Source organism: Typha angustifolia, chromosome 13, assembly GCF_048772165.1.
Source record: "Typha angustifolia cultivar Huaian chromosome 13, ASM4877216v1, whole genome shotgun sequence".
NCBI lineage: Eukaryota > Viridiplantae > Streptophyta > Magnoliopsida > Poales > Typhaceae > Typha > Typha angustifolia.
Genome location: NC_133251.1, coordinates 9,981,482 through 10,042,429, shown reverse-complemented (window position 1 = coordinate 10,042,429; position 60,948 = coordinate 9,981,482). Strand labels below are relative to the sequence as shown.

Sequence of the window (60,948 nt, the reverse complement as noted above, 5' to 3'; positions counted from 1 at the left end):
TATAATAAGGGCTTACCAAAAGGAGTTTGAACGTGTTGGCAACCTTCAGCAAGACATTCAAGCTGAAGTGAAGGTTGCTCGACCAGCCACATTGCGTAAGGATTTCTCTACTGCCCACATGATGAAGGAGAAACTAAGAGAGCTTTGGAACACATCAAAGAGCAGCTAGACAGTACTAGACTCGAAGGATGTGCACTAACAGCCCACAACCAACATATCGCGTCGATTAGCCTATCGCGTATAGTTGGTATACACCCCCTTCCATGGTCAATTCTAGAGGAGAGGTGACCTCAAAGCCCATATTCAGCAACTCACAGAAGACCAAGTAGAAGATAGAAGAGCGAAGGGGCTTTGTTTCTATTGTGACAAAAAGATACACGTCGAGACAGAAATTTGCTTGAACTAAGACAATGGTGATGGTGCTAGATGATGTGGATGAAGGTGATATTGCTGAACTAGAGAAGGAGGTTTTAGATGAAGAGATTATTGTTCAAGGACCTCTAGAAAATAGTGAAGAAGTCCAAGCCAAAATCTCTTTCCATGCTTATGTCGAATCTACTACAATGGGTACTATTCGAGTTAATGGTACTGTTAAAGGCCATGATGTGCGGATGGATACTCATCGACACCGAAAACACCCACAACTTTGTGGATAAGCGGCTGGTCCAGAGGATGGGCTTGAACCAAAGCCAATCTTAGGCTTTGACGTGATGATTGGAAATGGCACCGCCCTTCAAGAAAATAGCGTATGGCGACAAGTAAACTTGAAGGTCCAAGAACATGTTTTGGTGGACATTCATCATTAGCATTTTAGGGAGCAAATGTCGTGTTAGGCACTCAATGGTCGTTGGCTTAGGTCCTGTAACATTTTACTTCAAGGATATGTGGCTAGACTTTAAGTTTAAAAGGCAACATGTGCATTGGAATGGAATTTGGCAAAGCACGAGCGCCAATTTGCAATTGATAGTTGGGCTGCCCCAAATCAGGTGTCACGAAGACTTATTACAGATGTTGGGGCTGCCTAAACCTCCTTGAGCTGAGGGAGACACTCTGGATTTGCCCTGGCTATCGGCAGCTCAACCCAAGACCATGGTAAGCTCGAAAATACAGCGGGTCGAGTCGAATTTGTATCAAATTGATTTGGCCAACTTAGCCCCTCTACCAAGTCCATATCCTCCCAATAAATCAAAGCTTAAGGGAGCTTACTATGATGGATCAAGGGTGATTGAGCTCAACTTCAAAGGGGCGCAGATGACTTGAGTCAAACTAGCGATGCCGGTTCAGACCGATCTGCCCAAATCGAGTCAAGCAAGATTGAAAAAACAACTCATCCACCCATCACTTTAAGGACAAAGTGAGCAAATGCATGGTGGATTGATGTGATCCAGGTCAAACCATACCACCTCGTTGATATTAGGTTCATGGCTTTAGTCACTTATCTAGATAGAGAGTTAATTTCAGCACTTGGTTTAAGCTATTTTCAGCTTATGTTAGTTGATTCGATTTAACATTGGACTTTAAGTGGTTTGGGTAACCAGTTAGCTATGCACTGCAACCTAAATTAAGGATGTTTTGATGAAAAATATTTTCTAACTAGGCGTTCAAATGCAAATATGGGGTGTTCGAATGCCTGCATCTCATTCGCAAAGTAAGAGACCCTATTTGCCATTCGAAAGCGTCGTGAGGCCATTCGAATGCCTCGCGGCAAGAATAATCGTATTAGGGTTAATTTTTTTAGTTCTTTGACCATTAGGTTAGCCTCTGTATGTGGAAAGCAGCGTCATTAGATTATTATCAAATTATGGGATGAATAATCGGTTTAACCTATCTTCTCCCCTCTAATATAAAGCTTCTCTATCCTCGCTCAATCCCAAGCCATGTTTGTGGCATCTTGCTGCTGGTTACTTCTAACATATCTCGATGGTCAGACCTCCGTTCCTCCTTAAGCACCGACCACCTTCTCCCCCTCCCCCAACCCTACTTGAAACCCACATCTACTCCAACTCTACCTTCATTACCACTATGAATCATCAACACCTCAATTGTAAGTTTAACAATTTTCTCCCTAGCTACTATCCTAATCAGCAAAGGGCATAAATACCAAAAATGTAAATCAGAAAGATATGGAATGAACTCATCTAGTTTTATAATTTTCTAACTATAAGAAAATATCTTATGAATATTCTCATTCGAGTATGCGGACTACCTTCCTGTGCATGAACACAAATCAGTAGCTGAGATCGGGTCATAGTAAATTAAGTGAAAATGATGGCATTTCCAAGCACCCACCACCTAATGGCTCTTTGCCTAGGTGATTCTTTAGCGATTTTCCAGCAATTTGGATTCTCCCATCTTCTCACTCCTTCTGCAACCAATCCTACTCAAGAAAATGAATATGGAGTAGCCTCTTGTGGTCCACAACAAAGATTCCGGAGTTTGGTAGTAAAAGGGAAAGGAACACGACATTCGCGGGTGGATCTAATCTCATATGAATAGCTTGCTAGACTTGCTTCAATTTCCTCTAACTCCTTGGAAATTGACCCAGTTGAGCTTGAGGAGAGTTAAGTCGAGCTGAATGGAACACGGAATTGTATGGTGTGTTTTTAGGTAAGGTCCCCCAGTTTACATTATTAAAAATGAACTTCTTAAACAATGGAAATTGTCTGGTCTAGTGTTGATTGCGAACAAGTCTGAAGGGCCCTAGACAGTAAGAGGATATGATAGTTGTTCATATTGAAGGGCCCTAGATGGTGAGAGGTCTTACGCTCAACTTGATGAAATGGAAGCCGGACTTCCGACCAAGGGATGAAGTGATTAATGTTGCACCAATTTGGGTTAGATTTTGAGATCTACTAGAGGAATATTGGATGACTAATACACATTGCTAGAGTCTTTTCTTATTGTATTAGTTATTTATTTTTAAAAAAATAAAGTTTCTGTAGGTCGCATTTGAACATAGAAGGGGGTGTATTTGAACATCATTGTGAACGTCTGCATTAGTTCGCAAAGATAGAAAATGCAAAATGTGCGTTTGAACGCGGTCGGGCGCGTGCAAACGCCTACATCAGTTCGCATCCACGGAGAATATTTTTTGTGCGTTCAAATGCGGCCGACGAGAGTCCACTAGTATTAAAGTTAATAATTGTTATTTTGTCTTATTGGCTAGCCTCTATTAATGTGTGGATGGCATCTAAAATCACTATGATGAATGAATATTGGTTTCTATCTTTCTCTATTCTCTCTCTAGTCTCTCTACCCTAATCTCCCTCCTCCCTCTTCACGAACCAGCCACCTCTACCATTGACAAGGTCTCATCTATCTTCTAATCTCCCTTGTCTAGCAAGTCCTCCCTCTTCCTTGGGATCTCAGCCACTTCTCCTCCTTCATCTTTATCCTTTAAACTACATCAATCATTCACCCCCATCTCCATTATCATCCATAGCCCTATCATCCTCTCCACCCATCATCTCCACCATTACCCCCACTCTAGCATATTTTCGTCCTAGTTGTAGTTAAACTGCCAAGGGTATAAATACCAAAAATATAGATCGGGAAGTTACAGATCAACCGCCCTTGGTTTCGTAATTTTCTAACTATAAGAAAATATTTGATGAATATTTTCTCTCAGTTGTGCAGACTGCTTCCTACAATCAATCTAGATGTTGAAGAGGACGTTCTATCCTTATAATGACACACATCTTAGTGTAGGTTGTCGCACGAATGGGTAAGCTACTACACATCAAACTGTGTTAGGAAGAGGGGGTTATGCTCGTGCTTGTGTTGAACTCAACCTCAACAATCCTATCAATCAAGGCTTTTACCTTGGCCCCCAGTTAAGCAATCCTACCAGCATGTTGCTTATGAAAACTTATCTTCGGTCTGTTTTACTTGTGGTCTAGTTGGACATAGAATGGTGGATTATCCTAGCAAATTGGCTGCTCTGGCAGTAGAAAAGCCGAAGCGATGGAGAAGAGAACTATGAAGAAGGTTGAAGTGAAATGGATCGGCAAGGTGTGATGAAGGATCCTAACGTGATCATGGAGATTGACCAAACAGAGAAACTGGAATACAAACCGTGGATACTAGTTAGCCACCACTACGGAAGGGTAAGTTGAGGTGGGGGTGCAGGACGAGGAGATCTCACCCTCGATGGCCATGGAGATAGGTAAACTTGGTTTGACTAGGTTGGCCTAACTCACAATTGGAAACTAGAGGAGCGGAACTACCTCGACTCAAACTTGGCTCAGCCTGAGATGGACTCAGGTGAACCACGTGTAGGGCTGTCCAAATACACGAGCGACTCGAGCTCGGCTCAGGCTTGGCTTAGCTGAAGCTCAAGTTCAACTCGGCTCGGTTAGAGATAAGTCGAGCCTGAGCCGTCGAAATTGGCTCGAAATTAATATCAAGCCGAGCCTGAGCTAGAGCCGGCTCGCTTAAGCTCAGCTCGATAGGCTCGACAAGCCAAATGAAAGTGACCCTGAGAGAGAGAGAGAGAGAGACAGAAAGAGAGTAGAATATCTATTTCCTTTTTGTCTAGTGGTGTAGAGTACTAGGGTGGTGACTGGTGACATTTCAGTCAAATTGCATTAATAGATGAGAGGTGTTTTATACTAATTCTTTTTTGTCTAGTGGTGTAGGGTACTAGGGTGATGACATTTTAGTCAATTCGCATAAATAGATAATAACTTACTAGCGAGGCCCGCTCATGTGTATAAAGCCCTCTTTTCCTTTTGTCCTTTATGGTTGTATCCATCAATTCACTCGGCTTAGGCTTGATCTGGCTCTATCCGGCTCAGCTTGAATAAGGCTTGGTAAAAGGCTTATTTCAAGCTCGAGCTCAGCTCAGGCTAGGTCTGATCCTGCTCAAGCTCGGCTCGAGTTTAGCTGAGCCAAGCCTGAGCCCAATTCGAAGGCTTGAAATTCATTCACCGAAGACTATGGGTATTAGGCTCGAAAGGTCATGCGTGGTGCTACATCACCTCAACTGATCTCGAAGATCAATAACCGTGCTAAGACTTCTTCTCGTGGGATAACACATGTCCCTAGTTCACATGAACATCCTGCCACCAATCTTATTTCTATGGGCAGTTTCCAATTGGAGGTATCGCCCGATTGGTAAGTTGAATCCAATTCATTCAAACACTAAATCAATTACTAAGAAGGGGATAGATGGACGGTGGGATGGACCTAAATCCTTCCTCTCTTAAAGATGCTAAAAATAATACATATGTTTCCTGATATGAACCGGGTCAGATCAGATCACATCAATGGGAGATTAGGCTCTAATACCAAATTGATGGGTTACGGTACCAAAAGATAGGCTATGGAACGATTCTTTTAACATCTAGATTTATTATAGGAATTAGTCCATGCAACTGTAGGAAAATATTCGTCAAATATTAATTTATAGTCAGAAAATTACTAAACCAAGTGGATTAGATTCATAACTTCCTGATCTACAACTTTTGTATTTACACCTTTTGTAGATTCAAACTGAAACTGGGACAAAAATATGAAATAACATAAGTAATGGTGGTGGTGATAGGTGGAGTGGATGTTAGGGTTATGGATCGGTGTGGAGATGAAGGTGGATGGTGGATGTGATCAAGGAATGTAGACAAAGGGAACGAAGTGGTCGAGATTCCAAAGGAGAGGGGTGACTCGACAGATGAGGGAGATTAGAAGTTAGGAAAAACCTTACCAACTATAGAGGTGGAAGGATGGTGAAGAGGGAGGAAAGAGTCTAAAGAGAAGATAGAAGGTAAGAAATTAATAATCCAATTCTATTATCATCATCATCATACTCCAATTAGGGTTTCCTCATATATATAGAGGCTCACCCTAGGGACTCATCAACTAAATTAAACAACTCTAACAAATCCTAATAAATCAACAACTAAGTTAAAACTCTAATAATTTGGCACATTGCTTATGGGCTGAGAAGGTTGTCCTTTAGATCAGTGTTACGGACTAGATTTGGAATGATCCGTCCGTAGGATGATTATAAAAATTTAGGTGGAGGTAACCTCATGAATTAGGGTTCTAATGGCTCTGGTTTCACCTAAATCGAAGGTCGGGATGAAATGATAAAAATAAAATAGTGGAGATATGTTAGGGAGGGCAGAACAGTAATTTTTGATAGATTCTGAATCTGGAGAAGTTATAAATATCAAAGTTGTATATCTGGAGGTTATTGATTTTATCCAACTGGTTTGATATTATTTTTATATATGGAGAATATTCTACGAATATTTTTTCGAAACTACACAGAGTTGAATTTAGCTAATTAAATAAAATCCTAACCTACCAAAACTCTAACTAAAGCAGATAACCAAATAAGATAATTATACTCAATCCATTGAGCCTAATATCCCTTTGATGTGATCCGATCTAACCCGGTTCGTATCATTTCCTTTGACCTCTTCGCCTCCCAGCATGATGAAATGGTGGCTAGAGCTAGAGAAACCCTACCCACCATGGCTTCTGTAACAACCCAACCGTTAAAAATAAAATAAAATAAAATTAAAATTAAAATAAAAAAATTATTAAAATTTTCATGGGTACAATGTGGCTGGCCACAGTGCCCATGTAGCGGCATGAGCAGCTTGCGTGGAGGGTGCCACGCGCCCCGCCGCCACCGCTACGGCCTCCCTCCCCACCGCCTCTCTCTCTCTCTCTCTCTCTCTCTCTCTCTCTCTCTCTCTCTCTCTCTCCATCTCTCTCCATCTCTCTTTCTCCTCTCCCTTTCTTTCTCTTTCCCTCTCGGGTTCGCCGAAACTGAGCCGCCGGTGAGAGGCCAACCGTTGGCTGGCCAGTAGCGGCCAAGCCCCTCCCCTCTTTCCCGGCTCCTCCTCCCCTCCCTTCTTTTCTTCTTCTTCTTCTTCTTCTTCTTCTTCTTCATTCTTTCTTCTTCTTCCTTTCTTCTCCTTCCTTAGCATCTTCTCCTCATCTTTCTGCAATAGTGCTGGGCTCGGTACTATAGCAGGTAGTGCTAGGCCAAGCCCAACACTAGTGGTAGTGCTCCTTATTTTTTTATTTTATTTCTTTGTTTATTTATTTATTTAGGTATTTCTTTCTTAATTAATACAAATAAATTTACACATTAATTATTTTAATAATATTCATCAATATGATTATTATTAATTATAATTAATTAATGATTAATTATGTTACAAGCTATTACACATAAATACAGGTAATACTTATATTTATTATTTATTTATTTATGTTTATGTTAGATTAATAGATAGAATTGTAAATTATAATCATTAGGTTTATAGATGTATACTAATATTCATATGATACATTTTAAACAATTCTAATAATTTATTATATATTATTTTGTAACAAATAAGATACTAGGCTTATTTATTTATTTATTTTTATAATGTAACGACTACATAGTCCCTAATTGATCAAAATAGAGTGAGAACCACAATTTACTTATAATTATAATTTTTATCTATATTTATATGTTTATTTATAATTATAATTCATATATATATATATTCAGCCTTTTATTTTATTTTATTTTATTTTCTAATGTCATACTTAGACTATTTTTTATCTAACAATGAGCAACCATTTTATTCTCATTTTATAACTGACCTTTTACAATGATAGTATAATCTTAAAATTAAAAGTTTAAAGGATAAGTAGAAACTCTAAAACTTAATAAATTATTATATTTTACACAAACGGATTTTAATAAGATAAATAGCTAATTTCATGTTACTTAAATATTTTCAGATCCCGAGCCCTCGGTTGCCAAATGTGAGGGATACATGGTTTGTGTTTTCTGATCAGATGTGAGTAGCCTTATCCCCTAGACATGTTTCTCAAATTAGGTTTTATTATATATTATGTACATGTATGTTTTGGCCTCTAATATGATTATGTGACTTTATCTAGAGATGATTATAGTCGAGCATATTTTATCATGTATGTAATTAGGCTGATCTTAGATATGAGTATGATGATGATATATAGAGATGATTAGAGATGAATACAGTTATAATTTTATGTCTAGTTGATCTATAGTTTTAGGTTTTTATTTGTTGGCAATTGTGTACAAAATATTCTAAGTGTATTTTTTACATGTATATGAGCTTTACACAAGTCTAGAATATCTCTGGTCTGAAGAATTGCAAGGTTATTGGAGAAAAGCTGTTGAGTTCACACCGCGTTCACAAACGCGTTCGAACGCGGTGCGTCAAACGCGGTGCGTTCACAAACGAGTTCGAACGCGAAATCTGCGTTCACACAGACAGAGAGCCGCGTTCACAAACGCGTTCGAACGCGGGCACTGCGTTCACACAGACAGAGAGCCGCGTTCACAAACGCGTTCGAACGCAACCTGAAGAATTCAAGCTGTCGCGTTCGAACGCACTCGAGCCCGTTCGAACGCACCAACAAAGTTTAAAAATATTGGAGTTTCATGAGTACGGATAAGATTCAGATTTGGCTCTATCTTGAAGATCATGAGTACAGATAAGACTCGGATTTGGCTCTATCTTGAAGATCATGAGTACGGATAAGACTCGGAGTTGGCTCTATCTTGAAGTTCATGAGTACGGATAAGACTCGGATTTGTCTCTATCTTGAAGATCATATATAAGGATTGTGAAACCCTATCTCAAGGGGAGTTGAAGAAATATTATTGAAGGAGACTTCTTGAGGCTACATCGATTCTTCAACTAACAATGTTCCACTCATCTACAAGAATTTAATCTTTCGTCTTAAGGGTGATCTAGACGAAAGATCAATCTCGAGGGCTACTGAGATTGGACTTCAATCACAAGAAGCAGTAAATCGTGGGTTCTAGCGATCAAGACTGAGAGAAACAAAGTCGTTTGGATCGACGGGGTGTTTTGTGAGTCAGTCTTGTAACTGCTACTATTATAGTGATTGGTTTTGATCCAAGTTTGGATCCGTGGTTTTTTTCCCGTTTTGGGTTTTTCCACGTTAAAATCTTGGCGTTCATCTCTACTTTCGTTTTTAATATTTCTTCCGACTTTTACTTAAGCGAACGAGAAATATCATTGCCTAGAAGTTAGATACATACGTGTGTCTAGGGATTTATTTTTTTCATATAGCATATATATGCATGTGATAGACTAGCATGAGTATGCATAGGTTGACTAAATGGTTGGAGAATATATTGCATCATTTTTATCTTGACTCGTGTTCCACTTAAATTCTTGTTATCATACTGGATATATGCATATAATCTGTCATCTAGAAGGAAAGCATGAAATCTGATTAATAAGATAGTTGATACAAAGCGTGAGGATACCTAAGTGGGCGTTAGGGTTAGGACGCGTTTAGTGGATCATTGATCGCTCGACATAGTTGCAATCATGTGGCCTTACGTCCGAGGTTGTTAGTCTGCGTGTACAGTAAACATTCAGACACATACCGTTCATGAGGCATATGTGGCGAGTTATCCTCATATATTTCTATCAGCTAGGAAGGTGCCTAGTCTGGATGGATGTTGATACCCTTAGCAGATAGCGGGGTATAGTTATGATTAAAATACTCATTACGAATGGCACAGTATGCTCTGAGCCTTTAGGCATGATTTTGAGACCGGGTATCGGGTGTTGACTATTCACAGTGGTCTATTATAATGATAACATTCAAAGATGACATTGATGATTGAGATGTTGAGAAATGTATATAATTTCATTATTATTTGATATATCTGATTATCGAGTGATCAATATACATCATATGTGGTTACATTTGATATCATAGCATGGTCATGGTTGGCATGCATCATATGTGTCATTTTTGAGAGAGTTATAATGATGGTACGATATACTTTGATCAGTTATGACATGATATCTATATTTTATTTAAATATTATTTACGATACATTAATATACATATTCATTATATAATGCTCCTACGTGATTCATGTTATCCAATATATGATTTACTCTTTGTTTGGCATCACTAATTCAGGATAAGATTTATTCACTAAGCCTTTTGCTCATGACTCTCTTTATTTTTTTTTCTAACCCCCTTAGATATGTGGTGCGTAATAGTGACTTGAGGTATCCTAAGAAGATATTTCTAGAATGATGAGGTGAGCTATAGGTGCGAGACAGTATAGATGATAATTTGTATGGAAATTGAGTTGTATCGTTGTTTGCTATATTTGTACTTTATTGTACCAGACGATAATTTGTATATTATACTCATGTGTTAGTGGTTATAAGTTGTATCTTGATGGTTTATCATAGCCTGTGTGGGCCTTGCCAGATTATGTAATGGTGTAGTGTATATTATTGTGGACTTAGATATTTATATGTTAACAGGTTTATCTGATTGAGAATATGATTTATTTGGTGATGGATTATATAAGCATGGATAGGTTTGTAGGTTTTATTTGATGATGTCATGATATTATGGGCACAGGAGTATATCTGTGTGTGATGGGCCCGGCCCAACCTATCGCATGCATCGCGCGTGTCGTGTGGGCGCATGGACATGCACGTGCTTGTGCCGGGCAAGGGCATTACACCTTCGCCCTCCTCGACTCAGAGTCTAGATTAGGACTTTAGGGAGGGGAAGGGAGCAAAGGACTCTTAGATCTCTGATGAGAGCTGATATGAACCGAGCATCCGCTATCTGATCAAGCTCGGATGTAGAAAAACAATCCATGTAGTCAGAGAAAAATAATCTCAAAATACTCTCTCGTAGTCAAAAAATTACAAAACTAGTAGGGGTCGATCCATAATTTTCTTATCTACGTTTTTGGTATTCATGCCCTTAGCAGATTTAGACTGCATCTAGGGAGAAAATATGCAAAAGTGGGGTGTAGGAGGAGATGACAGGTGATGGTGATAATGGGGTAAGAGAGGTGATAATGGTGATGGATTGGGTGGAACGTGGTGTTGAGGGGATAAGGATGAAGGGAAAGAAGTTGGTCGAGATCCCAAGGAGGAGAGAGGACTCAATAGTCAAGGGAATTAGAGGTAGCCAGCGACGAGATGGCACACGACTAGGGTTTGAACCAAGAGGTCAAAGAATTAGGGTAAAGAAGGAAGGGAATGGAAGGAAAATCAATATTCATTCGTAATGATCCTTTAGGTTGCCATCCACATCTTAAGAGACTAACCTAACAAGCCAAAATGACAAATAATAACCCTAAGAATAATGAATTCTTGTCAACTGCGTTTAAACGCACAATTCGAGTTCACTGTCTATGCGAACGTATGCACGCATTCGCATGCGGGCGTTTGAACGCACAAATTGTGTTCTCTGTCGATGCGAACACCTGTAGACATTCGCAAGGGGCATTCGAACCCCCTACCCCCCACCCCCGCATTCGAACGCAACATACGGAATCCTTATTTTTCTAAAGAAAACAACTAACTAAGAATAAATCCTCGTAAGTTGTATCCATGCTCAAGATGACTTAGTGTGGTCCCAATCACATCATTCCACCATGCTTCGGTCCATCAAGGTTGCCTCGAATTCCCATGTGGCTTACTCCTATGTCTAACCGACCCAGCTTACTAACACCTCAATGACTATTCGTCCTTCATGTCTGACCCTCCTTCGTGCTAGGACCTTCTCTAGAGCAAGCTCAACTGCCTCTGATTTAGGCTCGAGTAATTCTGTCGCAACTTGCTCAACTGACCCAACTGGAGCTCTGAAGTTAGATACATGGAAGACCAAGTGAACTCGGGACGATTTGGGTAGATCCTCTTATATGAAATTATTCCTACCTTCCCTAAAATAAAAAAATGGACCAAAGAAGCAATGTGCTAGCTTTTGGTTCTGAATAGTTCATATCGAGATTTGCCGGTATGATTGAAGTCAAACATAGACTCAATTGTCAAATTCATAACTTCTTTCCTAGTGTTTGCGATCATACACTTGCATCATTTGGTTCTGTGTCGCTGCTAGGTGAAGCTTGAGCCACATGAGTATTTCATCCCATTCTACTAGCACGTCATCTATGTCGGTTTGGTCAGGTATGCTCGACTAGTCATAGGATTGCAATGTTGAGGGTGCACGCCCATAAGCAGCTTCGAAGAGGGTCATCCCAATAGCTGTGTGGTGAGCCATGTTGTATGAGTATACTTCACCCAGGGTAGGTAAGCTAGCCATCTCTTTTGTTGCTCCCCGGTGAAGCATCGCAAATATTGCTCGAAGCAGCGATTGTTACGAACCAGATCTGGAATGGTTCGGGTGTAAGAAATTTATGAAATTTTAGGTGGTGCTAACTCATAAGTTAGGGTTCTAATGGTTCTAGCTTCACCTAAGTCGAAGGTCAAGGTGAAAAGTAAAAATAAAAAAGTGGGGATAGGTCAGAATAAGGAAGAACGGTAAATCTCCGACGTTGCGGCAGTCATTAGAGAGTGGCAAGCGGCCAAGGGTGGTGGTGGACGACCGTAGGGTAGGGTGGCTACTCGAGGAAGGTGGTGGCTAGGGTTTGGAGGTTTTGGAGATTCTATGTCTATGATCTACTCCTAGAAAGGTAAAAACAATCTAATGCTACAATAAAAACAATAAATATGCTAATAAAAAAATAACTAAACTTAATTAATTCTCAATGGTTAGATACCTGGATGCTTAACAAAGGAGCCCAACCCCTCTATATATAGATGTCAGTTACAACGAGTCCCACTAGGCCTAACCCTAAAAGCTGACACGACTCAAATTAGGACTTACCTTAAAGACTTATATGACTTAATTGGATTTGCCTTAAAGGCTTACTTGACTTTATTAGACTTGCTTTAAGGGCTGTCTTGATTTATTTGGACTTGCCTTAACTAGACTTGCCTTAAGGGCGTCATGACCTATTTTGACTTGCCTTAATGGCTCACATGACTAAACTAGACTTGCCTAAAAGACTTACATTATGAAATAATTAAAGGATAAATAGACTCAACTTGACTCAATTTAACCCATGTGATTGTGAGAACCAAAAAAAAATGGTCGCATGTACTTTGCATGTGCGTTCCCCCAAATCCAAATCTGATCTCATATTTTGGTTTAAAGACATATCCTATAAACTAAAACTCTAACCGTAGTATGGGGTTCTCTCTCTCTCTCCCCCTTCCCGTTGGACCACCCATCGTCGAATCAAATCGTCAGAGCACTCTCGGAGTGAGTGGAGACCACTCAACGACTCGTAGGTAACCTCTCTCCCATCCCTCATAATTAATTTAAGTTTAACAAGTTAGAACAAAAATACTTATTTTTAGGGTGAAGTGGCGTCGTCGGTGAATCAAGTCGGTCGGCGGCTTCGAGTCGCTACCACTTGTGTGCCGGAGTGTCATGCCATCGGCCTCGTGGCATAGACGTGCTTCCTAAGAGCCTTTGTGGCTCGAATCACTATCGACCATGAGTTAGGAGCGTTGGTCGTTGGTAGCAGCCTCTCCTCCACCTCGTGTGGTTGCTGTTGCCGTGATCGTGGCAGGAGGCTTAGTTGGCCGATGACCACCAATGGCAGCCTCTCCTCAGGACTCTCTCTCTTCTTCTTCTTCTTCTTCTTCTTCTTCTTCTTCTTCTTCTTCTTTGTCTCTTTCTTCCTGACATCAACCTTCTCGAGGATGAAGGGTGAGGTGGGGCTCAGGTTTGATCGAGCCAACCCTTTCCCTTCCTTTTATTTTGTTGCGGGTTCAGGTTGGATTTCAGATCCAAGACTCGACCCAAAATAGTTAGTAATTGATAAGCGGTGGGTTAGCCCGCAGCCCAGTCCTGTGCTAATTTAATTGATGGGCCTTGGCCCGGCCCATTAAATCAAAATCTTGTGGGCTGCCGGCCAGTCGCAACCTAGCCCAATCCTATGACATAAACCAACCCATTTTAGCTATTTAATTAGCTTTAAACTTTAGAAATCATGATATTAGCTAAATTGAAATATGTTATTTATTTATTATTAAATGTGATGATTTTTCTTTACCCATGGACTAGAAATTTCAGTCGTTTTAGCTAGACACAGGTGAGTGGGTTCACTTTCGTATTTATTTTATTTATTCATCTCATATTTTGTGCTTTTTATCAGATTATGTATAATTAAGTGTGCAAATATATTATTATATTTTTATGCATTATTATGTTTTGTGTGCAAAATATAAGACCCACTACATTGATATACTTAGTACATATAGTTATTTATATGATCGATAATATTAGTGAAAAAATATAATTGATACATGGTAGGACTTTGAGAATAGACAGAGACTAGATATTCTTCGTTCAACTCCCTATGGTGACTACAAGACAATCTTGAAGTCCATAAGACAGAGCTATTCCTGATCAATATATAATCCATTTAGGTGACTCTAGTACGATTAGAGAACAGTCTAGGGAACAAAGCTATACCTGATCAATATATAATCCGTTTAGGTGACTCTGACGCGCCTAGAGCATATCAAGGTGACTTGTAGTTGATATGAATCCTCACGCATAATCCCAAGTTGAGACATATGACATTATTATAAATATTGAAAGAAATTCAGCATATTTTTGCAAATCATGTCATGAGATATGATTTACTCTGTTATTATTTGTACTGTTATTATTATTGTTATCATAAGCAAGTTTAGTGAGATTCTCATTTTATAATATTGGACTTATATTTATTTTAGTTATGTTATGGATTCAAATTTATTTAGCTTTTGAGTGGATTCCACTCACTGAGCTATAGTTATTGGCTCATGAATTCCCTCTTCTAATATTTCAGGTAATGGTCTGAATGGTGACTAAGCGAGATGCATCGGAACCCTACCTTCATTTAGGACCTACCTATTTACCTTTCCGTTCTTTTGGTCTTATGTTTTATATTATTTATTAATTTCATTTCATTTAGAGACACATTAATAATGACATTGCTTTATTTTCATTGCAATTAATTTAAATCAAATAAAGTAAATTCTCTTCTTATATTTATTCTTGCTATTGTACACTTAAGAAGTATTAGTAAGGCTTCATGTACCTCAAGCATATTAAGGAACATGGCCGGTCATGATTATGATTTTGGGTCATGACAATGTTTGTATCAGAGCCTAGGTTTTAGTTATCCTAATCACCCTTAGAGTAATGTTGAGGTCCAATTGCACAAGCTCAGGTTCGTTGCAAAATTATTGTCATATTCAGTAAATTTATTTTTATCTTTATTTATAAATCTTGAAGGGGCAATATGTATGCCCATCGTCAACAACGAGGAGCTGCAGCCCAAAGTTCATCTCTTAATAGGCGTTAAGAGCAAGAGTTAGCCCCTGCTTAAGTGCCAACTTTTGCATCGACTGCTATTCCTAGGTCGGGACCAGAAATTGCTCCTTCTCAAATTCCTACTTCTACCCAGATTCCTAATTTTTCTCATATTCCTACTTTTACCCTAGTTACGATTCCTGATACAGCGGTTTCAGCGCTCTAGACCCTTCTTTAGTTCATTGGATGACAATCGTTGCAAACTCCGACTAGATCAGAGTCAAGACCCCTTAGTCTAGATAGGGGTACAGTGTTTGAGAAATTTCTAAAAGCGCCTCCACCCACCTTTAAGGGGACTACTATTCTGATTGAAGCAGAAGCATGGCTGCTTCAGATTGAGAAAATACTACGAGTATTGGATTGCACGGTGGACCAAAGAGTTGTTTTGACAACCTACATGATTGAAGATTGGGCAGAGCATTGGTAGTAGATGATCAAGCACCAGTATATTGGACGAGAGAAAGAGCTAACTTGAGATAACTTTAAGATCTTCTTTGAGAAGTACTGTAACGGCCCCGCCTGGCACAGGAACGTGCACGCCCACACGGCACGTGCGATGCAAGCAACAAGTTAGGCGGGGCCTGTCACACACAGATACACTCCTATGCACAAATAATCATAGCATCATTAAATAAATCATATTATCAACCAAATAAATCTGTTAACAGATGAATATCCAAGTCCACAACAACCATACTAGACAGCTACATAATCTAGCAAGGCCTACACAGGTCACGACAAACCATCAAGATACAACTAAAATTACTGATACATGAGTACACTATAATTCGACATATATTATACAAATCATCATTTGATGCAATAAAGCACAAATATAATAAACAACGATACAACTCAGTTTTTATACAAATTATCATATATACTGTCTCGCATTTATAACTCATATCATCATTCTAAAATATCTTCTCAAGATATCTCAAATCACTATCACATACCACATATCTGAAGGGTTAGAAAAGAAATAGAGTCATAACTAAAAGACTCAATAAATAGATCTTACCCTAAATCAGCGATATCAAACAGAGAGTAAATCATATATTAGATAATTAATATGAATCAGAAAGAGCATCATGTCATGAATGAGTATATAAATGTATTCTCAATAATACATAAATAAAAGATAGATATCATGTCATAACTGATTAAAGTATATAATTTTCAACAATATGTAAATAAATCTCTATGTCATATAATTATTATAACTCTCTCAAATATGACACTTATAATGCATATCAACCATGACCATGTTATGATATCAAATGCAACTACATATGATGTGTATTAACCACTCGATAATCAGGTATATCATATGATAATGAAATCATATGCATTTCTCAACATTTCAATCATTAATATCATCTCTGTATATCATCATCATACTAGACTACTGTACATAGTCAACACCCGGTACTCGATCTCAATATCCTACCCGTAGACTCAAGGCATACCCTACCATATATTAAGGGTATCTCAGTTATAATCATATTCTACCATACATTAAGGGATATCAAAATCTATCCAAATCGGGTACTCCACTAGTTAATAAAAATCACATGAGGGTAACTCGCCACACACATGCCCTAGAGAACGGCAGGTATCCGATTGTCTTTGCGCACAGACTCAACTGACCTTGGACGTGGGCCACGAGATATCGCATATCAGCAACCATAATCATCACTCTAGGCACCCTTAACCTTAGCGCCTACTTGGGTACCTCATGCTTTCTATCAATTATCCTATCAATGCTTTTGTTATGAACCGGCCTAATCCAATCCACAACGGTTCTGAAACTTAGATCCTAGCTTGATAGCCCTCCAATAGCTAAATGGATGCTAGGGCTAATACTTGGTGTGAAGGGGGAGAAGTTATTGTGAAAGAGGGGGGATAGAGGTTAGAAGAGGCCGACTAAAGACTTGGGTGGTGGAAGAAGGGGGGTGGGAGAGGGTGCCAATGGTTAGAGACAAAGAGAGAAGAAGATAAGGCTAAAGCTAATTCCAATAACAAGATCATTATCCTTATACTCCAATTAGGGTTTCCTCTACATATATATAGAGGCTCACCCTAAGAACTCCTTAATTAAGTTAAACAACTCCAAACAACTCTAACAAATCAACAACTAAGTTAAATCCCTAACAAACCAATAAAACCAGTCTTCCTTATCTTTCTGAATTAACCCTTCGTTTTATTGTAGATAGATTCTGAATCTGGAGAAATCATAAATATCAAAGTTGTAGATCGGGAGATTGGCGACCTTATTCGACTAGTTTGATATTATTTGGATATATGTAGAATATTCTGCAAATATTTTTCCAAACCTACGCAGAGCTAGACTTAGCTAATTAAATAAAATCCTAACTAGCTAAGACTAACTAAATCAAATAACCAAATAAGATAATTAGACTCAATCCATTGAACCTAATCTCCCTTTGATGTGATCCGATCTGACCCGGTTTGCATCAATCCACCACGCTTTCGACCACCTTGTCCTCAAGGTGTCCATAGTGGTTTTCAAACCTTCCGTATTTGCCGAATCGTTCCCACCAACATCCAAGCCGAGTCCAAGAGCGCAAGACTTATGGAGAAGGCCATGACTTGGCCAAGTGTAACACAATGGAGGAGGCCATGACTCGTCCAATTAATCCAAGGCTAAGATTTAACTCACCCACAATCTAATATAAGCTCGAGTCTAGTCTAGGCCTCGTGCAAGGGTTGATCTGTTTAGGCTTTGGCACATTACTTATGCGTTGAGAAGATTGTCCTTTAGATCGGTAAGAAACTTGATAGGCAGCCATGACCATAGGATCGAGCCGTCGAGGCATCGGATTCTCAATATCTTTCAAAGCATCAATGCCCTCAATCAATGGCTGGGGTGGCGATTGGTGATGGCTAACGACCGCTTTGGGATTCCTAGTTGTCAGTGTGGGCAGCAAGGTTTCTTTTGATGGTGATGTATACCATAGTGGTCCTTCATCATGTTGTGGAGGTGCCCTCGGTGCAGGTTCAACCCACGTTGCCATGGCTTGACCTAGTTCGATGGCTGCGCTTGCTCTCGTCAGTGTGCCGCTTTGATTACCTTCCCCACGGTTGGTATGATCAAGTGTACACTTTGGACGACTTTGGTTTGAGTCCACAAGGATCGCCTTGATGTCCAACAACGTTTGTGCCTTGAGCGCTAGGGTTTGCAAGAGATTGGGAGGGCCTTTTATCCGACCTCATGAGCTCTATTGAGACGACGATTTTGACGGAGCCATGTGGTCTGTCTCCATACCTTGCTCGCTCGTTTGCTTTGCTACCTTCGATCTTGTGGTAGCCATGATGGTCCGAGAATTGTTGGCTTTAATACTAGTTGTTACGAACCAGCCTAATCCGATCCGCAACGGTTCTGAAACTTAGATCCTAGCTTGATAGCCTCCAATGGCTAGATGGATGCTAGGTTTAGTTCTTGGTGTGAAAGGGGGAGAAGTTGTTGTGGAAGAGGGTAGTTAGAGCCTAGAAGAGGTCGACCAAAGACTTAGACGAAGGAAGAAGGGAGGTAGGAGAAGGCACCAATGGCTAGAGACAAATAGGGAAGGAAATAAAGGCCAAAGCCAATTCCAATATCATCATCATCATTATTATTCTCCAATTAAGGTTTCCTCCACATATATATAGAGGCCCACCCTAGGGACTCATCAACTAAATTAAACAACTCTAACAAATCCTAATAAACCAACAACTAAGTTAAAACTCTAACAAACCAACTAAACTAATCTTTCTTATCTTCTCAGATTAACCTTTCGTTTCGTTATAGATAGATTCCGATTCTAGAGAAGTCATGAATATCAAAGTTGTAGATCTCAAGGTTGGCGACCTTATCCAATTGGTTTAATATTATTTGGATTTGTGTAAAATATTTTATGAATATTTTTCTGATACTGCACAGAGCTAAATTTAGCTAATTAAATGAAATCCTAACTTGCTACGACTCTAACTAAACCAAATAACCAAATAAGATAATTAGACTCAATCAATTGAGCATAATCTTCCTTTGATGCGATCCGATCTGACCCGGTTCGCATCACTATCATATGCATAATTGTACTAGTCTATTATATGCATACTCATGCTAAGGATCATCTCGACAAAAAGACTATAATAGTATAGTCATCTTCAATTATCTCTATATATCACAAATGTACTCATATCCCAAATCAGCCTAATCAAATGCATGATAAAATATGCTCAACTAAAATCATCTCTAGATAAGTTATATAATCATGCTAGAGGTCAAAACATGTATATACATAATTATATAATATATCCTAATTTGAGAAAGACGTCTAGGGGATAAGACTATTCACAGTTTGATTAGAAGATATGAACCATATATTCACCACATCCGTCAACTGAGTGTCAACTCATCGCTAGCAAAATCTACGGGGCCTCAAATAAGTGGGTTCGAAGCCTGAAAATGTTAAGGATTATAAAGTTAGTCGTTTATCCCATTTAGAATTCATTAGTGTAAAATATAATAATTTATTAGATTTGTTAAATAACTATATATATATATATATATATATATATAAAATAATAATATAATTAAAATACATGTATATAAAATAAATAAGTATAATTTAATTATTTGGCAATTACTACTTTTACTTAACTAGTTACTAATTATACATATAATAATCATTATATATTAATATAAAATAATTATTCGAGCTCAACATTTTATTGTATAGAAAATAATATATAGTAATAACAAGGAGCTAGAAATACATTATATATTTATATATATTAAATATATGCATCTATAAATATACATAAACATTAATAGAAACTTATATAATTTAATTATTTTTAATAAAACTAAATATATAAAATATAAGATTTTTATCAATATGATTACATGTATTAATATAATAAACAATGGCTAAACTATAAATGAAGTCATATGCAAGTATTTATAATTATAACTAATAAATTATTATACTAAAAGTACTTAGCTAATACTTATACTAGTGAGTGTAAATTATCAAAATAATCTATCATCTAAATAAACTAATTTACCTAAATTTTAGAAAATAAAATATATAATTAATGTAAAAAAAAATTAAAAGGGCGCAACCCCTTGCCCAGCACTATTGCAAAAGGGGGAAGAGCTGAGGAAGAAGAAGAAAGAGGAAGAAGAAGAAAAAGAAGAAGAAAGAAGGGCAGACAAAGGGGGTTGCGGACCCGGGCCGGTGAGGAGGGTACCGGCCGCTGCTGGCTAGCCAGCAGCTGACCTCTCGCCGGTGACTCAGCTCTGGCAAGCCCGAGCCCAAGGTAAGAAAGAGAGAGGGAAAGAGAGAAGGGGAGAGAAAGAAAGAGAGAGAGGAAAAAAGAGAGGATATGGGGGCTGTCATTAGCGGCGACGATGGTAGTAGGCCAACGTCGGCAAGTGGCAAAGAAAAAGAGAGAGCTCGAGAGGTAGAAAGTGAGAGAGAGAGACCGAATGAAAGGAAACCGAGAGAAAGAGGAGAAGAGAGGAAAGAAGGCTCACCTTGGCCACCGTGATGATGACGATAGTAAACTGGCGTTGGCAAGAGGGGGAGAGAGAGAGAGAGAGAGAGGCGGTGGGGAGGTCGGCGTTGCGGTTGCGGCGCCAGTGGACCCACTGGAGCTAGATGGCCCAACCTGGTTGGCCAAGCTAGTGATTGGGGGTTCATGGCACCCCCAGCCTGTGCCACCCCAATATGGCACGATACCAGCCATAATATATTTTTTTATTTTTTTATGTTTTTGCTTTTTTTTAGGGATAGATTGTTATAAGTACTATCCTTGGATCCTAAAGAAAAAGAAACATGATGAGTTCTTCGAGCTGAAACAAGGAGGCATGTCTGTGGTAGATTTTGAGGCAAGGTTCACCGAGTTACTACGATTTGTTCCACATATAGTAGTGAGCAAAGATGAGAAAGTGAGCGAGGATGAGAAAGTTAGCTTATTCAAGGGTAACTTGTGGCCAGCCATCAAAGATAAGATTTCACTTTTTCAGTGCAAGACTCTTCCTAACATGGTTTCAAAAGCACTCCTTACTGAGAGAAACATAGAAGAACTTTGCCTAGAGCACGAGCAGCATTCTCAAGATAAGAAAAGAAAATACTACCAGGGCCAGGATAACCAAGACGACCAATCTTTTAAGCCTGAGAGTCGTCTGAATTCTTCTAAGGACAACTATATTCTGAACTAGCATAGGATATGCTCGAGGTGTGGACAACCTCATTCACCAAAGGAATTTCTGGTTCTCACAACTATTCCCAATAAATGATGATAATTATCGTATTTAGAGAAAAATGATGATGATGATTGTGGAATATTTCCAAAATCATACTGTTGATGAAGAAAAGAGGGAAAAGTGCAGGTTGGTATTCAGTGGCACCCCCCAACCAAAATGTCTGCAAAATTAATGTCGATAGAGCTTTAAACATTTGCAATGGCACAAGGGGTGGGAAGTGAGGGGTGGATCTTCAGACTCTCATACTGGTGTTTTGCTGGCCAGTGGAGTCTATGCTGAGGCATTGAAGTACTACATAGTGAAATCGTGAGCAATACAGGAAGCTCTTTTCAAGGTAAAGGACTGTGGACTTAAGAGTATTATTATGGCGACTGACTCTCAACTTGACAAGTCGGTGAAGGATTAGAGGAATTATTGAAGACCGCAGAAACTTGATAACATAATTTACAAATTTTGAATTATGTTCATATATACCGTGAGGTCAATCAAGCCACTTATCGGCTAACATCTTATTATAAATATATTAACTCTGATTTTTATTGGGATGGCTTAGGATTACCTAAGTTCCAAACCATTTTGACTAGAAATACACTTTCGGATGTGCTATTCGTGATGCGATTACGAAGTATTTTGGAGCTTTCTTTTAATGAAGTTTTTCCTTTAAAATAAAGGACGGTATTTCATTTACTTTCATTTCTTCCACCAACTCCCAGCACACGTAAGAGGGTATAACACTGTATCACTTTGGAGAAACATAATATACTTTATAATAAGGGTACAAAGTACAACTTTCAATGGAAAATTATACATGAGATATGCTTGATTGAATACACTACAATAAAGAAGAAAACTATTTTAGAGCACGAATCATTGCGGATCTGTCAAGATCCAAGACAATTTTTGTTGCTTCAATAACAATCTGCCCATTTACGTAGTGGTCTCTACAGACAGGCATATAGATATCAGATCCACCAATAAGTTCAGTCTCTCTATCCTTCGTCTTCCTCAAGGTGAAGAAAGCACGGCGACCACATAGTTCACAACGTGCTGTGAGCTTAGTGACAGAATCAGCTAACGGAATGATATCAAGAATTGAGCCAAATTTCTTCCTGCCATATAAATTTTATCATCAGGCAAAAGCTATATAAGACTAACAATTCATTTTGGATCAGAATATTAGGCAACTAGAAAACAACATATCCACAGAGGTTGGAAGAGCCGTGTTACTAAACAAAAGTTAATAGATTTTGGATGATTTAGACATTGAAGGCCGAGCACATGCATATTAGCAGGGAGAAGTGGTTTTATTCACATATGAGATTCCTTAAGAGAGAGGACCAAAACTAACATTAGGAGAATTAGTAAGAAAAATAGTAATAGCATTTGACATTTAATTTGCTTACAAATCCATACACTCAACAGAGATGAATGGAGAAATAATCCATACAAGCAACCCCATATAAGTTGGGACTAGAGTCTTGGTGGTTATTGCTAGGAAAAAGATTGAGACAGAATGGTGGCAAACTGGCCACACACAAGCTGCAAGTCTTTTAAACATGGAAGGAAAGCAGTAAATCATCTTTAGTTTCAAAATGTTGCCATAGGTGAGTCTATTTAAGAATACTAATGAGGTAAAATCAGAAGACAATGCCTCTTATCAAGAGGCAATATCTTCTCACAATGACGTTTGTGTAGTATCATTTAGGTGAATGAATACCTCAAGTAGTCGCCATCCAGGCCTGCAACAACAACGATCTTGCCATCGTGGTCAGCTGCGTTGCAGCAAAAGTCATAAAGATCCCCAAAGAATTGGGCTTCGTCAATACCAATTACATCCAACTGCCAGTTGTATTGTTAGTGAAGAAATAAACAGATACAGATAATATCTAGAAGGAATTGAGAAGTTCATTTTGGGCTTAATGTATTTTAATTAAATGAAAGTGGTCCAGAGGTGAAATTGGACCATAATGGCTAGTTAAGATGCAGGCAGAGAAACATGGGAGATGACCCCAAAAGATATCATGGTGTCAGAATAATGAAAAATAATAGATAAAAAAAATGAATCAAACCAATCCTTCACTCAAACTAGCAAGGATGCTCTAAACAGAATAGCAGGCATGCAAATATAATTAAAACGTTAATGCAGATTAAACCCCACATATCAGATTAAAAATTTCACTAAACTAGATTGGTATATTCAACAATTTCATACCATACTACCGCATCAAACATATGAATAGAGTCAGACAGCTTGCTAAAAATAAAGTGCCAAGTCAACTCTTTGGACCTAAATGTCTCAAGCAAAGTGAGGAGTGTTAAAATATAAAAAATTAAAATTACCATTCTTTAACGGCTTAATGTAATGGACTTTTACATCTCAGCACTTGCAGAATTACAGAAAACATCCTCCAACCTTGAAGACCACTGCAGCATACAAAGCGTGTTGCCAAGGCAGTCACATGTAGCACGCAAGTGGTATTTCCAAGACAGCTTTAAAGGCTGCAAAATTCCTATACAGCTTAGTTATCTACTATAACCTTTCATTAAGTCACCATCTCTTGCTTTCTTTTACTTAGTTCCGTCAAGGGGATTGACTGCCGCACGGGCTGAAAGAAGAGTGTCCTTTCTAAGTCCGTGACATTAAGTTAACATCAATATAAAATGTGTCCTAATGTACATCAGATTCATCAAAATAAATGATTTGGGTCATATTTAATAAGCATCTAATGCACTAGATTCTAGTTATAATAGGCCCAAAACAGATTCATTCTTTTGAAAGAAATCCACAAGTTACTGCCTAAAGCAAGTACATTTTGTAAACCAATAGGACTGCATTTGCATCTCCAATTGTATTACAAATTTACCTTCTCATGTTCGTACTTCACATGCCCATTTCTAAATAGGAAGCAGAATAAAGCAATGAAATTATCCTGTATATTCACTCAAACACTAAATGGAGAGGCTTGAGATGGCTATCCCAATCAAGGGGTGGAGAAGGCTTTAGGGGCTGGGAATAGATCAAATTCTAATCCCTCATATGATAAACAAAATGTTGCTACTGAGGCAGCAAATTTGGTCTAAACTTCTCTTACTTATTCCCTTAGGCCTCGCTACCTTAACAATAAGGTTAATTCTAGAATTAGTACTCTTTATTATTCTCAAAATGAGATGTCTATTTTAGAAATAACTATTCTTATATTTATTTATGTTCTAAAATAAGAGTATAATAATTATATTTGATGTGATATAAAGTAAAAGAGAAAATAAAAAAAATGTTTAATTTTTTATAAAGCCGTCATCGCCTCTTAGCTCTAGTAAGGCGATGTCGGAAATATACCCATTATCACGATTGCAAATAGCCTATTTTTTTTCATTTTTTTGCAAGCAATATTGCATTTTCCCAATTTTCCTTCGCTTCTTGCAGCTTTACTATGAATATCTTTTGATTTAATACAAAATAAGTTAAGGAGATAGATATCAACGATAAATTAATCATTTAGTTAGTATATGGTATAAGAGATAGTATTTGTATTATAAAATGGAGTTATTATGATGTTTAGCTCTTATTCTAAAATAAAGAGTTGTACTTCAAAATAAGAAAAAATTATTTTTGAAGCAAACGAGGGCTTAATCTCTCTTTCCTTCACAAAAGAAGATGAAGAGCAAGCTCATATTAACACTGGTATAGAAGACAAAAAAAACATTATAATACAATGTTTTATTACGATGTTTAGCTCTTATTCTTAACTTCTTTTTCTTGTCCAATAAAGGAGAAAAAAATAAAAAAGAAAAGCTTATTCCTACATAAATCCCTTAAAAATTATTTGATTTTTCTATTTTCGCTCAGTTTGTACCCATGGGAGGAGCAAGAATTTGCTTTTAGAGGAGCCCAAATATTTGTTAGCTTGCATAGTTGAGCTTTAGAGGGGACCAAAGAGTAGATCAAGGAACAATATTAATTCAGCTATGAATTAACAAGTGCACAAGAATCATAACAAGGATTCCTCTCAGATTTGACTACTAATCGAGTGTCAAAAGAGCGTTGATAAAGATCAATCTCTAGTTGCCACTTGAAAATTAAACATATCATAAGTGAAATCAAATTAGATTAACAGAATTTGAAAGAAGATGTCAATAATATGTTACAAGAATATATTCCTATAGTCTATTCTAAACTTGATTTAGTAGAGAAAAGATTGAATCAATTGCATCCAATCCATACAAGTTGATATTTGTAAACATAATTGTTGCTAACTGAATTTTCTTTAAATCGAAGTACAATAGTGATGTGTTTGAACTTTGAAGAAAGTCACGTAATCAGTATTGTTCTTATGGAATACATGGTGCACATTGAAGATATTAAGGATCCTGACAATTGAAAAATTTTAAAAGGAAAATCATTATTTGGTGATCAGCAAGTCGTTTACAAATCATACGAGGAATATTCAACTCTCATGACTCTTTATTTCCTTTGACTGTAGCGATTCATAGGGACCTACCTGATTTCAAATCTCAAAGATTTCCCTTGTGCTCTTTCTTGATTTTCTTGCTATTTGTTGTCTTTTTACTTTTTATTTTATATTTTTTTATCTTTGATTTTCTTTTTCCTTGAAAAACAACAAGGCACCAAAAGACTGCTTTTAAGGACTTCTTAGTTCTCTAATATACTAATATGGAAAAGAAGAAATTCTAGACAAAATGTATAAGCAATTCAAATTGTACGCACTTTATCATAGACTTCAGCTCCCAATTTATCTCGAAATTTTGAAAGCTCTGATAGGGCCCAGCATGGCATCTTTGCTCCATCATGTGTCACTGCAGAATCCAAGGCATACCTTGTATCTTTGTTGGATTTTATGATTGCTGCAGTTCTGCTCATAGAAAGATAACAAGATCAATTAACTGCAAGGTTGGGGATCACTTATATTTCTTTATGTCCTTTTTATGTCCAATTTGCAGAATCATTAAAGAAAACATTATCTTGCTAAGTTGTTTATCTTTACTGCTTTCACTGAAAATTTAATTATGATTTTATCTCTTTCTCCTTCGTGGAAAGAAGATAGAACATATAGAAATTGCTTGGCGTTAGCTACATAATTTGTTATAGATTAAATTACAAATCAACCCGTCATGATTATGCCTAAAATCAAACTATCCCCCTAAACTTTCATTATATCACTCTATCCCCTTGTGGTCTACACTAATGTGTATAATACCCTTATAGTAGTAATTATCTCATTGTTTAAAGTCTTGAGAAACTATGAATTTTCTACCAATATTTTTTAAGATTAAATGCGAGTCAGATGGTGGGTAGTTCCTCTAGTGTCCTACTAAAGTTTGGTTAAGAAAAGATAAAGAAAATTTTCATTTTAAAAAATGTGGAACAAGAGATACGCAGGTTGTGGGCACAAAATAACAAGGAAATGAGACCAAAATGCTAACCACATCTGATTCCATGTTTTAAAAAATGGCATTGCCAGATAGATAACCCTTAACTAGTTTCACTTCTCTCAATAATTTACTCCATTTGACCTAAAAAAAAACGATCGGAAGTTAAAAAAATAAAACAACCCAAAAGATTTGGAAGTGATTCCTAATAACTCATCTCACTAATGCACTTGAGAGATGATCTCAAAACAAAGAGCAAGACAAAACGTAAGCAATGCCAAATGAGCCCAAAAGTTTCTTTCATCAACATCCAGTAAAACATGAACCGATGCAAGTCAAACTGCTTAAAAGCAACTGGGTTTTGCACAAACTTTCAACTTGTTGCATACAAGCGATACAAAGAAGAATTATCACCTTCCATTGTTGATCTCAGACTGAATTCGGCGGAGCAACGCCGTGGTCTTCCCTGCAAACATCGGACCAACAATCACATGGATCTCACCGGAAGAACCACCTCGGGCTTCCATCGGACGATCGGAGCCGTCAATAGGGACGCTACACAATGATCTGAAGGTTGAATTAGATGAGGGTTTTCGAAAGAGGGCTGTCGGCGATTTAAGTGAAGGGTTGGGAAGTGGACGCAACGAGATGGTAGGTAGGAAAAGATGCGGGGGAGAGGGTTTTGGGAGGAGAGGAGATTGGGGAAGGTGGAAAGAGAGGAGAGATCTCATGCTCGAAATGGAGCGCATGTGGGGGGAGGGGAAGAATATTTTAGTTGGCAGTTGGTGGTTTGAATTTGGAGTTCAAAATTGAGGCGAGGGAGAGGTGAGGTTTAGGGTTTTGGAGGGAAGAGGAGGAGAAAAGAAGGGAAGCATTTCTTCTCTTTCCTCTTCTGTTTGGTTTGGTTACCACTTTACCACTCATAATATGGTTGTGTATGTATTTTATATACATTTACCAAAGAATATTTATGCATTTATAAAAAGAGAACTTATGTCGATGTAACTATTGGAGTATTGGGTATACCAATGTAACCAATCAACGAATCTCGTCCTAGCATATTTAAGCCCTCTCACTTTTCAATCATTGGTATTTTGCAATAAGACTTCGGTGCTTTTCTGTATTGAGATTTAAGTGATTTGCACATAAACTATTATAATCTATATTTTTGCACCTTTTTCATTTTATTCTTATTTTACCATTTGTTTCCCAAAATACTAAAAATATAGTTACTATTATATTTTTAAGAGTTTTTACAAACCACATTCTATATTTTACCTATTTTCTAATACACACCCGGTCTTTGAAGATTTTGTAATCCAACCCTATATTTTATCTTATAATTCTATTTAACACCGTGGGTTAACTTAGACGGTACTAAAAAAATATATTACATTATAATATATAAAATAATTTATAAATACTTAAATTACTTTTGTCTTCATCCTCTTTTTCTCTTCAGAGAAGAAGAAGAAGATGTAAAAGAGGAGAAGAGGGAGCCGAAAAGATAAGGAAACGTAGGGGCGGTGACAGCGACGGCGACATCGACGCTGGAGGAGGTAGTTGGAAAATATGGTAAAGAGATATAGAAAATGAGAGTGAATTGTGGGGAGTATTTTAATAACTTAGTTGACGCTAGTTAATCAAAATAACATCAAGGTCTTAAATGAGAATTATAGGAGAAAATGAGAGTTCGAATTACAAAATCCTTAAAAAAGGGTATGAATTACAAAATAGGTAAAATATAAGGTGTGATTTGTAAACATTCCTAATTTTGAAATATCACCAAAATCTTTGTACTCTTTTAAAAATATTATTCTATCCATTATATCTAACTAATTAAAATTAAAATTAATTTTAATTTAGAAAATAGCATTTTGCCCTTATATAAATTATTTAAAATGAATAGCTTTACCTAATATCATAAAACAAGAAAAATATCTTATTTTATGCGAGACAAAAATTGTTGATAAATATTTTACACCCTAACTTAAAAAATGCAAGATATTTAAGAAATTTAAATGTGTTTATTAATCTTAACAATAATTTGTTACGAATAATTATATAAGAAGATAAACGGTATCGACGAGCGAACGGTGCGATTGGAATTCCCCAAATTCAAAGGAAGTGATCGTTGGATTAGTTTTACCGCGTCGAGCAATTTTTAACTTCCATGGCACCGAAGAAGATCAAAAGGTGCTCCTTACATCTTTTTATTTGGAGGATGCGACATTACGGTGGTATCGCTCGACGACAATGCATAGAGCAATAGCAACTTGCGAGGAGTTTTACCGTGTGATCATAAACGGTTTGGATTGTTAGGATACGAGGATTTTGATGCTTTGTTGATGAAGATGGTCCAGAAGACAACGGTGAAAACTTACCAAGAAGAGTTCTAAAGGGTGTCTAGTCATTGTATACCACCTTTATTGCTGGATTGAGAGAAGAAATTCAAACCGATGTATGTATCTTACATCTTTGGAACCTAAGGCAAGCACTAGAGGACGCCTTGCTTATGGAGGATAAACATCGAGCACTTAGTGACCATTTAAGGCAACCATGGAGTAGTAAGCTACAATCAAAGCTGATGCATGCATTTGATGGCTCGGATTGCTTGCATGTAGCTAGATAGCGACCACATTTTCGCATTTCTAATGATGTGAGAATAACTCCTAGGACTCTTATACGGACTCACACACTTTCTCAAGTGGAGGAGCGAAGGGCTAATGGGTTGTGCTACGGGTGCGACGAGAAGTTCACTCTGGGACATTGTTGCACGTGACAAACTGGTTCAGTGATATTTATTGATGGAGAGATCGAGGAGAACATGCCTGAGGATAAGGTAGCTATTGGCGAACATAACAAGAATGAGCAACAGCTAGTGACCAAGAACTCATTACATGCCTACTTAGGAGCCATGACATCGTTGACGACTCTATGGGTGGATGGCACCATTAGGAAGCATATCGTGCGTATCCTCATTGACATGGGGAGTATGCACAACTTTCGAGATGAGTGGCTAGTTCAAAGATCAGGCTCACTTTGAACTGATGATAGGATTAGATGTTACCATTAGAGATGCATCAATGCTTTGAGCTAACTATATTTGCAGTGATATTTAAGTGCACGTCCAAAGGCAATCTTTTGTCATGGACTTGTATCCAATTGCACTCCGGGGAGCAAACGTTGTATTAGGGACATAATAGCTGCAGAGCTTGGAGCCAATCACTTTTGATTTTGGTGAGATGTGCCTTACCTTCAAACACAACGACAAGAGAGTGCGGCTTGATGGTATTTGACCGCATCGGGGAGCATCCCTATAGCCACTTCAAGCCTTGCAGTTTGGCTCTTATCAAGCTTGAGGAGACACACCAGGTAGGTGTAGCTAATGATTTTGCTCATTTAGCATAGAAGTTTTCAATCCTCTTTGAGGAGCCAAAGGGTAATACCATCGGAGTGTGAAGAAGGAGGTTCTAGTGGAGTGGCTTGAATGGATCACTAACGAGGTGACGTGGGAGATACAGGATGACTTGATAGATCTTTTTCCTCACTATGCACCTTGAGGACAAAGTGAGGGAAGCGTGGTGGATTACTGCAGTTTTTAGTTTAGATGCATAGCAAACATGATTAAACTACTTCAATTTTTATTAATTTCTATTTATGTATTAAAATAGTTTCTAGTAAGTACATTCGAACGCAAATAGATGGCGTTCGAACATGGGCGTTTGAATGCCTGATTCGTGTTCGCACATATAGAGAATGCATTTTGGCTATTGGAATGCGATTAGGGTGTGTTCGAATTTACGATGAATAAGTTGAGTTGTAATAGGATTAATTTAGAGTTTTTGAATGTTTGGCTAGCCTCCAAATATGTGGAAAAATAGCCTCTTTGGATTATTGATTATTGATCATTGGAATTAGTTTTTATCTAAGCTTGAGCCATCTTCTCCCACCTTCTTCCTCCCTCTTAGTATCCTATCTAAGTTCTCATCTACGGTCAAGATTAATTCTCCGTCGCTTCTCTCTCCTCCCTCTAGCAACTAGCCATACCTAAAAGTTCCATTCTCCCCCACCTCGATCTAGTTCCAAGCATTAATCCATCTACCATACTATAATCATCTCCCATAACCCTAACCACATATTCCACGTCTATCTCACTACCTCTTGATTTTTTATCATTGTTTCGTACGTAACTTTTGATGTATTATTTGATCGATAAGATTGTAGTTGCGTTGGATTTTAACTCACAGAGGAACAACATATCGGAATCTCATATCAATCCAACCGAACTCATATTACCTTTGCAAGTTCTTTGCTGAATTCTGTCTAGATTATAAATTCAGATAGAAAATCATCTTCACCAAAAGCAACCATAACAAAAATTAATCTTTCACTTTAAACATCTCACAACTTGTCATAATTTATACATATGCTCATATATAAAATCTGGACACATTACATAAATAAAAATTATATTTTAAAATATAATTTGCCAATTATATTAGTACAAATAATACCTAACAATTTCCCCCTTTGGTAATTTGTAAAATATAAATATAAAATTTCTACACATGATAATGATACATCCTAATAGAGCATCACACAAATTTTCTTTTTTTTAATCAAAACTTCTACACAACTTCAACATTTATATTATGTGAAATATATATGAGACTATAAAAATAAATTAAGTAATTCATAGCAAACCAAACCGAAATGACCAACTCCATTATATATCATTCTCCTCCTTTTTTGCATTAAATTGACAAAGAGTGAAATCAAACACTCATGCTCTCCCTCAAGATCATAGTTTATTTTATTTTTTATTCAATAAATTTCAGAACAAAAAAATATTCAAAGCTTCAAATCCAATTTTCAAGTATTTAAAGTTTAGATTCACAGATCAAAAGATTTAACATTTAAGTTCATATATCATATTTAAGTATTTTTTGTTGATACACTCAAGAATTTCAAATGACTTATGAAAAAAATCAGACCTATTATAGAAGTCAAGAGAAAATTAATGTATAAATATTTACATTAGCATATTATAGACTAAGCAGTTTAATCACCCAAAATTGTCAAAAGAAAATATCAAATTGTAGTATCTTGATAATTCGCTCTCGTAAAGCATGAAAACATAAGATAATTCTAAAACATCAAACATCAAAAGAAGACATTAAACTAAAGTCAAACCAAACTTAGCCCATATTCTTCCCTTCAATTCAAGAACATTTTTCATTTCTTTTTTGTTTCTTCATTTTTTTTTCATATCAAATAATAATTTTGGTACAATGATGGCTTTTATTGACGAGTTTGGTAGCCCTTTTTTTTGTAATACACCATATTGAAAATGTAAATGACTTATGATATAGAAGTGCACAGTAACACTTTCAATGACTTTCACACTAATCACATGATAGTCCTTTTCATTGATATTTTAATAAGGAGAAGTTATGAGGGTGAAACTAAGTTAAAAGATCAAACAGTTAATATCAACCTAACGAGAAATATATCTTAAGAACACTCAATAAGATAATACACAAAAATTAAATCACAATAACTATAATAAATATATATAGAAAGTGATAAAGAATATCTAAGAATAAACAAGATACTTAAAAATAATATACTAAATATTAACACAAGTGACTATCGCTCTAATAATAACTCTAAAATAGATTGACTTCATGCCACAAGAGTCACTATAATTTATTAAGTGCATAAAATTTTAGTTTCTTATTTTTTGTTTTTAAATAAATTAAACTATATTCAAAGCAAACATGAAACTAAGAACTCAAAATAATTAAACATGAAATTTTTTATCTAAAACATACAAATTGTCATCCAAAAAATACAAAAATTAAAAAAAATCAAATATACACAAAGCATATAACTAGGGCATATAAATAAGCAACTAAACTCCCCTAGCTAGTATCTCACTAAGAGATTACTCAACAACACCACCACGAAAGGGTACTAAATTGTCTTCTTTCCTAATTCAAAGTTGTCTAATTTTCAACCTATAATTAAAAACATGTTTAGATTTTTATACAAATTTATAATGTGGTCTAATATATCTTTTAACTCTACAATGAAGACAAGTAGAGACATAAATTCTACAATTTGATCCATTCTTATATGTCTTAGCATTTACGTTATACTTTTCATTATGTTTCTTAATATTTATCCTATAACTAATAGGATAAGAATTAATGTAATGACAAAATAATTTAACAAAAGAAAGAGAAAAATATACATTACATTGTACTTTCAAAGAAAAAATATTTAATTCTTTAGCATCATATCCTAGCTTTTCCTTCTCCTTTCCCTTCCTTTGTGATCGAAGAAGTTGAATCAAACTTTTGGACCCCCATAGTAAATTTATCAAATGAGCTATTAACTTTTTCTAATTCAATATCAAGAAACTTAATCTTTTCAGATAAGCTTTTTCTCCAAGAAACTTGCTCGTGCAAATTAACCTCCAAAAATTTAACTTTATTATATAAAAAAAATTAGAAATTAAATAGTTTGAGTTTAAGATAGTGTTATGTGATTTTTTTATTAAAGTTTTAGGTTTTCTTCTTTGAGATGCTCCATATTTTTTAACATATCTATAGAATGCTTCATCATCTTAGCGTTTTCTTCTTTTGCCACTTTGAATTCTCTTACAAGTTTTAGATTAATTCTTTTGCTCTTGTAGAATTCATTGTAAACTCTTTAAAGTTTTGAATTATCTTCATCATCCGACCTACCTAAATCATATTTATCTGAACTTAGGAAGTTCAGTAGGTAATAAAGAAGTAGTGAAAGTGATATAATTTTCTTTTTCGGATTCAAAGTTATCATCATTAAAATCATTAGTATCATTCCAAGTGGCCTGCATAGTCTTGCCATTTTTCTTAAGGAAATTTAGGTATTTATGAGTGATATGCCCATAATCTTGGCAGTCATAATATTAAATTACTCCCCCTTAATAATTGCTTTTAAGTCTTCTCCTTTCACATTAAGAATTTTTTTTAAGAAAATTTTTAATCATTTTCATAAAGAGCCTCATCAATTCAACGTCAATATCATTATTCTCATCAAATTTTAAAAAAATATACATCCTATTTTTCTAATATGAATCTTTAGATTTATATAATGTGAGAGGTTTATCAATACATTCCATCAAAAATCCATGTCCTAAAAGAATTTCTCTATTAAATAAAATATTTATTGAAAAACATAATTAGCGCCTTAGGAATAGGATTTATCACACACTATCAATAATAAAATATAAAAAATAAATCATGAAAAAAATAAACACACATTTTTACATAGAAATCCTAAACCGGGTAAAATACCATAGATCAAAACTCGAATCGAGACCAATCACTAAAACCTATAATAGTTAACAAGAAGCATACAGAACAACTGTAGATTTTCATAACTCAATATGTACCAACCTTACTCATTAGACCCTGTGATACACTACTTTCTATGATAGATTCTCAAACCTCAGTGACCCTTGAGTTCAATCATTCTGTCTTATGACCCTTAAGACATAGTTCTTTCAAATCTAATGTAGATACGTTGAGATGAGAATGATTCAGCACGTTCCGTTTAAAGTTAAGAAATGATATCTAATGGCCTTTAAAAGATGATATTGAAATATTGATCGAGACAGCTTCTCTAAAAACTGATCTCTAATTTAATACTTGATGGTTCTCACTCCTAGGGTTAGAATAAATCATTTACATGCTTAGAGATAAGATATATATTTGTTACAAATAAAGTAATATCTCTTAAAGATAAGATAAATATATCTTTGATATAAGATAGATATCTCTTCAAAGATTCTCTACTAATTCTCTTAGAGATAAAATAAACAAAGATAGACCCAAATCTAAGTCAAATTAGCCAAGGTCGTTCGAACGCCTATAATGCATTTATGCTCTTAGGGAAATGCGTTCAAATAGGTGAGTAGACAGTTGAATGCATAGTTATTTTTTCTATGCACTTTGGTATTTTTTATACTATTTTGACTATCATGACACTGTTTGAGCACTTTAATAACGATTCTAAAACCGTTTTGAATACTTTGACTTTAAAATTAATCTTCCATTTTAAATATCAAATAACTTGTGCATATACTCATACATAAAATCTAGACACATTATATAAATAAATATTATATTTTCAAAAATAATTTGTGTAATGCCTTCGCCAAGCATAGATACGTGCACACCCATGCACTCATACGGCACGCGCGGCGCACGCAACAAAATAGATGGGGCCGCCATGCATAGATACATTCTTGTGCATATATAATCATGACATTATCAAATAAAACCCGCTAACATATTCATGCTCACATAATCTATCATCAAATAAATCATACTATTAACCAAATTAGTATATGAATATCCAAGTCCACAATAATATTCACTAGACTACTACATAATCTAACAAAGCCCACACAAGCAACGACAAACTATCAAGATACAACCAAAACAACTGATACATGAGTACACTATAATCTGACATATATTATACAAATCATCATCTGATATAATAAAGTATAAATATAACAAACAACGATTTAACTTAATTTCTGTACAAAATATTATCTATACCGTCTCGCACCTATAGCTCACCTCATCATTTTAAAATATCTTTTCCGGATATCTCAAGTCGCTATCATATACCACATATCTAAGGGGGTTAGAAAATAAATGAAGAGAGTCATGAGTAAAAGGCTCAGTAATACAACTCAATTTTTATACAAAATATTATCTATACCGTCTCGCACCTATAGCTCACTTCATCATTCTAAAATATTTTCTCAAGATATCTCAAGTCACTATCATGTACCACATATCTGATGATGTTAAAAAAGAAATAAAGAGAGTCATGAGTAAAAGACTCAATAAATAGACTTTATCCCGAATCAGTGATGCTAAATAGAGAGTAAATCATGTATTGGATAATATGAATCACATAGGAGCATTATGTCATGAATAAGTATGTAAATATATTCTCAATAATAATATATAAATAAAATATAGATATCATGTCATAACTGATTAAAATATATAATTCTCAATAATGTATAAATAATCCCCATGTCATACCATCATCATAACTCTTTCAAATATGACACATATGATACATGCTGACCATGACTATACTATAATATCAAATGTAACTACATGTGATGTATATTGCCACTCGATAATCAGGTATATTAAATAATAATGAAATTATATGTATTTCTTAATATCTCAGTCATCAATGTTATCCCTGAAAATTATCATCATACTAGACCACTATGCATAGTCAACACCCGGTACCTGATCTCAACATCCTACCTGTAGGCTCAAGGCATACCCTACCATACGCTAAGGGTATCTCAGTCATAATCATACCCTACCATACGCTAAGGGTATATCAAAATCCATTCAGATCGGGTACCCAACTAGTTAATAGAAATCAAATGAGAGTAACTCGCCACACATATACCTTAGCGAACGGTAGGTGTCCGATTGTTTATGCGCACTGACTCAACTGACCTTGGACGTGGGCCACGAGATATCATATACCAGCGATTATAATCATCAATCCAAGCACCCTTAACCTTAGCGCCTACTCGGGTACCAACATGCCTTTTCTATTAACTTTCTTATCAATAAGATTTATGCATTTTCTTCTATATGATAGATCACATGTATATATCTAGTACTATAACAAGTCATGCATATAAGAAATTTAGATGGTAAGAAAGTGAAGAGAAAAATAATACAATGCAATCTCGAATCATATATCTATCATATGCATACTTCATGTGCATACTTATGCTAAAGATCATTTCAACATAATATCATAACAATATAGTCATCTCCAACCATCTCTATATATCACCAGCATACTCATGTTCTAAATCAATCTAATCAAATAAATGATAAAATATGCTCGATAAAATCATCTCTAGATAAAGTCATATAATCATGTTGGATGCCAAAACATGCATATATATAATTATATAATATATCTTAATTTGATAAAGATGTTTAGGGAATAAGACTACTCACATTAGATAAGAAGACAGAACCACATATCCCTCACATCCGTCAACCAAGAGTCAACTCATCGCTAGTAGAGTCCACGGGATCTCAAATAAGGGGTTCGGTGTCTAAAAATATTTAAATAACGTTAGTTAGTCGTTTATCCAATTAGAATTAGTTCAAATAAAATATAAAATGTTTATTAGATTTAGAATCACTTTTTTTATTTTGTACATAATTAGATCCACATCATAGGTATGATTAAAATACCATAATTATACTATTATCATAAAATGCAAGTTATAATATAAGGAGAAAGATTTGTTTCTTTTAATATAAAATATTCTAAATATATAATTATAAAATAAAATCTAAATAATTATAAATAAGATATAAGTATAAACAAGATCTATTTTATAATTCTTACTCTATCTTGATTAATCAGAAATTATATAGTCGTTACTTAATTATACAAAATAATAAATAAATATATAAATAAATTAATACTACTGGTATCTTATTCTACACACAGTAGTATATAATAAATTGTTAAAATGACTATATATATATATATTATGAATATTAGTACATAAATCTAATAATTATAATTTATAAAACTATCTATTAATCTAATAGAAATATAAATAAATAAATAAATAAATATAAGTATTACTTATATCTATGTGTAATAGTTTATAACCTAATTAATCATTAGCTATACTAATTATAATTAATAATAATCATATTGAAGAATATATATCACTATTAAAATAATTAATATCTAAATAACCTATTTGCACTAATTAAGAAAAGAAATATCTAAATAAATTACATAAATAAAATAAAAAAACAACACTGCTATACTGCTAGGCTTAGCCCAGCACTACCTGCTATGGCCCAGCACTGTTGCAAAAAGAGTAGGAGAATGGAAGAAGAAGAAGAAGAAGAGAAGAGGAAGGGAGCGGTGGGTGGCCATCCAGCGACCAGCCTCTCTTCGGCAGCTTGGGTCCAGTGAGCCCGAGCTCAAGGGGGAGAGAGAGAGAGGAGCTCATCGGTGCTCGGTGGAGGTGGCGACGCTGGGTTCCGACGGCGGCACATTGCGAGAGAGGGAGGCAGTGGGGACGTTGGCGTTGTGGCTGCAGCGCCGACAGGCCCACTGGAGCTAGCTGTCCCAGCCTGGTTGGCCACATTGTAGCCAGCCACATCGTGCCATGCAAAATCTTTTTTTTTTTTTTTTGGGGATAGGTTGTTACAATTTATCAATTACATTAATACAAATAAAATGTAACATATTGTATCTGCCCAAGAGTTAATTATGTTAGAATAGAACAAACCTTTTAAGTCCCAACTCTTCACTCTTCCTCTCCCACCTCCTCTTTCTCACCGCCCAGACCCTTGGACTTCCCACCTCCAGCAGCGAAAGCCGGCCTCTCCTCCTTCTCTGGTGATCTGGCCAGCCCCCTCTACCTCCCTAATTCTCCATTCTTCCAACCAAGTGCACCAAATCTGCAGAATCTCTACAGTCTGCGTAGTGACAGAAGTTGGAGGAACATATCACACGTGCTGGCTCTCACTCTCATTTTTTTTAAAGTGTATTACATTGATACTTGATTGTTTACTTATAAGTCTGTTCAAATATTGGCAATAGAAGGGTAGAAGACATTCAAAATGATATGAATAGTTTAAGAGGAACTAAATTCTTGTTAGATGCTGAAAGTGATGATACATTTGTTACTTGTGATGGTGATACATAAGAGTTTTTCAATTAAGAAAAACTATGTTCTTGTCTTAACTGAGTGAAAGTACTTTTGTTCAATTTAATTTTCTAACACAATTGAAGTGTTAGATTTCCTACAGTATTAAGGGCAATTTCTCTCTAAGGGAATTGCTTTTAATTTTCTAAGACACCTGGAAATTTATTTTTCCTATACTATACTTCTGTCATGCACTTCTATTATGTTCTAAAATTGCTCAAGTCGATGTTGAGTTCATGTACTTTTGATCATGTTGAGTATTTAATTCTAAATTCTGATTCTATCATCTATTTTCCAATTGCAAAAGAAATTTTATTAATTTATGTTTTAATAGTTGAATAACTTGATTCTATTTAAACTCGCTCAGGCTCTTAGAGAGTAATGCTCTCATACAGTGGTATGATGTTCCACACTACTGTATGAGAGCATTACTCTCTAAGAAATCCTTAATTAATGTACCTTTCAAAGGTCATCCAATATAGAGCACTACGCTACTGCATGAAAAAACCAAGCTTAATTAGTATATCTGCAGACATCTTCATGACTGAAATCAAAGTAAAATAGATAACTAAGGATAGGATCATCTTTCAGTGCTCTTGCAGAACACTGAAAGAAAAATGGATGATGAGGAGGCAAATTTGTTTTGCTAGTAAGATAACATCCCAGAGAATCCTCTTATTTAGAGTTTAGAACAACTGCAATGATCTAATACAAAAACCAGGGCATTCCATTGAACAGTAAGAAGACATATATGACAACTTTAAAATTTTACATAGTTGATAAGTTCCTATTTCTAGAATAAATGCACTGAATATCTGAGCCCTTCATCACGCGTCACAATGAAGCACAAAATCAAATTAAATACTCCTCAGGAGGAGGAATTCAAGCCAATAAAGAAGTAATATATATTAAGAAGTTCGGTTAACTTCAGGATTGAGATATAAATAATGAGCATGATGTGGAAGGAACATAGTCTTATAAATGGTTTCTAATGGATGTACTGTGAAACTTAACTCATTTCCTAGTTACTCTCCCTCTTCAATGTCTAAAACACTAAGCCTGCGTTCACTTAATGGTCAACACCTAAAAAAACCTAAGAATATAGGGATATCCTGGTCAAAAAAGAATATAGAGATATTTCAGTGTCTAACCTTCTCAATATGTTGACAAGGACAAGCAAACAAAGTATATATCATATATGATTTCTATGTCCTCACAACTGGACATCCATGAATTCTTGTAGTTCCAAGACTGAAAGCAAAATTAAGCATGCTCCAACATGTTAGCTACTAAAAGAAAAATTCCCAGCAGTTATTAAGTTTGTTAGATAATGTTAAACATGTTCAATGTATAAGAAGCCCACATTAAACTTTAAATCTCCAGTTGTGGATGCCCTGTCTAAAATCAATAACTTGCTTTACAACAAATATAGGAGAATCCTTACTATACTCTCAGTTTCACTAATGAAATAAATGTAGTAAGGATGCATACCACAAATAAAATTGGATATGAAGTCTCTTTTTCAAGATAAGGTTCAATACTGGACGTAAAGATGCTATTGATAACTCCATCAGAAACAGGATATGGAAAGTGAGAGTTTTAGACACATAAACAAGTACTAGCAACACAAAGGTAGTGACTAAGTACATATCATCCATTCTCTGATAAATCGAAACATCATAGAAAAAGAGTTGCTCTTCATTCACTACTTAAGCATTAGTAGATGATTAAATGCCAATTCTGATCACCTTCAAAGGAGTAAATTTAGAAGAACGCCCTGCTTCCATAGAAAACTCTAGAGCACTTTCCGTTTGAATCCTGCGGCTTTTTCTCAGAACTTGAATTAGCACTGTCACTAGTGGGGCTGCTGTTCTCAACTTCCATCGGAAGTTTCATCTTTGCTAGTGACTCAGTAAACTGCTGCATGCTTTTCATGTACATATCAACAAAGTCCTGCTGGTTTACTGTTTCCTCTGGAATATTTATGCTGATAATAGGCTTGCTCGCTGAATTCTCTGACATTTCACTGGAAGAATCAGCCAAGCCTTCGGTAGATTCTGTGCATTTATCATTTTGAGCAGGAGATGCTGCAGCTGTTGATCCATCAGAGGTAGATTGAGGGGTGGTAGGAAGCACAACAGAAGAATCCGTCATCGAATCGCTACTCAAAGGGGTGTCGTTTCTAAAGAATCCAACAGAATCAGTGCTGTTGTCTGTCGAGAAGCTCTCAACAACACGCATCCCTGCATCATCATCAGGAAAGTTGTCATCCTCTGTGGTGATCAAGCTCTCCGGGCTCTGAGTCTCAATTGTGTTACTTGGAACTCCGAAATACTCTGAGACCATAAGACGGTTCTCTTTTACAACCTTCAAGTCAGGAAACTCAATTTTCTCATACTCACAAGGGATCGAGTCATTGCTGACTGAATCTATAGCAGCCTGCCGTGGTGAAATGGAGATAACCTCCGGTGGGGAACCGACATACGAGAGCGACAACTGAACAAAACCTGCAGGAGAATGGAAGAGGTCGGTGGACGAAAGGGAGAATTCCTGCGCCAACTTCCCTTTAGTTACGACGACATCCGACAGAGGCACGAGAGCGAAACCGAGAAGTTGGTCTTCCAGATAATTCTTGACCCGGCTAAGCATCCATATCTCGCATTTGAGAGACGATTCAATAGTTCGGACCTTGAGCCGGAGGTTATCATTGAATACCGGGTTTCTCCCACCACCATTGATCGTTTTGGTCGAGATTGCGGCATCCGGATCGCTGGTAAGGCAGAGCTTAGCATAAACATCTTGCTTGTGGTAGATGCAGATGTTGTGAACTTCGCGGGCTTGGTGAACGAAGACATCAAGATACCCAATAAATCCTTCCATGGACTGCTCAGAGGCTTCACTGCTGAAATTGTTTGCTTTATCGTCGGTCGGCCCAGGAGAAAGCTTACCAGATTCGGCCATGGCAGTTTGGGTCTTGAAGGATGGAGAAAATGGTTGGTAGGACTCCATCAACTTGAAGTAGGAACTACAAAATTTAGGTCAAGATTAGTGATCAAACCAACGATAAATCTACTTGCGACCAACTTGCTACGATGTCGAAATCTACAGTTGGTGAGTAAGAAACTTCCAAAATTGTCGGCGGATAAACTCTAACCCATGCCCCAAAATTTCAAGAACACCAAATTCTAGCAGCCAAGTTATAATTTTGATACCTCATAAGTGTTGTGTTCACGGAAACAAAGAATCAATTCCGTTAAGGTCCAAAGACAAATCCATAGCCATATCGAAGAAAAACCCAAATCACACCAAACAAAGAGTAAGCCAAAGATTACAACTTCTACATAAAAAATAAAAAAATAAAAAATTTCCAACTAATACGAATTGAAAACAACAACAGAAGTACCAGAACTAAAACTACAGGAAAGAAGTAGATTACTGAAATCTACATAACGACGAATAAAAACCGATTAACTTCAAGAACGACCGCAACACTGTGAAGACTTACCAATGCTAAAATCCTTCGAGAGTCGCGGAGTTCAAGAAGGGGAAAGGATATCGGGGGGGAAAGGCAAGTAGTGGTTTGGTCACTTTTTAGTAGAAGTCAATGGAATTCAGCAGAAGTGGTTGGAATTTTGGGGACCCTCAGGAACACAGCGCGTGAACCGAAGACCAATCATGGTTACTCCAAAAAGTCTTCTACTGAGGAGATTTTTTTTTTCTTTTATTTTGTTAATCATGTGGAGGTGTTATTCAGAGCCAAAGGGAGAGAGAGTGCTTCCGAAGTGGGGTCTGGAAGCATTTCAGAGCTCTGTGAATGGTCAAATTACTCATCTTTCTGATCCTACTTTTATGATCTTTTGCCCATTCACCTACTCTCTGACACTAGAATCTAGAAAAGTGGTCGATTCTTCTATATTGTATTATAGTTCCATACCACAGTTAGGCATATAGTTTTACACTCTAAACTATGACGAAATGACATAGAATAGCTCTATATGATCAAAGGTAAACGCATACAACCTCGTCAATGGACTTCTTTCATTTGAACGAAAAAAGCACCCAACCATTATTCCCTTTGAGCTATCTAAAAACTTAACATGCACCACGGTGTAATATTTCGACAAATACCGCTAAAACTATGATAATTATCATTATAGGTTTATTTTGACATTTAGATAAGCGCCACCGTAAGCAATGTTGATGTGGATCTAACATTTGCATCATATTCCGTGACATTTTCTATTAATTTACTGAGAAATAGAACAAATAGTTGCATCAATTTTACTTTTAGCAGCATTAAATGATTGTTGATCGGGGGGGTTATACCAGCACTTTGACAAAATGTTGAAAAATAAAGGCAGCTCATCGAACGGTGAAGTGATAGTGACATTTCAATAAATGCAAGGAAATTAATATTAGCATTTCTATAAATACAAGTAAAATAATAATGGCATTTCATTAAATGTCATTATTTCATTTAGTGGCATTTAAAAAAGCATGACTATAAGCTTTTTTTAATATTTAATTTGGTGATATTCAGACAAACACTCGGTCTAGATCTTCTACTGCTTTTATGTGCTTTAGTAAAATTAAATTGCCCCAAGAAAATTGAACATAAAACTACAATCACATAGGTAGTAAATATATACCAAAGGCAAAATTCTGGGCCATGTCATTTGTTCTTGTCTAATGTTAGGATTTCTAACAGAAGTTTGTCATATTGCATTCTCCCCTTCCTTCTTTCCCGAACTCCAATTCTTAAATATAAATCATAAACCTGCCACTACTGACAATAGTTTATCCCTCTAATTACGGCCTTCCTCTCTCGTGATATGGACACGAAACCTAACCCTTTCTCTCTTATTCAACCTCTTGTCCTCATCCTAAAGCATCAACCAGTCCTTGAGATCCTGATGATCTCCATGTTTCGAGAGTATAATGGTCAATGCAATATTCGTTAAGGAGTTTGATGATTTTGTATAGTTGAGGAGATTCAAAATGTAATTAATTAAGCTTTTACTCTTTATATTTTGTATAATTGATGATGATGATGATGATGATGATGGTGATGGTTTTAACTTAGGATTAATTTTGATTAGACTACACAACATATGAAAATGATATATCTTGAGTTTAGCTCATACAATTAGGGGCATGGTTGTTACGCATACTAGAAACTAAAGAATCGATGGAAGATTAAGAATGAAGCATATAAATTAAATACATAATATGTCCCATATTTTTGAAAGAAAAATATTTTAGGAGACTGGTGTCTATAATTTCTACTTAACACTGTATCATAATATATCTTAAAAATTAGAAAACGTTTTATCATAATATCCGTTGTTGCTAAGATAAGACATTAGCTTTTTATATAATTGCCATCGAAAGCTTTTCAAAATATCAGAATTGCTACTAAATTAATTCTTTAAAATACCATATTTATAGGACTATTTCAAAATTGCTTTGATTAATTTTTAAAAGACTATTTGCATGAAGTTTAGAGGGTTAAATATATATCTCTCTGATTTATTTTCCTTGTATCATAACTTCTTTCTTCTTTAAAAACCATGAGTCTAAATGTTATATCTAGATAAGAGATTTATAATTTATTTACCTCTGTAAGTGACTTTTCGTCCACGTGAATATTATCTATATAAATGTTATATCCAGATAAGTAATTTATAAATTTATTTACCTCAGTAAGTGACTTTTCGTCCACTTGGGTGTTATCTATGTAAATAAAAAAGATTCTTTTGTAAAGATAGTGACTTTATTTAATAAAAATTGCTAATTTAATAAACAATTTTTAGTAGACTTAGCAAAGGGATGTAAAGAATAAGATGCCAAAAATTATTAGCTTTCTCATGCATTATTAACGTGACATCTCATTGTATTTTTATCCGCAAAAGCCAATATGAGAATAGATCCTTTTGTCGGTTTGGAATTAGCTAGGTTTTATCCATCCAATATTCTTTTTCTTATATTTATTATAGTAATGGATAAGCAAAAGCTTTCTTGGATCCAGGTGGTGGTAAACTTTCTTGGACCTTATAATAATGCACTGCAGTTGCAGTGGTACTCCTCGATCGGCATGCCAAGTAGCAAGTAGAGTGGGTCCTAATCATGAAGACAAAGTCTCAATTTAGATTAATAATGCGAAGGCCATACTCAATGTAACATAAGTTTCAATCTGGATTATTAGTTGTCAAGCACTTAGCACATCGATTTCTCTAAATTATCTTTCCATCTTCTAAAGCTTTCCAAGGGAAAGAGAAAACTGTGGCACTAAAATAGATTTCACCAAAGTTAAGATATGGATGGGTAGAGATAGTTGAGTGTGAACGATTGGAAGGTGGAGTAGGAAAAAATATAGAGTATTTTGATTTTGTGGGTCAGGTTCATTTTATGTTTTTTTAACATGTCAAAATTTTTTTTCTTCTCTCCAATTTTGCACTCGTTGAATGATGAAGAGAGAAACTAAAGTGGTCATAGTTGTGCTAACCAAAGTGTCCAACCTTTCCAATTGGTTATGAAAAAGAATTTCTATTAGAGAGAAAGTGATTCTCAGGTGATTGTCTTGCAATTTCTTTTCTAACCTTTAGCGTTCATAGACTCATGCAAGGCTGCCTCCCCTAAGTCCTCCGCTCTCTAGTGTTACTTTCCTTTCCTCCTCCCTAAAGGATGAATCCAAAGCCAACCTCTTTGGTGAGACTGATACAATTTGATCCATATTGGCTTCACTCGCGACATTAGGTTTATTGGGATGAGTCTATTTATCTAGTTGAGTTTTGTTAAAAGCAATAAAAGTATTTTTGCCGGGGCGCATTTGAACGTAGGGACTGCATTCAAACGGGGATGCGAACGCCTGCACACATTCGCAAAAATAGAGAACGTAAATTATGCGTTCAAATGGAATCAGGCCATTTGAAATGCAGTCGTTCGAACGCCTGCATACGTTCGCATCGACAAAGAACGAAAATTCTGCACTCGTACACGATCGTGTTAGAGTTGTTTAACTTAGTTGATGAGTCCCTAGGGTGAGCCTCTATAAATATATGGAGTAAACCCTAATTTAAGTTTATCTTAGATAATTGAATTGAGTTTGGCCTTTATCTCTCTTTCAATTTGTCTTTAACCATTGGTGCCCTCTCCCTCTTCCTTTCTCCCATCATCCAAGTCTTTGGTTGGCCATTTTCAACTTCTAACCACTCTCTTCTACAACAACTTCTCTCCCTTCACACTAAGGAGTAAACCTAGCATTTATCTAGCTATTGAAGGGCTATCAAATTAGGATCTAATTAACCATCAGCTACTGTTTGATCTATATTTTGAGATATAACCATCCAAATCCTATGATCTTAGATTCGTTGAAAATGTCTCTCCAAGAGAGATAACATATCCAAAATTCATGAGGATCCATCGATTAGATTGTTCGCAGATCCCTTTGGAAATTATAAGTTTCATCGAGTCCAAAATCATTACAGAACGGATTAAGTCATTTTGTAACAACTGGTATCAGAGCCAACGTTCCTCAGACCGTCATGGCTACCACAAGATCAAAGGTGGCTAAGCAAGTAAGCGATCAAGGCTTGGAGACGGACCACATGGCTACGTCAAGATCTATATCCCCTTAGAGTTCATGACGACGGACAGAGGGCCCTCATGATCTCGCGCAAACCCGGGCGCTCATGGCACAAACGTTGTTGGAGATCATTACCCTCCAAGGCGTACCCTTGAGCCTCATCGAAGACATGGAGAATGCACCTTACCTAGAGAGGGGAACATACGAGCACCGATCTTGGAGGCACCATGGCAATAGCACGACGAACCGCATGGGCGCTGCATCGACTTACCTCCCTTGCATCTAAGAGAACCTATGGCCTCACATCCAGAGGAGGAGCCTTGGGATGAATGGGAGGAGCCCCCACATCAACCAAAAGGGTCCAACAACAAGAGTCACTTCACCGAGGATGCAAGAACAGATGTGACTGAATGATACAACCCTACACCGTTCGAGTTGATTTTCCCAAATTTCGCGGTGGTGACCCGTTGTATTAGATTTATAGGGTGAAGCAATTCTTTACTTATCAAGGGAGACCTAATCACCAAAAGGTGCTTTTGGCCTCATTCCACCTTAAAGACGTAGCGATGAGATGGTATCAAGTAGCGCATCGCGTTCGCATTTTTGCCACTTGGGAGGAGTTCATTGATGCGCTTTGTGATCGTTTCAGACCTTTCAACTATGAGGACTTCCAAGCCATCTTGATGACGCTAACCTAAAAGGCCTCTATAAGAGCCTATTAAGAGGAGTTCGAAAGAATTAGCAATCTAGTCCACGGGTGGTCGAACTCGGCCCTCAAAAGCACTTTCGTCTCTAGGCTTTGTCGAGATATTCAAGCGAAAGTCACAACATCTCGTCCTACTATCTTGTTGGAGCCTTCTTAGCGGCTCAAATGATGGAAGAAAAGATAAAGGAGTTGAAGGCTACTCATTGTCCAACATGGAGCACTTGCGACCTGCGCGTTAACCTTAGACCACCGGTCTCAGGTGTGGCACGTTCGGGGTGGGTTGGCCAAACCTCAATCGACCACCCCACTACGGATAGGCCTTGACACCAGGGGACATCCACGGATGATGGGACGATGCCTCACTCTAGTGAAGGTCGAAGATCGGCTCTCGAAGGGCTTATGCTTCTACTACGACGAACGCTTTACACCGGGCCACAAATGTGCCAAATAGCCCACGACCATCATGCTCATAGAAGAGACGATAGAGGATGATCCCATTGAAGATTTTGAGGAGCATCAAGAGGAAGAAGTGAGCCACACCGAGAGGACAAATCGCTTGAAGTTCAAGCGAACTCTCCTTTCATTCTCTTATCGGCGAGTCGACTTCGAAAACTCTTTGGGTCGAAGGTATGATCAAGAAGGAAAAAGTCCTAAATCTTATTGATTCAGGAAACACCCACAATTTTTTGGATTCACGGAAGGTGAGGCATTTGGGATTGGAGTTAGAGCCTTCTAACGGCTTTGATATCATCATCAGTGATGGCACCATATTGAGAAGGGAGGGCATATGCCGCAAGGCCCAGCTGCAAATTCAGAGCCATGTCTTCCAAACTGATCTTTATTTGTTGGCTCTACGAGGAGCCGACTCGGTGCTTGGGGTGCAATGGCTTCGGAATCTTGGGTTGGTCACCTTCAACTTCACCACCATGATGATGGAGTTCAATCATGAAGGCCAATTGATCTAGTTATTGGCTACATGAAGCATGGAAACAAAAGGGGCACTACAGTCCCTAGTGGGGTTGCCGAAACCCGGGTGCCATGGGTTCCTCATGCAACATGCAACCATCGAAGGAGCCAAGGACGTGGATGATCTAGCACACTTACCCAGCGATTTAAAGAATGTTCTGTAGGAATTTGAAGATGTGTTCCAGTAGCCACATGGATTGCCGCCACCTAGGGAGTAATACCATTGCATTGAGATCATACCCCAGGGGGGTTGGGGGGAGGAGTCCAGCAAATGTGAGGCCATACTATTATCCCTTCATCCCAAAAGAGGCTATAACAAAGATGGTCCAAGAGATGCTGTCCAATGGGGTGTTAAAACTAAGTCGAAGCTCCTATTTTTTACCAGTTTTGCTCATGCGAAAGAAGGATAGATCGTGACAGTTTTGTGTGGACTATCAAACTCTCAATTCTATCACCGTCAAAGACTAGTATCGCATACCGGTGATTGAAAAGTTGCTGGATGAATCGGCGGGTGCATGTTACTTCTCAAAGCTAGATTTGAGGGCAGGATACCATTAAATCAGAGTCGAACCATCCGATGTGCACAAGACGGCATTTAGAACTCATGATGGGCACTATGAATTCTTCGTTATGCCTTTTGGCCTTACCAATGCTCCCGCCACTTTTCAGATCTTAATGAATGATATCTTTAGGCCTTATTTGAGGCAATATGTGCTGATATTTTTTTGATGATATATTGGTATATAGTCGTACATGGCAGGAGCATTTGCGACATCTTCAGATAGTAATTGGCCTATTGCAGCAACATGAGTTGAAAGCAAATGACTCCAAATGCACATGGGGGCAACAAAGGGTCGACTACCCAGGCTACATCATATCTAAAGATGGCATGGAAGTTGACCTTAAGAAGATCCAAAGTATGGTGGATTGGCTGCTGCCCAAGACTACCAAGGAGCTACGCGGTTTTCTTGGTTTAACCGGCAACTATCGCTAGTTTGTGGCGAATTATGGCAAGGTTGCGGCTCCCCTCACGGCCTTGCTGCGGAAGGGTGCATTCATATAGACGAACAAAGAAAGGGAACCATTTGAAGCCTTGAAGAAGGTGATGATCTCAACCTCGGTCCTTGCTTTAGCAAATTTTACCAAACCATTCACTATTGAGTGTGACATGTCCGGAGTTGGCGTGGGGGCTGTTATAATGCAAGAAGGTAGACCCGTGGTCTACATGAGCAAAGGCTCCTTTCGAGTGATCACATATGCTATCTACCTATGAAAGAGAGATGCTCGCCATTATCCATGCTGTCACTAAGTGGAGGCCTTATCTCATCAGGCGACGCTTCACGATCCGCACCAATCAAAAAAGTTTGCCATACTTCCTTAGGCAGTGCATACACACACTAGCCTAGCAAAGGTGGGTGTTTAAGCTACTTGGATATGACTACGAGTTGGTATATGAAAAGGGGACTGAAAACAACGCCGTCGACATCTTATCTAGGTGCCCGAATCTAGCCGAGTTAGCACCGATTTCAACGCCGATTTTTTTTAAGTAACTGTAGAAGGCATACAAGAATGATTCGGACACCATAAAGATGATGGACGACCTTGCTATAGATCCTAGCTATATGCAAGGAGCGGTGGTGAAGGACGAACTATTGGTGGACAAGGGCAAGATCATTGTTCTAGCTGACCATCACTTGCGCTTGGAGTTGATTTGCCACTTCTATGACTCCCCCATAGCTGGACATGAAAGGGTATTGCGCACCTACAAACGGTTGAGTCAGAGTTGCACATGAGCTAGAATGAAGAAAGATGTACAAGTGATAAGCTTTGCTACCAATTTGATGGGTTCTTGTACCAAAGATAGGTTATGTAACGATTCCTTCAAAATATGAAGGTATTATAGGAATTAGTCCATGTAATTGTAGGAAAATATTCGTCAGATATTCTTCGATAGTCATAAAATTATGAAACTAATTGGGTTAGGTTGGCCGGGCCGGCGCCTGCGGTGCGTGGCGTGCTCCCCTCCTGCCATTGCATTGGCACGAGGTCGGCTACACTATGGTCGGCCACGTCGTGCCATGTAATTAGTTTTTTCTTTTAGGATTGGGTTGTTACAATAAAGCCTTGCTAAGATAGGCAATGGGACATCCTCCTTGCATTTGTACAGCTCCTATGCCAACACCTGATGCATCACATTCTATAATGAACTCTTTGGTGAAGTTCGGTAGCACTAAAACAGGTCGTCATTGTTGTTTTAAATTTTTCAAAGGCTATAGTGCTTCATTCGTCCATCTAAAAGAGTCTTTCTTCAACAATGAAGTGAGAGGAGCAGCAATCTTGCCATATCCGGTGGTAAGAATCGATAATATCCGGTCAACCCTAAAAATCCTCTTAATCTGATAGTGGTAGTAGAAATAGGCCAAGCGGTCATACATACAACCTTTTGAGGATCCGTCACTGCACCATCCACTAAAATAATGTGGCTTAAATACTCTATTTGTGGTACTCCCCATAGGCACTTGGACTTGTTGATCTTCAATTGGTTTTGCTTCAACAAATTCAGCATGTCCTCCAAATACCGCCAATACTCCAATTTAGTCCTGCTATACACCAAATTATCGTCAAAAAATACTAAGACATATCTTCGCAAGAGAGGAAAAATATATCATTCATGAGGCCTTGAAAGGTAGCTGGAGCATTGGTGAGACCAAAAGGCATCACCCGGAACTCGTAATGCTCGTCCGGAGTCCGAAATGTAGTTTTGTGCACATCCGCCGAGTGAACTCTAATTTGATGATACCCGGCCCTCAAATTAAGCTTGCTGAATATAGTCGCCCTCGCTAGCTCATCCATCAGCTCCTCAAAAATCAGAATAAGATACCGGTTCTTGACGGTAATAGCGTTTAGTGCCCGATAGTTGACACAAAAATGCCATGTCCCATCCTTCACCAATAGCACGGGGATGAGTATGAGCTATGCCTTGGTTGTATGAGGCTTTGCTTCAACATCTCGGCTACCATATTTGAAATTTCTTTTTGCACATGTGGATACCGATATAGCCTCACGTTCGCCAATGTAGCCCCGGGTACAATCTCTATGCGATGGTTTGCCGCTCTCCTCAGTGGCAACTCCTGTGGCTCCTCAAATAGTCCAGAAAAGTTATCTAATAAATTAGACAATTCAGTAGTAGTACCTGAACTCGTTTGAGGCTCATCTCCTACTGGTCCTAACTGAAGAAGATAGGCCAAATCATATGCACAAGATAGCCCCACCATAAGCTGCATCGTAGGAATCGGTAAAGATCGAACACCATCAAGCCGCACATCTTTGTTTTTTTGTTTAAATTTCATCCACATGCTCTGAAAATCAAATATAACGGGTCCCAAACTTTGTAACCACTGAGCACCGAGGACAATGTTTGCTCCTCATAGTGCTAATGGATATAACTCCACAATGATGTCGTGTCCTTGCACCCGTATATCGACTCGACAACACAAGCTCTCTACTTTAAGCTTCATGCTGTCTCCAATAGCAACATCAAATCCCATGGTCGGTTCGGCATCCAAACCCAATCTCCTCACTAACGAGTCCGTCTACCTGTAACGTCCTTAGTGCGGAAGTATCCGAATATGCATGCATCGATATTTCAGCTTGGATATCTTCTTTCACGCCCTCCTCAACAGCCTCCTCATGGACCTCCTCTGGACACTCTCCATCATCAATAACCTCATCATCCTCTAATACACTTAGTTAGGATCTTTTCTTATTGCATTAGGTGTTTATTTTTATTAAAATAAAATTCCTATAGGTCTCATTCGAATGTAGGAGGGGTCGTGTTTGAACGCCCTTGCGAACGCCTACATCAGGTTCGCAAATACAGAGAACACATATTATGCATTCAAACGCCTATACCGCATTCGCACAGACAGAGATAGAGCTTTCTGGGTGCATTCGAACGCGATCGGGTGTGTTCGAATGCGATCGACGGGAATCCTCTAGAATTAGGGTTTCATATTATTCTAGGACTTGTTGGCTAGCCTCTATAAATATGTGGATGGAAGTCAACTTTATTATGCTATTGGATTATTAATTTCTTACCTCCTATCTTTTCTCTAGACTTCTCCTCCCTTTTCACCACCCTTCCACCTCTACAGTTGACAAGGTTTCTCCTAACTTTTAATCTCTCTCGACTGTTGAGCCACCCCTCTTCTTTGGGATCTCGACCACTTCATTCCCTTTGTCTACTTCCCTTAATCACATCCACAATCCACCTTCATCTCCATACCCACCTATAACCCTAACATCCACTCCACCCATCACCACCACCATCACCCACGTTATTCCATATTTTCATCCCTTCTACAATTCGAATCTATGAAGGGCGTAAATATGAAAGCTGTAGATTAGAAAGTTATGGATCTAAACCAATTAGTTTCATAATTTCTAACTATAGGAGAATATCTGACGAATATTTTCCCACGGTTGTGCGGACTACTTTCTACAATAAATTCAGATCTTAAGGAATTGTTCCGTAGCCGATCTTTTAATTCCAAATCCTATTAATTTGGTATCAGAGCCAATCAATTGATATCAGAGCCTATCAATTTCGTATCAGAGCCTATCAATTTCGTATCAGAGCCTATCAATTGGTATCAAAGCCTATCAATTCAGTATTAGAGCCTATCATTTGGTACCAGAGCAGACGAACTTTAGACCTCCATTAATGGTTGAAACAAGGAAGATGACATTAACAAGGAGACCTATGGAGAGCATACCGATAAGGGAGGACTCAATGCATGATGATCCTAATCATGAGGCCGATTCCTTTGGAGCGACCATGGCAGGACCGAGTCAACCAACATCCATGGGTTTGAATATGGATGAACTAAGGGGCATGTTCCAAACATTGTTGCATAGAGTTGACAACATACAAAATGATCACAATGAATTCAAGGAATATGTCGTCAATCGATTGGGTTCGTCATCTCCTCGACGACGAACGGAGTTTCAAGAAGGACCAGCGGTGGGACCCCATAGAATCGATACCCCACAGGTCCAGGTGCGTCATATGAGTGTCAATGATCCCCTTCTACCTATGCCTTCAAATCATCCCCTACCTCCGTTATAAAACCCAAGACCGGCGATGGTGGAACCCGAGAGGCGTGCGACACCGGTGCGCTTCGTCGATAAGGAGGATTGGCAATTTGATGATAAGGTTGATCCCTATAAAGTTGGTGATGGACATGCTCGAGGATTTAGAGAAGGTGATCAACATGCACAAAGGTTTAGACCTGAACCAAGGATCTTTCGTGAACCCAACAATGTTATTCGCGATAGAACCACATGCTTAGACTTTCCAAAATTCCAAGGTGGTGATTCAACGGATTGGGTGTTTCAAGTTGAACAATATTTTGATTGTCAAGGTAAAACAGAAGATGCAAAAGTCCAGATAGCAAGCTTCCATCTCTAAGGTAGTTCAAAGGATGGTAGATTTATTGGATGGGCTGATTTTTGTAGGAGGATTACAAGCAGATTTCGGACAATAGCATATGATTTTTGCTGCCACATTAAGCAAGATAGTTCAAAGGACTACTGTATTGGAATACCAAGCTGAGTTTGAAAGAGTTAGTAGTTGTTGTGAGCCACCGTGGCCCGAACGTACATTTATTTCAGGGCTGCGAGAGGAGATACAAGCAGATGTTCGTGCTCTATATCCTACTACTCTTGAGGAGGCCTTTGAGAAGGCCATGAGGATGGAACAAAAGCATAGGGCTCTAAAGATGGCAATGAAAACCAATTGGGGCAACTGAGATGGGCGGTTTGCACCTAGAATGCCGACTAGAAATTCTACGGTTTCAAAAACAGCGGCTGTGACTACTAGACCACGACCACCTTTGAGACCTTCTTCCAACGTTAGAGGAGGCACTAGACCCCCCATTCGAACTCTCACACCTGCTTAGGTGGAGGAGTGAAGAGCGAAAGGCCTTTGCTTTCGATGTGATGAGCATTTCACCTCCGATCATCGGTGTTCTAAACCGATCATGAGTGTGATGCTTATCGATGGTCCTGAGGAGAATGATGAGATTGATGATGATGGAGAGTGTCCAGAGGAGACCCATGAGGAGACCGTTGAGGAGGGTGTGGTGGAAGATATCTAGACTAAAATATCAATATATGCATATTTAGATACTTCCGCGCCGAGGATGTTATGAGTAGACGGACTCGTTAGAAAGCATTGTGTGCACATCCTCATCGATTCGAGGAGTACACACAACTTTCTAGATGAGAGGCAAGTGAGGAGATTAGGTTTGGATGCCGAACCGACTACAGGGTTTGACGTTGCTATTGGAGACGGCACGAAGCTTAGGGCGGAGAGCTTGTGTCGCTGAGTCAGTATACAGGTGAAAGGATACGACATCATTGTGGACTTGTATCCGTTGGCGCTGCAAGGAGCGGATATTATCCTTGGTGCTCAATGGTTATAGAGTTTGGGACCCATGACATTTGATTTTCGGAGCATGTGGATAAAATATAAATAAGGAAACAAGTATGTGCGGCTTGATTGTGTTCGATCTTCGCCGATTCCTGCGATGCAGCCTATGGTGGGGCTGCCTTGTGTATATGATTTGGCCTATCTTCTTCAGCTAGGACCAATAGGAGATGAGCCCCAAACGAGTTCAGATATTACCATTGAAATGTTTAATTTATTAGATAACTTTTTTGGACTATTTGAGGAGCCGCAAGAGTTACCACGGAGGAGAGTGGTGGACCATCGCATAGAGATTATACATGTGGCTGCACCAACGAACGTGAGGCCATATCGGTATCCACATGCGTAAAAAGAAGTTATCTCAAAGATGGTAGCCTAGATGTTGGAGCAAGGCCTCATACAACCAAGTCATAGCTTATACTTATCCCCCGTGCTTTTTGTGTCGACTATTGACCACTAATCGCTATTACCGTCAAGGACCTGTATCCTATTCCAGTTATTGAGGAGTTATTGGACGAGCTTGCAAGGGCGACTATATTTAGTAAGCTTGACTTGAGGGCCAGATATCATCAAATTAGAGTTCACCTGGCAAATATGTACAAAACTGTATTTCAGACTTCAGACGGGCATTACGAGTTCTAATTGATGCCTTTTGGTCTCACCAATGCTCCAGCTACCTTCTAAGGCCTCATGAATGATATATTTCGGCCTCTCTTGCGAAGGTATGTCTTGGTATTTTTTGACGATATTTTGGTGTATAGCAAGACTAAATTGGAGCATTGCCGGTATTTGGATGACATGCTGAATTTGTTAGAGAAAAACCAATTGAAGATCAAGAAGTCCAAGTGCTTATGGAGAGTATGAAAGGTGGAGTATTTAGGCCACATTATTTCAACGGATGGTGTGGCGGCGGAACCTCAAAAGGTTGCATGTATGACCGCTTGGCCTATTCCTACTACTACCACCAGATTGAGATGATTTTTGGGGTTGACTTGTTATTATCATCGATTCATTGCCGGATATGACAAGATCACTGCTTCTCTCACTTCTTTGTTGAAGAAGGATTCTTTTAGATGGACGGATGAAGCCACTTTAGCCTTTGAAAAATTAAAAACAACAATGACGATGGCACCCATTCTAGGAGCTGTACTAATGCAAGAAGGACGTCCTATTGCCTATCTTAGCAAGGTTTTATCGCAAAAATGTTAACAATTATCGACTTATGAGAGAGAGATATTGGCAACTCTCCATGCGGTGGCAAAGTGGAGGCCTTATTTGATTGGTAGACGATTTATTTTCTGAACCGATCAAAGGAGCCTTTCGCACTTTATGGGATAGCGCATACACACTTTGGCATAGTAGCGATGGGTCACAAAATTGCTAGGGTATGATTATGAAATTCAATACAAAAAAGGAATGGAAAATAGAGCGGCCGATGCATTATTGCGCCAACTCGATACCGCCGAGCTTGCAGCCTATTCATCTCCTACCTTTCCCTTCCTTGACGATTTGAGGTATGCACGTATATCTAACCTAGATATTTTGATATTGTTGCAGGAGGTGATGGATGATCCGGAGCGCCATCCTGAGTTGGAGAATCAAGGCGGTTTACTGTTGGACCGCGGATGCATTCGGGTGTTAGAGTGTATTAGTCCGATTACATATCGTTTGGATCTGCAGACGGGGTCGAGAGTACACCCTATCTTTCATGTTTCATTGTTGAGAGAGCTCATTGGAGATCATGAGATTGTTGGATCGGTTCTACTGGAGTGGTTGGAGGAGATAAAGAATGTAGAGCCAGTTCAAGTACTTGCTAAACGCTGACAACGATATGGTACCAGATTGAAGATGGAGATTCTAGTTGAGTGGCTTGGCAAGCCATCTATTGAGGTGACATGGGAGTTGGAGACAAATATCTTGGAGCGTTTTCCTGACTTTTCACCTTGTGGGCAAGGTAGGGGAAGCGTGGTGGGCTGATACACTTAGTTATGATCTTTTTTTATTGCATTAGGTGTTTATTTTCATTAAAATAAAATTCCTGTAGGTCGTGTTCGAACGTAGTTTGAGTTGCGTTCGAACGCTTTTGTGAACGCCCACATTCGAACGCCTGTGTCGCGTTCGCAAATCTAGAGAAGGGGCTTTTTTGAGTGTGTTCGAACGCGATCGGGCGTGTTCGAACGCAATCGACGGGAATCCTCTAGAATTAGGGTTTCATATTGTTTTAAGACTTGTTGGCTGTTGGCTAGCATCTATAAATATGTAGATGGTAACCAACTTTATTATGCTATTTGATTCTTGATTTCTTGCCTCCTATCTTCTCTCTAGACTCCTCCCTGCTCCCTTTTCACCATCCTTCCACATCTAGTGTTGGCAAGGTTTCTCGTTGTGTCTAATCTCCCTTGACTGTCGAGCCACCCCTCTTCTTTGGGATCTTGACCACTTCGTTCCCTTCGTCTACTTTCCTTAATCACTTCCACAATCCACCCTCATCTCCATACCCATCTATAACCCTAACATCCACTCCACCCGTCACCACCACCATCACCCACGTTATTCTGTATCAGTATCGAGCACTAAACGCTATTACCGTCAAGGACCGGTATCCCATTCTACTTATCGAGGAGTTGTTGGACAAGCTTGTTGGGGCGACTATATGTAGTAAGCTTGACTTGAGGGCCGGTATCATCAAATTAGAGTTCACTCGGCAGATGTGCACAAAATTGCATTTCAGACTCCAGATAGGTGTTGGCATAGGAGCTGTACTAATGCAAGAAAGACGTCCCATTGCGTATCTTAGTAAGGCTTTATCATAAAAATCTCAGCAATTATCGACTTATGAGAGAGAGATGCTAACAATTCTATATGCGGTGACAAAGTAGAGGTCTTATTTGATCGATAGATGATTCATTATCCGAACCGATCAAAGGAGCATTTCGTACTTTATGGGACAGCGCATACACACTCCGGCACAGCAGCAATGGGTCACAAAATTGCTGGGGTATGATTATGAAATTCAATACAAGAAGGGAACGAAAAATAGAGCGACGGATGCACTATCGCGCCAACCCGATACCGTCGAGCTTGCAGCCTATTCATCTCCTACTTTTCCCTTCTTTGACGAGATGAAGTATGCTTATACATCTGATCCCGATATTTTGAGATTGTTGCAGGAGGTGATGAATGATTTGGAGCACCATCCAGTGTTGGAGAATCGAGGCGGTTTGCTGTTGGACCACGGATGTATTGGGATGTTAGAACGTATTGGTTCGGTTGCATATCATTTGGAGCTGCCGGAGGGGTCGAGAGTGCACCCTGTCTTTCATGTTTCATTGTTGAGAGAGTGCATTGGAGATCATGAGATCGTTGGATTAGTTCTACTGGAGCCATTGGAGGAGATAGAGATTGTAGAGCCAGTTTGTGTACTTGCTAGGCGTTGACAATGACATGGCACCAGATTGGAGATGGTGATTCTAGTTGAGTGGCTTGGCAAGCCATCTGATGAGGCGACATGGGAGTTGGAGACTGATATCTTGGAGCGTTTCCCTTACTTTTCACCTTGAGGGCAATGTGGGGGAAGTGTGGTGAGCTGATACACTTAGTTAGGATCTCTTTTTTTATTACATTCGGTGTTTATTTTTATTAAAATAAAAATTCCTATAGGTCGCGTTCAAACGCAGGTGGAGTCGCGTTCAAACGTAGGTGGAGTCGCGTTCGAACGCCCTTGTGAACTCTTGTGAACGCCTTGTGAACTCTTGTGAATGCTCGTGAATGCCTTGTGAATGCCTTGTGAACGCCCGTGTTTGTGAATGCCTGTGTCGCGTTCGCAAATCCAGAGAAGGGGCTTTTTGAGTGCATTCAAACACGATCGGGCGCGTTCGAACGCGATCGACGGGAATCGTCTAGAATTAGGATTTCATATTGTTTTATGACTTGTTGGCTAGCCTCTATAAATATGTGGATGGCAACAAACTTCATTATGCTATTGGATTCTTGATTTCTTACCTCCTATTTTCTCTCTAGACTCCTCCCTCTTCACCATCCTTCCACCTCTACCGTTGGCAAGGTTTCTCCTCGCTTCTAATTCCCTCGTATGTCGAGTTACCCCTCTTCTTTGGGATCTCGACCACTTCGTTCCCTTCGTCTATTTCCCTTAATCACTTCCACAATCCACCCTCATCTCCATACTCATCCATAACCCTAACATCCACTCCACTCGTCTCCACCACCATCACCCACGTTATTCCGTGATTTTGTCCCTTCTATAGTTGGAATATGTGAAGGACATAAATATAAAAGTTGTAGATTAGGAAGTTATGGATCCAACCCAATTAGTTTCGTAATTTTTTAACTACCGGAGAATATCTGAAAAATATTTTCCCACGATTGTACGAACTAATTCATGCAATAAATTCAAATCATAATGAATTATTTCGTAGCCGATCTTTTGTTTTCAGAGCCCATCAATTTGGTATCAGAGCTTACCAAATTGGTATCAAAGCTTACCAAAGTGGTATCAGAGCCTTAACACGAATGTGAGGCCATATCGGTATCCACATGTGCAAAAAGAAGTTATTTCAAAGATGGTAGCTGAGATGTTGGAGCAAGGCCTTATACAACCAAGTCATAGCTCATACTTGTCCCCTGTGTTATTGGTGCAAAAGAAGGATAGGACATGGTATATTTGTGTCGACTATCGGGCACTGAACGCTATTACCGTCAAAGATCGGTATTCTATTCCAATTGTCGAGGAGTTGCTGGATGAACTCGCAGGGGCGACTATATTTAGTAAGCTTGACTTGAGAGCTGGGTATCATCAAATTAGAGTTTACCAAGCGGATGTGTACAAAACTGCAGTTTAGACTACATGATACACTTAGTTAGGATTTTATCTAATTAGCTAAATTCAGCTCTGTGCAGTTTCGAAAAAATATTTGTAAAATATTCGACACATATCCAAACAATATCAAACCAGCTAGATAAGGTCGAAAACCTCTATATCTACAACTTTGATATTCATGACTTCTCCAGATTTGAATATATCTATGAAAAAACGAAAGCATAATCCAAAAGGTATTCGGAGAAGATAAAGAATACTGGTTTAGTTGGTTTGTTAGGGTTTCATATTGTTTTAGGACTTATTGGCTAGCCTCTATAAATATGTGGATGGCACCCAACTTTACATTGCTATTGGATTATTGATTTCTTGCCTCCTATCTTCTCTCTAGACTTCTAATCTCCCTCGTACCCCTCTTCTTTGGGATCTCGACCACTTCATTCCCTTCGTCTACTTCCCTTAATTATTGCAGGAAGCACTTCCACCAAACTTCAGAGGCTGGTCATGAGGGTGTCTTAAGGACTTATAGGAGGATATCTCAGAGTTATACGTGGCCAGGATTGAGGCGGGATGTGAGGAGTTTTGTCCGTGCTTGTGAAATTTGTTAAAGGGCTAAAGCAACCACATTGAAACCGGCCAGATTACTACAGCCTTTACCTATACTGGACCGTGTTTGGAAAGACATTTCTATGGACTTCATAGAGGGTCTTCCGCTGGTACGTGGTTATTCCGTTATCTTTGTGGTGGTTGATAGATTGATCAAGTATGCGTACTTTTCGGCATTATCACATCCGTTTTCAACCAAATCGGTAGTTGAAAGTTTTGTTAGAGATGTTGTTAGATTACATGGCATGCCACACACGATTGTCTCATATCGTGATCGTGTATTTATGAGCGACTTTTGGACGGAGTTTTTTAGATTACAGGGGACTCGATTGAACTTCAGTTCGGCCTACCATTCACAAACGAATGGCCAAAGTGAGGTGGTAAATTGAGGTATTGAGCAGTATTTGAGGTGTTTTGTTGGTGAGATGTCAAGACGATGGTTGGATTTTCTTATAATGGGCGAAGTGGTCTTATAACACCACCTACCATAGCAGTATTGGCATGACTCCATTTGAGGTGGTGTATGGACGCACGGCTCCGACGTTACGCGCTTATGATCTAGTGGCATCTGTAGATAGGACGGAGGTGGACTTAGCGTTGATGGATAGAGACGTCACATTGAGGAGGCTGCATGCTCATCCTAAACTTGCTCAAAACTGTATGAAGCAAGTTTATGATTGTAGCCATAGGGAGTAGGAGTTCGACATTGGTAGTTGAGTGTTTGTGAGGGTGCAACCGTATCGACAGGTGACCTTAAGTTTGATGCAAAACTAAAAGTTAGCACATCGCTACTTTGGTCCGTATTGGTCCGATTGCATATCATTTGGAGTTGTCGGAGGGGTCGAGAGTGTATCCTATCTTTTATGTTACATTGTTGAGGGAGCGCATTAGAGATCCTGAGATTGTTGGATCGGTTCTACCGGAGCCATTGGAGGAGATAGAGATCGTATAGCTAGTTCGAGTACTTACTAGACGCCGACGACGACATGGTACCAGATTGGAGATGGAGATTCTAGATGAGTGACTTGGTAAGCCATCTGATGAGGCGACATAGGAGTTGGA

General features: G+C 38.1%; 2 protein-coding genes across 2 annotated transcripts; both read right to left on the bottom strand.

Annotated features, from left to right (window-relative positions):
• Positions 1 to 22,245: 22,245 nt before the first annotated feature.
• LOC140775112 (thymidine kinase-like) lies at positions 22,246 to 27,815 on the bottom strand. Its single transcript, XM_073118372.1, has 4 exons — positions 27,314 to 27,815; positions 26,238 to 26,382; positions 23,229 to 23,350; positions 22,246 to 22,620 (listed from the first exon to the last, which is right to left on the bottom strand). The coding sequence occupies exons 1-4, from the start codon at positions 27,646 to 27,648 to the stop codon at positions 22,362 to 22,364; spliced, it is 861 nt and encodes a 286-aa protein (XP_072974473.1). The 5' UTR covers positions 27,649 to 27,815; the 3' UTR covers positions 22,246 to 22,361.
• A 12,412-nt stretch (positions 27,816 to 40,227) lies between these two features.
• On the bottom strand, positions 40,228 to 42,403 carry LOC140774771 (uncharacterized). Its single transcript, XM_073117876.1, has 2 exons — positions 42,205 to 42,403; positions 40,228 to 41,724 (listed from the first exon to the last, which is right to left on the bottom strand). The coding sequence occupies exon 2, from the start codon at positions 41,706 to 41,708 to the stop codon at positions 40,464 to 40,466; it is 1,245 nt and encodes a 414-aa protein (XP_072973977.1). The 5' UTR covers positions 41,709 to 41,724; positions 42,205 to 42,403; the 3' UTR covers positions 40,228 to 40,463.
• Between the last annotated feature and the right edge of the window lie 18,545 nt (positions 42,404 to 60,948).

What these genes read in the sequence shown, in the direction of transcription:
- LOC140775112 (XM_073118372.1), bottom strand. Translation starts at nt 27,648, where the DNA reads ATGCGCTCCATTTCGAGCATGAGATCTCTCCTCTCTTTCCACCTTCCC. An exon ending in TCTGAGATCAACAATGGAAG is followed by an intron (nt 26,383 to 27,313) that starts GTGATAATTCTT and finishes TTCTATGAGCAG; the next exon opens with AACTGCAGCAATCATAAAAT. An exon ending in GAGCTGAAGTCTATGATAAA is followed by an intron (nt 23,351 to 26,237) that starts GTGCGTACAATT and finishes TACAACTGGCAG; the next exon opens with TTGGATGTAATTGGTATTGA.
- LOC140774771 (XM_073117876.1), bottom strand. Translation starts at nt 41,708, where the DNA reads ATGGAGTCCTACCAACCATTTTCTCCATCCTTCAAGACCCAAACTGCC.